The 65128-nt window shown below is 35.3% G+C and overlaps 1 protein-coding gene across 3 annotated transcripts; it reads left to right on the forward strand.

Annotated features, from left to right (window-relative positions):
• The first annotated feature begins 11060 nt into the window (after positions 1 to 11060).
• Positions 11061 to 43692, forward strand: LOC149781451 (uncharacterized). Of its 3 annotated transcripts, none has more exons than XM_089935534.1 (7): positions 11061 to 11173; positions 20988 to 21105; positions 26025 to 26134; positions 28632 to 28790; positions 31120 to 31213; positions 31654 to 33075; positions 35789 to 43692. In XM_089935534.1, exons 2-7 carry the CDS (start codon positions 21012 to 21014, stop codon positions 39154 to 39156), a joined length of 5247 nt encoding a protein of 1748 aa, XP_089791660.1. In that variant the 5' UTR covers positions 11061 to 11173; positions 20988 to 21011; the 3' UTR covers positions 39157 to 43692. The 3 variants fall into 3 exon arrangements, with proteins under 3 accessions (XP_089791660.1, XP_089791661.1, XP_089791662.1); XM_089935535.1 differs by lacking the exon at positions 11061 to 11173 and adding an exon at positions 11605 to 11738; XM_089935536.1 differs by lacking the exon at positions 11061 to 11173 and adding an exon at positions 18135 to 18527.
• The last annotated feature ends 21436 nt before the right edge of the window (positions 43693 to 65128 follow it).

Genomic DNA, 65128 nt, shown 5'->3' on the forward strand with positions numbered 1-65128 from the left:
GCTCGACAGCGAGGACACGGTTTAGGAGATATGTTAAAATCGGCCTTTCGTTCGGTGGCCCCGGTGTTGAAACCGATGGTGACACGCGGATTGCACGCCTTGAAAGATGCGGCACTGACGCAAGGCAAAGAATTTCTCCAAAATGTCATCATCGACAAACAAAACCCTAAAGAAGCCTTCATGAGGGCAGGCAAAAATGTCTTGCTGCAAACGGGCAAAGACATTTTGGGCCGACGAGACACACCTATAAATGCCCTGCACGCTACCGAGTCAGGCATTCAGCAAGGACAAGGCAGAAAGAGACGAAGAAGAAAACACCCTTTCACCAGACTTCAAGCGAGAAAGGCCAAGAAAAGAAGAACCGTTCGAGACTTAGACGTTTTCGATTATTGAGACACAGAACAAAAAAAAATGATGCACCGAGAGTCTTGCGCTTGTTCCAAGACGGAACTGGATCTGTTTGCCATGCCCCCCACCATGATGACCATGCAAGAATCTCAGTGGGTGGAATTTCACCCCGTCTCCTCATTGACCGATTCCGCTCCCATCGAGTTTGAAATCAAAGGACAGCCCGAAGATTACATCGATCTGAATAGCAGTTACTTGTACCTGAAAGTCAAAATTCTAGATAAGACTGGAGGTCCTATAGACACTGAAGCAGTAGCTCCCGTCAACAATTTCATGCATTCCTTGTTCAGTGGAGTGGACTTGTACTTGAATAACAAACTGGTCAGTAGCAGCATGGATACTTACCCTTATCGTGCCTACCTGGAAAATCTCTTGACGTACGGAATAGATGCCAAGAACACTCATCTCAATTCCTGTGTAGTATGGGAAGCTGACGAAACAGGCGAGTTTGAAACATTCGATACTGATCCAGCAGCCAAAAAAAACAATGCGGGATTTATAGAACGAAGAGACAGAATCAAAGATGGACAGAGTTTAGAACTGATGGACCGTTTGCATTTGGACATGTGGTTGCAAGAGAAATATTTGCTAAACGGAGTGAATGTTCGCCTGAGACTGAATCGGAGCAGTTCCGCTTTCCATTTATTGGGTAATGCTGACGAGTACAAAACCAAAATCCTAGAAGCCAGACTCTACGTACGCCGTGTGGAAGTGTTACCTAAAGTGGGAAACGACATCAGTCAGACGTTGAGCAGAACGACCGCCAAGTATCCCATACGACGCGTGGAAGTGAAAACCTTCACCATTCCCAAGGGACAGCGATCCATGATCGAAGATCATCTGTTTCAAGGACAGTTACCCAAACGTTTGATCGTTGGTATGGTCGAGAATACAGCCTTCAACGGAGCTGTCGAAAAAAATCCTTTCAACTTTGAACACTTTGACGTGTCTAAGATCGAAGTCAGTCGCGATGGCAAGACCTTGTGTACCCGACCTTTCGAACCTGACTTTAAAAACAAGAATTACTTGAGATCGTACTTGTCCCTGTACGAAGCCACGGGACAGTTAGGAACCAACACCAGTCACGGCATTACGTACGAAGATTATGCAGGAGGCTACGCTTTGTGGGCTTTTGATTTCACTCCAGACCAAGGCAGCGACGAGGGACATTTCCACCCTATAAAATCCGGCCAGATTCGTGTGGAACTTCAGTTTGCAAATCCTCTGCCAGAGACAGTGAACGTCCTCCTGTATGCAGAATTCGATAATACCATAGAAATCAACAGTTTGAGAGAAGTCATTCTAGATTATTAGAAGCCATGGAAGACTGTTATCCCTCTTTACAAAGTGAAGAAACTTTGGACATGGAATGTAAGGAGACCGTGGAAGGAGAATCCCAAGACGAAGAAATTGTCATGATGAAGTCGAGATGGCCAGAACAAGAAGCCCATTTAGTCTCCTGTTTTGCCAAACACTTGGTCGACAAAATGACGGAATTGATCAAGAAAAATTGCTATGGATGTCAAAACGATCATCCCAGTCAAATTCAACACGATAAATGCCTGATGTTAAGTCAAGAAGAAAAATTGGACGAGTATCTGGACGAAGCTTGGAGTCTCATCTCGAACGAAGACGTGTTGCACCAGTGGTATAAAGACTTGCGTGATCATTCTTGTCCACCATTAACCACTCAAGAGATCCATCGTATCGAAGCTCTCCTGAATCAGAGTGAGGAAACAGAACGAATAACCGTTTATTCGTCAGACATTTTCAAGCAAAAAGTCAGGATCGAATTGACGACTTATTATTACCTGTGAAGAAGAAGAAAAAAACACACACACACAAATCAATGGATACCTGGGAACTTTATTACCTTTTGAACCACAGTTCGTATACGTCTTCTTGGAATCCCGTCGTCTGTGCTAAAGATGAACTCCCTCATCGCAAACCTAAAGACCATCAAGCTTACGTGATCAACACGGACGACAGTCATCTCCCAGGAACCCACTGGGTAGCCGTCTACTTTCCTCAAGAAGGCTGTGTGGAATATTTCGATTCGTACGGATTGCCCCCTTTGGAAGACGATATCATCGACTTTATGAGAAGAAATGCTCAAACCACCCGATTCAATAACGTGAAATTACAAGGCACAGATTCCTTGGTGTGTGGACAATATTGTGTGTATTTTCTGCATCATCGCAGCCTGGGCTATTCCTTAGAACATTTAGTGACTCATTTCGATCCTTGTTCTTCTGCTAGAAACGATGTGAAAGTAGATCGATGGTTTTGTGACCATTATGCTTATCTTTTGTCTCAAGCTAGGAAACGTAGTGTCCATCAATGGCCTAATGATTTCCAACAGTGGAAATCACAATTTCATTCACAACGTTGTCAGCCTTGTTTAAAGTAGATTGTATTTGAAGAAAGAAAATGTTTGTGATTAGAAAAAAATTGTTTCATGTTATCATGTTGGATTATTGTTAAAAATGTTGTTGTTTAGTGTTAAGTGATTTTTGAATAAAAAATGTTGTGTTTTGAAAAAATGCTTTTGTGGTTTGTTTAGCTATAAGAATGTTGGATTGATGCTCTTTCATTTCTTACTATCCCTCTCATGAACGTTGCGGCTCGAAAACCGTGTGGGGGGATGTTTTCCTTCACGTCCGCGCTTTCACTTTAAGAACCGGGTTGTTCCCAGTCTAGCCATCCATTGTCGACTCATCCTCCTAAGAAGATGTGCTCCAAACTAGCTAAGCTCAACGAAGCCTACGTGAATTTGCATAGGGTCAGACACAGTCTGATACCGAAACCAGAAGAAATAGAGAATGTGAGAATGTTAAAAATCACTGAAGACCTGATAGAAGAGCTCTTCAGAGAAGAAATGAACAGGGAAAAAGAAGAATGGACAGAGAAGTACAGACTTCAGAGACAGCAGCAACATCAGCAACAACAACAGCAGCAGCAACAACCTGAAGCTGACAGAGGCTTTGTCGATTGTCGTATCGACACCAAAGAATTCTTCTTCTCTTTCCGAAGAAGCAGACCTATCGCCAGAAAGTCTATCCTCAGAGGACATCGCATTCTTAGAAACTAAAAAAGAATGCCATAGCAAAACAAAAAACAGCCCTTTTCAGGGCTACCCAATACTCTAGAAAAGAAATAACTATTAATTTGCCAATGTGTGTAGGTAGAGTAGTGTGAAAATAAACACTAACTCTTTCTTAAAAATTTTGAGGGTATGTGTTTGTGTGATTGTGTTTGTAAGTGATAAAGTAGGTTGGTGTGGATAGTAGATTAAAATGATGTTTGTTTTTTTTTTGGGCTGCTTGAGGTGTATATTTGGGGTTAGATTGGATTGCTTTGAGTATGTGGATAGTCTATTGAAGTGATGGGTAGCATAAAAAAGTGAGCGAGTGTTTCTTTTAGGTCCGCACGTTGTTTTTTTTTTGTTTTGGTCATGATCTAGGTAAGATGAATTTTATGTTATTAGGGATGTTTTCCTTCACGTCCGCGCTTTCAGTATAAATTGAAACTCGTTCGGCAGTCCAGCTACCCTTGTTGATTGATCAACACCAAAAATGAACACGAGACTGGAGAAACTGTTGGAACTTCATGTGCATCTGGAATATGCCAGGCGCATATTAAATGAACTGGCCGCTGAAGCCATTGTCGAGGAGGGAAGGATAAGAGAGGAGGAAAGAAGAAAAAAAGAAGAGGAGGAGAGAAGATATAAAGAAGAGGAGGAGGAAAAGGAGAGAAGAAAAAATTTCAGAATCCCAGAGAGTGAAAATTGGGATTCTGAAGCGACATATCCTGCCTCTGCTCTCTCCCCCCAAAAGGTAAAAAGTAACTGGGGGATAAGATGTGTATGTGGTGCCAGGCCTGGAAGGTGCCACCATTAACCAGGTGTCCATGAAGTTCCAAACAAAACAGCCCTTTTCAGGGCTACCCAATACTCTAGAAAAGAAATAACTATTAATTTGCCAATGTGTGTAGGTAGAGTAGTGTGAAAATAAACACTAACTCTTTCTTAAGATATTGTGAGGGTATGTGTTTGTGTGTTTGTGTTTGTAAGAACTCAGGTATGTTTGTGTGAATAGTAGATTATGGGTTTTTTAGCAAATGTGGAGAGTATAGTTAGGGTTATATTATATGAAATGAGAAAGTAGGGGGATGTTTTCCTTCACGTACGCGCGATGTTGGGTCATCATCTAGGTAAGATGAATTTTATGTTTTTAGGGGGATGTTTTCCTTCACGTTCGCGCTTTTCGTATAAGAACCCACAGTATTAGTTGTTCAAACCATTCTGCAAAGAATACAAAGAAGATGGCGTCAAACCACCTTAACAAAATGGAAAAATTGCAAAACGTCATGGACAATTTAGGAATGTTTGAGCAAATGTTGGTTAACCTAAACGAGGATCACTACTCATATAGTCCCCATAGAGTGAAGATGGAGATAAATAATTTAAGAAAAATGAAGGTAATCATTAGTGATCTGTTGAAAGAAATCAAGGAGGAAAAGGAGGATGAAGAGGAAAGGATAAGGATGAGAGAATGGAATGAAAAAATTGAAAAAGAAGAAGAAAATGAAAAGAGGAAGAAAGAAGAGGAGGAAGAGAAGAAGAAAGAAGAGGAGAAGAAAAAAAAGAAAGAGAAGAAGAGTGTAGGAGATAAAATAAGAAGTTGGTGGAGGAAAAGAAGAAATTAGAAGAAGAAAACCCAAAGGCCCTTTTCAGGGCCAGCCATATTTCTCGAAAAGAGATAGCCTTTCCATTGCCTACCCCTTTTTTAAAAAAATTTTTTTTTTAAAATTTAAAAAAAAATCCCATGTTAAATTCCCCTTGTACGTAGAGTGACCCACGATTTATTCCCATGTTAAATTCCCCTTGTACGTAGATTGACCCACGATTTTTCGCCATGTTAAATTTCCATTGTACGTAGATTGACCCAGGGGTGTTTTTAATGGTAATTCCCATTGTACGTAGGGTGACCCCATTCACTACTCATGATAGGTTAAGCTAAACGAGTGTGTGTGTACAGAAACAAAATTCAAAGTTTTAAGTAATCTCCCTCGCGAAATTAATCAAAGTTTCTGTGGGAAGCCAGTGTTTAGCTCCGAAGACAATTTTGTTAGTATTTTTTCTCCTTAAATAAATTGTCCAAGGGACGGGGAGTCTGGAAATTTGAGAGACCCGGAACCGGAGAAGCGAACGATAATACGCGAGCATGAAATCGGGAAGCACAAATGTATGGTCTCTATCACATACAAAATACATTGATATATTTTTGTAATTATTTTTTGAATTTATTCGTTTGAAAACATACTTCAGTTTTCCTTGAGTTCAGAAATTAATCGAACATTCTTCTGTCTTGAATTTGACATAAATTATGTAGTGTAGGAATTTCATGCATTACCCTTATGCGCATTGTCAGAATTAATTTATTTGTTTTCAATGTTATAGGAGCCATATATTCATTACATTCCATGCATTTCTTCTTATACGAACTGTGAGATGAAAGTTTTCTGTCTTAAATTATTTCTATCATGTATGCTGCGAATTGATTTATCTATGTCTGGAAATGTATGTCAACGAATCACTAATTAGCAAGGAACATGGTTAGGACAAGGAGTGATGTCCATTAATTAGTTTCTGTAATTAAGTTGTGATTTTTTTTTCAACCGAAAATCGATGGTGTTAGCAGTAGGAACGTGCGTCTACTGACATAGGTAGTAATTTATAGCAACAACAGGGTGTAGTTGTTTATCTAACATGATAATTACGTCATAGTTCCAGTTTGGAATGCGTGTTGCTGCTAGGAAAGAAGAAATTCAGGTTATTAGGCTGTTTGTGTATCAGTATCAAGGTGAGAACTGACCATAGCTTAGTTCTGTTGAATTACAATAGATAATATCTGACGCAAAAATAGTGGGAATATTGTTTGATCACAGATGGAGAAAGATCTGACACGTATATTGTTGGGTATTATATTTATCTGAAGAAATATTAGCTCCATACATATACTGCATAGTGGAATAGAGCGCAGTCTACAACCAAGTCAGTTAATGACCCGCAGAGGTTAAAAGAAGAAGAGAGAGATAGAAGGAAAAGAAATACGGTAACGCCTACCTATCACAGCAGTGATTGGGAAAAGACTGATACAACAAGGTGATGCTGACATGCCGGCAATTTGAGTTCGATCAACCCGGGGCCCCGGATGACCGAGTGGTCTAACGCGCTTTCCGTTACGGATCACTGCCATCTCACCTCTGTCTGCGTAGGTTCGAGTCTAGGATTCGGCCAATGTGGGTATGTGAGAAAGCTTGCCTGTAGCTTCTCGAGGGTCGGTGGTTCTTTCCGGGGATTTCCCGGGTTCATCCTCCACCATTAATACTGGCCGCCATGTATAGCCTATCTTGTGCTGAAAATGTCGTTAAACCCTACAACAACAAGTTCGATCAACCACTCGCTTAGATTCAAATGTCATGTTCAACTTCATTTTGTTTATGTAATTGATTAAATTGTTATATTTTACATGCGTGGGTTTGTGTTGTTCTTTTATATATCCCTGCTATGATCTCTGTTATTCCATCCATTCATTTCACATTTTATTTTATTGTTTACTCCATCTGGGCAATGACAAATAATATCGTGGTCTATAATTTCCTATCTAACAATAACTAAGCACTATAATGAGTGGGAGATCACATCATCATCACTTCTAACATACATACATACATACATACATACATACATACATACATACATACATACATACATATATACACAGACATACATACACACACACACACACATACATACATACATACATACATACATACATACATACATACATAGTCCTCGAAACCTAACCGCTCCGGTGGCCTAGTGGTTAGAGCGTCCGCCTCGGATGCGGGAGGCCGTGGGTTCGATAAAAAAGTGCCAGCTTTTGAGTCGAACTATTAATAACCAAAATGCCGTTAGGTAAGCCATTTAAGAAAGATTGTTTTTCTTAATATACAATTATAATTGATTCTATTCATTTTTATACATGATGACATTTTTTAAAATAGTTTTTAATTAAATATAAAGGTCTTAATTAGCCTAGCATTTGGCCTAGCTTTTGCTGATTTGCCAAGAGAGACTGACAAAGCAGTATTCGAAAACCCACATTCACTCAATTAATTTTCAGAGGAGAAAAACATAATTACATACATGTATTTAAATAGCCCTGGGTGTCATTGGTCTTCACTCACGTGTCAAGATGTCAGAATGAGCAGCTAATCTTCTAAGGATTGAATTATCCTTACAGGATACAATTAGCCTGATCACTGAGCATCAATCTGTGCCAAACACTACATTAAAGAAACTAGGAGAAAAATTGGCATAGGAGTAGTCTACCGTTTGAGACACTATAAGGAAAATATAATTCTACAAAAATGAATTTTAAAACAATAGTGATACAACGAAGCATCGTTTTAACAATCCCTGCAAATTTTACAAACTGAATGACCTTGTGGGGCAATGGTTTAACCAAGTTAGGACCAAAGGTATTCCCATCTCGAACACTATAACTCTCTCTCTCTCTCTCTCTCTCTCTCTCTCTCTCTTCACATAAGACATTTTTTTTTTTAGATCTTGTAACCAAAAACCTTTAAAAACCGGGGAGGGGGGGGGGATTGAGTCCACGGTTTTGAACGGTTTCGCTGTATATGAACGTATATGATTGGCCAGACATACCTACTGAACGAAATTTGGATATCGCACTGAAAACGCGTGGAATTTGGCTTAAATGAAAAGATCTAATTGTTTTCAATGCTTTATTATCAAAATGCCACTCAGTCATCAGATTACCATCCCTACTCAGTTCTTGCGACTATATTTACACCAGTAAATATTCCCTAACTTTTGAGATAACTTGGGTTTAGTGCTTGTTTTGTGGATTGTTTCTTTCCGTAGGAGAGAGAGAGAGAGAGAGAGAGAGAGAGAGAGAGAGAGTTTGTGTGTTGCTGCATTAGACCTTAAAATGCAAGTGACAGCTATGTGGAGATTATCACTGCAGCGGGTTGGACTGCACACATATTAACCCTTTCTTTAGAATATTTAAACAAGTGAAATCTGTGTTTGTGCTCAGCTGTACACAGAATATACCTACTCAAAAGGACGATCATTTATGTAATCGTACTCTTTTTTCCTCTCTGTTTTAACATCTGTATAAAGGCCACCTGTCCTAAAAGGAAAAACTTTGTTGGTACATGAGTGTCCATTTTTAGTGACAGGTTTCGCCCTATTGAACATCTCGTGCTAAAGCCCGCCTGTTCATTGGTACTTGTAGTCTATATTTATAGATATTTATAGATAAGTTTCACGTAAAGCCCGCCTGTTCACGAATCACCATTTAACAATTATACTGTGTTCTTCTAAGTTTGACAAGATAAATACTGCCAAGTAAAACACAAAACGATAAATCCTTAGGTTGTATGAAAATCCATTTAGGACATCAGAAAAACTTAAAAAGTGGTTCAAGCGACTTTTGATGTTGTTGGAACGATTTTAAATCTCGTTGAAACGAATTTAAAACTAGTTTTTAAACTAGTTTAAATTCCTTTTAACGAGTTTAGACTAGTTTGAACGACTTTCGTTGACTTGGTTAAGCGAGATCTTAACCCGTTTCATTTGTTTAAATGTCCTTTTAACGAGTTTAGACTAGTTTGAACGACTTTCGTTGACTTGGTTAAACGAGATCTTAACCCGTTTCATTAGTTTAAATGTCCTTTTATAGAGTTTGAAAAGTCATTAAAACGAGATTTTTACACGCATTCAAAACAGTTCAGACCAGATTAAAAAGTCGTTCAAAATCAAGATTTAAAGTCTTAAAACGACATCGAAACTCATTTAGATGATTTTTAATCTGTGTGTGATGTCCAAATTGGACTTCCGACGGAAACAGGGCCTGCCCTACCATATAGGCGGTCGCATAGAGCGCCAGGCTTTAAGGGGACAAATAAACGGAGGTGAAATTTTTTTCAAATTTTGCTTACGCATATGCGTACGTGTGTGATGCAGCGAAAACCGCACACAAATACACTGCGTTTAAAATAAGCCTTTTTACATATCTGAATATCGTCGGAGTAATCTTTATATCCGAACAAAAGTTTTATAAGTTGGGTATACACCTTTGAGCGGCTGTTGCGGATGGGACTTTGGGAGATTATCACTATAGAGAATAAACGTACTAATGCGTGAATATTCTGCTTTGCATCGGGTTTTTAAGTTTCTATGTATCTCAAAATCTGTATTAATTAATTGTCAATATTTGAGTCTGTCATAGATTATCTCTACAAGTTGTAACTCATGAGAACCATATCATCAACGTAAACATAACCATCTGAATTGGATTCTCAGTCAGATAGATTACGCGTTTTCTAGTGTATACAAAAAATGACCCAACACTGTATCACTCAATCACTTAGTTATTCATTCAAGCCATTCAGATATAGTTCATGTATCGATTGCTTCCCCATCCCCGAATCAAATACACTCCCACCTGAGTGGATTTCGAGATCAAAAAAAAAAAGAATACAAAGGAAAGAAATTATATCCACCGATATATATTATACATAACTCAGTATGGAATATGTTACAAATAGAATACAATCATGTATAAATCAAGTGATTATACATAAGGAGAAAAAAATGCGCTCACTAAAGCATCCATTTAATCTTGAGACTTCAGATTGATGAGAAATCGCCATTCTAATTTCCGTTTCGACTGTTATGTAATAGTTCAATTCTTGTCTTCTGAGAGAGAGAGAGAGAGAGAGAGAGAGAGAGAGAGAGACGTGAGGGGAATTAAATTTTCTTAACGTAATAGATCTTGATGTTCTCTTATCCCATCTCTGCTACATTAATATTTGTCGACTTAGTTGCTTATAATGTATAAAACCCTTTGCTGATATCAGGTATCACGTACGTATATTTATTTATTGTACGTATGTTGAATGTGGTGCCTAACCCAATTGTGCAATTGCTGAATTGACACTTATGAAAGATCAGAGGAGAGTGTAAAAAGTATAACCCTGACGGGATAAAAGCTTACTTATTAATCATATCAACTTCGTTTGTGGGCCCCGGCCGCTGGCACGTATGTACAGGTGGACCGTCAGGTACATAAATGCGCTTACATAGTCATCGTATTGATGGATCTTGAAATGTATGCCTTTGACCTCGACAGACCCACTTTTGTTTGATTAGAGCTACAATATTTAGCCAGTAAATCAATACAGATGCATAAGTTTACATACTGTGCATCAGTTTGAAATAACTTATTCCCTTATTGGTTTTTATAAACAATAATATTGGCGAAATATCATGTTTTATTTTAATATTAGTAAAGGTTGACTTTACATATGCAAGAATGGCACAGTCTATTCTATATCTTTAGGGTATGAAAGCTACTACACATTACATATATCCCCGAGTTTTTATTACAAATTCAAACATAAATAATTAAAAGATTAATAGCAAGGAAAAGTAATTATATTGTCACAGGAAATGGTGTAACTTTCTATTATTTAACCACAGTGCGACACAGTTGACTGCCATTCACGCCCTATATTACGGCGAGCTCATAACGTGAATCCATAGTATCACGTTGAAGGCAACTACCATAGCGCTGGGCTTTTTGGTTTCCATACCATTGAATCCATTGATGTATCTTTTTTGGTAAATCAAGACATCGAATTTATGCGTTTACTTTCACATTAGGTAAGTTTCTTGCTCATTTTTATACAGTACCATGTTTTACAGTTGATTAGAGGGAAGAAAAATGCTATTGAGAGCGTGTATCCAACTTCTCTACTGTATGTTATTGTGGTTGGGTAACCGACTTGTTTGCAGTAAAAATTATGTTATTTTTCAAAAGAACATGTTAATGATGAAAATTTGATCAAAATAATGTTATCTTATTTTGTTGTTAAAAAGCGTGTAAAACTACGGCGATAGTGAATGATGTACTTAAAACACAAAATAGATTGATAATGGTTGTACCATTAACTACAGGCTTGTGCTCTTGGCTAATGTGCCGCTTCAAAGCGTGCCTCATGTACACATGCAATACTTCACAGCCCGTGATTTCCTTAAATTTAGATTTTGCAATCATAATTTATAACTGATTATTTTCTATGTTATACAAAGAAGTCGAATGCAGTGTTAGAACGTGCAATTATGTCCCATACAAGATTTTATTTTCGGAAATGTACTGGAGTTTGCTATGGATAAGGATTTCAAAATGGCGGCTGGTTTGTGTTCAGGATTAGATTAGAGATGATAGGTACAATAGAATCCGTTAGATCTTTATATTTGCATTTGTTTTTATTATGTTTTTTGACATCATTTGAAAATTGGGGATGTCAGCTTACAATCAATCAAACTTATGGAATTAGTTTTCTTGATATTGCCGATCTCGTAAAGACATAAATATGATATGTTGGTTTCAGTACAGTATGTTGTACACGCATCCCTGTAGGATTCGGTGCATATGTATAAACTGGGACGTGATTTCAGGTACGCCACGTGTTTAGAATAGCGTTCGTCTAAAGTTTGATAAGGTTCAACAATAATTTATTTGTTTGAACTACATAAAAGTGGATAATTTTAAATATTGTAAATAGATTGGAATTTTAAATCTAGCGTTAAATAAGATAACTCTTCCATAGTCATGTTCTATTATTAGACCTATAGGTTGTATACAGCGGGTCTGGAGTGGTAAAGGTGATTTGTAGAGATACTGTTCTCTGATGATAAACATACCTGTATGAAGTGCATGAATAGGCAAGTACAATTTTAATGTTATATAAATAATATATAAAAAAACAACAGTAATAATTAAAATGTATATTCAAGTACAACTGACAGAAAAATAAATTTGTAACACTTGAATATGTTTAATAATTAGATGATGACTTCTACAGTGACTTGTATGCTTGAAAATAGTATAAAAATGTGAACTTAAAAAAAAATCTTGATTTTAATTTGCCTGGTTATTCTAATGATGCACTCAGACTGGAACTAATTTTATTCCTCCCCACCTTCCAGGGGTGGAGGGTATTATGGTACTGTTTTCCAGTTAATCTGTTCTTGGTTTTCATATAATATTCCTTTAGTTTTATGCTGCATACAATAACTTTAACAAAATTAATACTGAATGGTTTGCACAAAAGTTAAGAGAAAAAAAAACAGTCTTGGTAGTCAAGGGTCAAATACATGAAGGTTACATATACTGAACTTCAGCATTGTTTAAATGTTTGCTTGTGTTTTCTTTATTGTGGGTGGGTTACAGCCTTAGTTTAACACATTATTGGCTGTTCAGTTGCCAAGGAAATGGTAGTTCCCACAAAATTCCTTTCCCTAGGACACACAAAGCAGCCAATCTGATCAAAATATGCTATCCAGATACTTTACCAGCTGAGCATGATTGTGGCACCCTACTTATTTAAAACAATTGGTTTTCACAACATAATCTAAGGTAATAACAAGCCATGACCAAACTTATTTTGGCTTGTACTTTTGGGCATGAAATGAGACCTGTTGAATTGGGTATTGAAAGGGCAGAGGTTGAAGTTGTATGGTACAGACGACTTGGCAAAGTTAATATTTTTGAAAAAAAAGGAGTTTTAATTAAAAATCAGACACAATTTCCAAACTTAAAATATCTTGCTGTTATTGTAACGTATTAGGCAACATAAACTATTATTAAAGATAGGTTGGATGTATTATGTACCATGCATATTACTCTTGTTTCATATTATAATTCTTCCTTCTCAATGGTAATCCTAATGATGGAGGTTCGCTTTTACACTATATTTACTCAAATACTCAAGTTGAAAACCAGGTCACACATTTATGTGTCCAGTCGTTCAAATGTGTAAGCAGTGAGCAGAAACACAAGAGAACAAACAAGTTTTCTTTTTATTCGACTTCTGCCATAATGTAGGGCCTATAATATGTTATGTGGTTTTCCATCCATCCAGCTGTTACCGATTTTGTTTCCACAAAGTAGCTCTAGTTGTCCACTATCTAGTTTCCAAACTTTGTGGATAGCTTTCTTCTTGAGGTATGGAGGAGTTCTGTCAAAGGTGTTGACAGAACACTAATTTTTGCATTAGCCAGCAGGTTCAGCTCACATAGCAGCATAAAATCCACTAGCCTTTCCAACAAAATTCAATATCAACAGTTTAACTGGCCCTACACACCTGCATTTTTCAATATTACCTGATCCTCTTAAAAAAAGCACAGGTACATAGTTTGTACACCAGTGGTTAAATTGTCCTGTATCAGCTTCAGGGTCAACTCCCAAAGGTCAGGGTCACTGTGACTGAAAGAAGAAAATAGGTTTCCTCATAATAATTTCTGTTCACCAAATTTTATGGGGTAACTTGCACTTAGGGTAAGGAAGAAGCCAATCGATTTCAGCAGCAGGTGGTCAAAAGCCCAGGTAACGGGCTGAAAGAAGAAAGATATGGCTTCCACACAATAGCATTAGCTCAGCTTCACATAGCTGGAGCAAATTTTGTGGATGGCCTACACTTGGAGTAAGGATGAAACCTTTTCATTTTGCAGTAAGAGGCCAATGTCACTGACAGAAAGAAGAAAATTGGTTTTTGCACATTAACATTAGCTGTGCATCGCATACCTGGACTAAACATTGTGGATTGCTTTTACTGGGGTAAAGAATTGTTTTCGGAGTTCAAGGGTCAGAGGCAGGTAGTTTTGTGCACAAAAGTTATGTGCATAGAAACTTAGTAAATACAGGTTAGGCATATAAGTCATTAATATGAACACTGCTTGGCCATTTCCATCAAGTTGTGAAATCTTGGATGTAACTTGTTGCCAGTGCCAACTGTATTCTAAACTACTTTCGTTCATATGGAACAACATGGTGGCAGAAGGAGATATTTATAATCAAACTGACCTTGGCCTTTGCTGTTGTAGCATATATGTTGCACTCCACCAGAGGTGAATCACCAAACACAAAATTGATGTGTATTCATACAATTACTTTCAAGGTTATTTGATGACCTGATGGAAATGTTCCGATCATGTCATTCATGGAACTTTTGTTTGGAAACTGTGTTGTATGTCACAAATGTTGAGACATTGTAACATATACGAGCATTTGTTATCACTACTTTTCTAATCTCTGTGTTTGTGTCTGTATGTGTATTGGGACAGCAGGATTACCATTGACATCATTAGTTTATAAGCACAATTACTTCTATTGCTCTTTTTCACATTTGAAAAAAGTTTTTTAATTTTATTGTTCCAGTTATTGAATTATTTTACTTGTTTATTTATTTTTGTGGACAAGTAGAACTGCAGTTGTGTCATTAGAATGCAGTTTGTTTAGCTCATAAGGCCACAAGGCCAGGTAAGCATATGGCTTGATTCTTGTGTCTGTCATGCAATTTTAAATTTCTAAAGAAAACATTGATCAGTTATACAGTTATGAACAAGTTTGGTAGATGGCATGAAATGTTTTCAGATTTATAACAATAATGTAAGTCAGTCATCAGTTGTGGCTACCATTGCTAAAACTAGAAAAAAGCTTTGAATGACTTCTTAAAAACTGCTGAACAGAATTTGATCAAATTCAAAAGAAAGCATGTTGGCATGACAACCTTTAAAATTTATGCAAAATGATATGGTCACAAATTCTAAAAATACAGAAACCTATCGGTCATCAAATAGTGGTTGCTGATTTTAACTTAAAACCTACCAGACCTGTTTCAGCCAAACTTGGCACAGAGCATGCCATTAAATATGGTTTCCATTACAAAAAATAAAGATTTCTCCAAAACACCTGATCAGAAATGGATGAGATGTGAGAGATGAATCCTGGCCTGATGAACTTTTGAATTGGTACAGATAATGCTGATCTGCCATCATTGTTGTTGATAGATTGGAATTGCCAAAATTTTTTCCCTTCTCTCTCTTCCACTGAGCATTACAGGTTGTTTTTCTTCTTCAAATAAAATACAGTACGTAACTTAAATATTTTTCAGGTTTTTTTTGTTTCATTCTCCTGGGATCAAACATTAATCCCACTCTTTTATGTCAGATATTGTCTTGTCATACTTCAACAGAATTAAGCTATGTTCTGTTTTCAACCTGATCTGATACACAGTCAACCTATTAACAGTCAATTCTCAGTGAACTTTGATACAAATCATTTAAGACAGATAATTTAATTTTTGCAATTTATATAAGAAGAAATGCATGACATCTTTAGGATACATGGTTCCCATAACATTCTAGAAAAATAAATTAATTCTCGCCATGCATATCAGAGTAATTCATGAATTCCTTCTGCATCACCATATTTTAACATGTCTGTCTCATTGTTATTGAACAAACTCAATTAAAATTTAACTATGCTTCCAAACAAGAGACTAACCATCATGATCTGCCAAGTTATTTTGAGCCTAGCCCATATGTCAATTGTTATGGTTACATGTCACGCTGACCATGACAGAATGTACTGCGAAAATACCTACAGAATATCGCACCATTACACTGCCATAAAAAAATGTCTTCAGTGTAATCAGAACCACTTATTTTTTTTTAGACATTACTATAATTTTCAAATGTTTGAATGACTTCTAGAAAATTACTGGATAGAATTTAAACAAATTTGACAAAGCATCCTTACATAAAGACCAAAAAATAGAAAAACATTGAAGCAACTTTTCCAAAACTGGTAATTAGAATATGATCAACCTTTAATAGAAATCATTCTGACATAAATAAATATGACCTTTAATACTAAAAGTAGAATTTTAGAAAAAATGATCTTAACAAAACCATTGAAAAGAATTTGACCAAACTTTGACAGAAAGTATCCTTGAAGGAAGACCTTTCAAATCTGTACAAATGGTGCTGTCATTAAATATTCCCACCATTACTTTGAAAGAATAAAATGAAAATGAATTAGTCTCCAAAACTGTTTAACAGAATTTAAGCAAATTTGATGGAAAGTATACTGGCATAGATAGCTTAAAAGTTATAAAAATGGTGCTGATCTGTCAAATAATCTGCTATTACAGAAAACAGAAAAACCATTAAATGACTTGAGAAAATCATTCTGCAGATTTTGGCCAAACAACATAAACTGCTTTCAGCTTTATCAAGTGATGCCAGTGTGCCTCGAAATATGGCAACTGTAACATAAAAACACAGAAGCAACTTATGACAAAAACTACTGAATGTAATTTGACCAAGCTTGACAAAAAGTTAGGGCTTTCAAATCATTTAATTTTGGTGCCCAAACTCATCTTTTGGTAATCAAACAGTAATACTGTGGAATGAAAACATCAAGGAGAGTGGTATATCTTGTGTGAATGTTATTATATTCTTTTGCAAAAATGATCCAAGAACTACATTGGAAGTTCTAAATATTATACATTAATTTCAGCTTGATATTTGATGGTCCTTTTGTAACTTGGGAATCATGTACAATACTTATCTATTTTGTTTTTAATGAATTCAAGAAATGTGGTTCCTTTATTTTTTATGATCAAAATCCTAGAGATTTCAGCATTTAATTATGTAGTTTGCTACTTTTGTTTCTGTTATAATTAAATTTATTAAAATTGTTGTATACCATATATCCTCACTTATAAGTCAAGTCCAATTGCAAACTCTACAGACCCAGCTCTGCCAGGTGGATCACGGTCTGTTATGGGATGACAGATTAGGTTCTTTATTGTTATGGGATGACAGATTAGAGTCTGTGTTGTTATGGGATGACAGATTAGGTTCATTGTTATGGGATGACAGATTAGGGTCTGTGTTGTTATGGGATGACTGATCAGGGTCTGTTGTTATTGGATGACAGATTAGAGTGTGTTATGGGATGACAGATTATGGTCTATGTTGTTATGGGATGACAGATTAGGGTCTGTGTTGTTATGGGATGGCATATTAGGGTCTGTGTTGTTTACAACAGGACACTGTTTGTAAGAAAGTATATACTATATATTCATATGAATTAAGCATTTCTAGCTGATCCGTAATATCATACTCAATATGTTACTACTTCATTATCTTAAATTAACACTTGATCTCCCTATTTCTCTATCTGATTGTGCAATTTGCAGGGATGCATGCTGTGAACCTTACTAGAAGTTGCATCCTTGTTTGATTTTATTACTTTTTGTATAGCAAGATATACCATGTCTTTTCTTCTCCTAACCAAAAGAACCCCGGTGTACTAGATATAGTTTTGCAGTGCACTGACAAAAACAAAGTGCCAATATCAGCCTTAATTTTGGAATCACCATAACCAATAACTGATATTTTATTGGTGTTTTCAAATAGTATTTGCCTATACATTGTACTCTGCATTTGGTACAACTCCATTCATATATAAAGGGTCAATATTCTTGATTTTAATTTCAAACCAGCCTTGCTTTTTTTTAAAGTGTTCTTTAAAAATGTAAGTTGGTGTGATGATATTATTGAATTACTGTTGCTGTATCTAATCCCAACTAATTTTGGGTTCATTCTGTTGTCTCTACATGTGAATGACTATTCATTGATGTAATATTGGTGTTTTGATACAGCCCCTCAGTTTGACCTCCTGGTATACACTGCTATTCTGGGTAGATTTGAATTCAAGTGAACAGGTAAATCCAAGGTCTTTTATTCTCCCAATGGAGAAGTAGAACATCATTGTTTCTTGAGGGTCTCACACAATCAAGTACATGCTACCCTGGCTAGAGAAACTTCACCAGCAGCAAGCTGAAACAGATTTATTGAATGTTTCTACGTTGATTTTAAGGACCTAGAATGGCCTGTATTGCTTCTGTTGAGATAAATTTGTGTTATCTAATAGAGTGGCATTTCTACTAGAGAGGAAAGACGGTGGTTGTTGAAGAATAGATACATAGTAGTGTGTGACATTGAGAATGTGTATGGCATTATTTAGGGTATTTGCTGATAACAAGCTACTTGTAATGTGCAATCAGCAGAATGGATGGGTGAACAAACTTGTAGTTCAGATAGGTCATTACTGTAGGTCTTTGTGATTTTATAGAAGTATTAACATCATAGAATGCCATTGGTAGGTATTTATGCTGACGTTACAATAAAATGTAAACAAGGTATATTCATGTGTCAAAATGACATCATTGGCCATCTGTTTGGTACATCTATATATACTGTACACCAACAGTCTATGCAATTTTTAATAGTCTTAACTATTATTGATTCACATTGCATTAGACACACCAGCTAAAATTTAGTAATTTTTTGTACTTATTTATAGGTCTACCTGTATGCTAAATACAGGTAGCTTCCAAGAAGTGGTAACCTGATTACATGAAATCTAGTAGACATTCCACAGGTTAGGTATATACTCTATTGCTTACTTCAGGGTAACTGTTGGTAGTTTTCATTTATAGCTATATGCAATAGTCATGTATTTCATTGCTTCATTCATTTTAATTAACCTGTGATAGTGGCATGATTGGTGTTGATATTTGTAGTTAGCACTTTAGCACCAGTTTAATAAAAACATTTCAATTAGTAGACATCTTGATGCTGAATATAAGAATCTTTTCAAAGTTAAAAACAACTGTTTGGGCAGTACATGTATTATAGTCATTATCGGGGTTATTAACTTTTAGTAAAGTTACAATTTGGTTACATGTAGCAAACTATGATATAAAAAGTAATTCTTCCATTATAAGCCTGCCTGCACTTTTTTCAAAATTTGGCATTTTCCATTGATTAGTCTTTAAGTAAAATAAAAAACTTACCCCATGTGTTCAGACTATACCATTTCCTCAGCAGATTTATTCTATCTAGCATCTGACAGACATGTGGGCGAGAGTGAAATTGGAATGGCTGTTTGCTAGAATTGGGTACCATAAAAAGTCTGTACCATGGTATTTCTGAATACGCCATGACGAGAACCACAGTATTCCATAATTGTTGTAATGACCAGAAATTTAATGTTTTGGGGTGGCCCTTACGTTTTATTTTAAAAACAATTTACATCAGTCACTAGCTGAAAAAATATCTTGCTTTGATATATAGTAAAATTACACCATATAATGTATTATATTATTTAAAATAAAAATTATTTTGAGATAAAATTTCACTGCTTGTAAGAAAATCATAGTACCTTATAATCGATGAATGCAATGTGTCTGTTAATTGTTGGACTAAAATTGTCATCTAAAAACTGCGTTTAAAATGAGATGATTTAGGTTAATCTATCGCTATCACCATGTAAAAGACATCTTGCTGACATTACAGTTTCTTGAAAAAAATAGGAAGTGTTGACATTGATGCCTACAATTTACTAGCTACAATATTGATATAATAAGCAAGGAAACATTGTGATATGCCAACACCTGGCAAGATATTTATTGGAGAGGGTCAGTAAACATAAAGTACACTGGCTACAAATGACAATATATTTAGTGGACTAGAGGAATTACAGAAAATTCTGTCACTTTCCTGAAAATGTTAGAATGATTTGTAATTTTCTTGGCATGTAAAATAAAAACATACTGATGGTATCACTAAATTGATAGGAATATTACTTGGGAATTTCTATATATTCCTTACTGATGGAAAGAACCAAAGTACCAGACAGTATAGTTAAAAAGTACCATGGTCTATATACCACCCAGAAAGATACAGTGGTAAACTGATATGCCGGTGTTATTAGCTACTGCTGATTTAAAGTCCAAGCTGTATTTTATCTTGAAGCAGTTGAGCATGAGCAGAAATGTCATTTATTCCTAAATCGGTGTGACTTAATGTATTTGGACATAGAAGTAAATATATTTGTTATACCATTTTGCATCGGCAATGGACATAGAAAAAGCCAATGTCCATCTATCCATTAGTTCATCCATCTACCCATGTTTTTTAATACCCTCCACAATTATTTGATTGCATTTCAACTAGTCTTGCTATGAAGCCTCATTCTGTGGAAGAGTTTGTCTGATACATGTACATTTGGCTGGTACATGTACATTTGGCTGGTGATTTGTTTGTTGTTGTCCTTGGAATCAACTTAAAATAATCATCTTTGCAGTTTAGGGATGCAGATCATAGATTTTAGTAATATTTTATAAAGTAGTGACTCATAACTAAATCATGGTATCCAAATGACCTGCAGAAATTGTATCATTCATGGTTTTGTCAAATTTAAGTATTAATTGATTTTATATCAGTAAAATGTTGAATGAAAGATTTGAACATAATTATATATTACATATTTTTGCTATTGATTGACTTGTCACACTTAGTTTATGTATAAACTGCACAGTCTCGTTTTTCAGCAGTTCACAACAATGATGGGCTTGGCAATAATGCTGACTTGTTTAATCTCTTTCAGACTATGCCTTTCAATTTTTTTAAAATATAGATCAATCATTCAAATAGATATCCATTTTACATGCAACAGATTACTTCTGGAAGTCATGGCATACAGATGCAAGTGTTAATTTACTAATTGGTCATAAGTTGCAAGTTTTTGTGATTTTATTGTATGCATATTTTTCAGGGAGAGTCATAATTCATTTTCACCATGGTTACCACTGACCTTGAGGTAGTACCAAGTCACATTGAGACCCCAGACAGCATAGAACTGAAGGCATCAGCTGTTGCAAGTGGTTGTATAGGTTAGTATCCTTGTCATGTATGCATCTACAGTCTTACCCCATATGTCACAATTAATATTTAAAAACCTAGTTCATTAGGATGTCTATGAATAGATATTTCTGGCTTCATAACTGAGGTTGGTTATCCTGTTTATGATATGCAAATTATGTTTGTAAGTTTCCAAGACAAGAAAAGAAAACTTTCTAAATGACTTAATGGTGAAAGAAGAGAGCGTGATATGAGGCTTAGATATTAATATGATGACCTATATATTGTAGTATGGCAACAGTTTTAGTCATGAATCTTCATGAAACTTTGGTAATCCTTCAAATCGCTTCATTGTAATTTAGACAGGCCATGGGTAACTTGTACAAGAAACTAATTGTTATTTATAACTAATCAGAGAAGCATTCTGTTAAAGTTTGTGAACCTCATATCAGTGAGCTTCATGTGTTTCAGTTCCTTTTAATGTTAAAGGATAAAATGAATTTGGATTTGTGTCATAAAATGTTAGATATTATCTCACTTTCTATTCTGAAAGTGCCCAGTGACGAATGTGTTCCCTACTCCATGCTAGTGTAGATATTTTACCTCTCAACCCATGCCCGAGTCTGTCTGCCCATTGGCATCAGGGTGGGCCATAGTAACTCAAGGCTTATGGACTTAGCGAAGGAAAAAAAACAAACAACAAAGAGGTCATAATGGCAGGACTATGAATGGACATTTACTAACAACCACCTTCTACTGTATCACCCTGTCTCACGTTAATCTTTTTTTTTCAAAAATAAATTAATGACGTTTGAGTATGTTGGATATATACAGTGAACATATTGTTACGATTCAATCAACATTTGTAATATTTTAGAACTAAACAAATTCTTCACAATACTAATCCATGTTGTTTTTTTTTTAAATCTCTAAAAATTAACTCCCAATCAGACAAGTTCCAAAAATGTTTACTCACTGAGAATAAACTCCTTTTCAGCCAGCTGATGTGGAAATAATAAAGTTGAAAATTTTAATGACCTACTTTTGGTCCTGATATATAAGTCCAAGTGTATGAGGTCAGAGCCGTCTGTAAGAGGGGACTTGTCATAAGTAAAGGTGTCAAAATTTTAGAAAACTTCTACCAGGTACCTGTTGATAAGTCAGCATTTTTTTAAAAACATCTGCAGTATCCTAAAAAAAAAAATCACTACCTAACTGATTCAGCCCCGATCCCGTCTGTAGGCGTGATGAGGCTGTACCCTACTTCCAAGCTCTGCAGCATCAAGGTCATTTAAGATACACCAACGTGGATAGTATTAAAAAAAATGCAGACAGATATAGCTCTAAAATGATACCAAATAATCTGGAAGTTCTTATTGCACTACATAATACAGAGGGAAAAAGCTCATTTTTTGGACCCGTTTTTTTTTCCACCCAAAATTCGCTAGAGATCGGAATGCAATTTTGAGTCCAGATTTTAGACCATTTGGCCTCAGATCTAAGGCATACCGGTCTTAACTGCACACAGACAGGTGAACCTTTGCAAAACCTAGGATATGGTAGGCATTTGGAATAAATTGTGGTCTCCGTATGAAAATGATGGGTCCATTAAGAAAAGAAAAAAGAAAAAAAAAGAACTCCAACTTTTACCTCTCTGCTCATGCGCAAGCAAAATAACCAATGGAAAATGATGTTTCTAATACAACTAGGCATTAGTCTCATGGAAAATCTGTTGAAAGCCGATGTATTATGATGTATTCAGAAATAGCCCCCAAATGTCTTTCCTACGCACATTTCAGGCAAAAACAACAAAAACCTCTGGGGCCGAATGAGTTAATGGGAGAATTTTGGTGACATCACCAGATCTGAATATTACTTATTTATTTCATCGTTTGTGCATCAGTATTGCACATACGTTACAAAAAGAGCCATTCTTTGACAATTTCTAAGAAATTTCCATAAACTTGATTAACCGATTCGGCCCCGATCCCATCTGTAGGCGTGATGAGGCTGTACCCTACTTCCAAGCTCTGCAGCATCAAGGTCATTTAAGATACACCAACGTGGATGGTATTAAAAAAAATGCAGACAGATATAGCTCTAAAATGATACCAAATAATCTGGAAGTTCTCATTGTACTACATAATACAGAGGGAAAAAGCTCATTTTTTGGACCCGTTTTTTTTTCCACCCAAAATTCGCTTGAGAGCGGAATGCAATTTTGTGTCCAGATTTTAGACCTTTTGGCCTCAGATCTAAGGCATACCAGTCTTAACTGCACACAGACAGGTGAACCTTTGCAAAAACTAGGATACGGTGGGCATTTGGAATAAATTGCGGTCTCTGTATAAAAATGATGGGTCCATTAAGCAAACAAAAAACAAAAAAAGAAAGACCTCCAACTTTTACCCTTCTGCTCATGCGCAAGCAAGATAACCAATGGAAAATGATGTTTCTAATACAACTAGGCATTAGTCTCATGGAAAATCTGTTTAAAGCCGATGTATTACGGTGTATTCAGAAATAGTCCCCCAAATGTCTTTCCTACGCACATTTCAGGCAAAAACCTTTGGGGCCAAATGAGCTAATGTCATCTGGTACAAAGTCCAAGAATTCATCCTCATTATAAAGTTGAGAAATCCTCCATTGTTGTCTAGTAATCTTCATCATAAATATCCTCTGACTCCCATTTCTTGGCCTCAATGTCATGTGTAGAAATTTATTTGGAGGCTAAGCTTGAGTTTTGAAAGTAACACTTTAATCATACCATTTGAAAGTAACACTTTAATCATACCATTTGTGAAATCTATTCAAGGTTGCAAATGAACGCTTCATTTGTGCGGCAAGATTAAATAACCAGGCTATGTTACTAATTGCCACTGCACTACATTGACGGCTCAGTCAAAGAGTTATCACAAGGGAAAATGTGGATTCAGGTCATTTATTTACTGGATGAGGCAGACCTCTGCTTGGCACTGTAAAATTACATGTATTTGCAGCTCATTCCTAAGGATTGTCAACTTGAAAACAAAGTCAGTGCTGCCTTTATAAGCACTGACAGAATACTTCTATACGGTAAACATGTAACCTATGTCTCAAGGTATGAAAACTTCTATATGGTAAACAGGTACCCTATGGCTCAAGGTATGAAAACTTCTATACGGTAAACGGGTACCCTGTGGCTCATGGTATTACCTGGGTTATTATCAGCTGGTGGGTACCCAAGTAACTGTTGGCATCTTTAGTCATCATTGAGTCAGAGTTACAGTTTGGAAAAATAAAGAAGCCCAGCCAGATAGATAGGAAGATTAAAGACAAAACCAGTGTCACAAATATATTTATAACATATTTTGTCAATCTTCATGCAAATAAAATTCATAGAAACTTATAATGTTTGACATTTTAAATCCATTATATGATTTATCCATGAATTCTGTTAGTCACATATCATTTTAAAAATAGTAGCTCAGAATGATCCACTTCACAATATCCTGTAATATATTAATTCCATGTGTCTTATGAATAAACACTGAAAGTAAAGCCCATACTTTTGTGATTCACAGTATCTTGTAACTGTCATCATCCAATGTCTTTTAGTACAAATTGCAAGAATTCATCATTATCCGATTCACCAAAGAAAGTTCTGAAGTCCTCCATTGGCAAATTGTCTTCGCATACCAGTACATCGTCTGATGATTCCTTGCCTTTGCTTTGATCGCAATGAAATATCAAAGGATGCAACTGAATAGGTGTCAGTTTTGCAGTATGATCACAGAGAGTTCACATAAGCACTGTTTGTTAACAGACTATAAGAGTGCTTGACACTGAGCGAGCATCAAATTCACAACTTCTTCCAGGGCATGGGACTAAAAAGTGATTTTTATTTAAAGTTACACCCTATGATGTAAATTACCTGATAAAACAAGGTCACAGTCCAGATTGAATCTGTGGGCAGTATTTTTCCCCCACCTCAGAGCTAAGGAACTAAGGTCACTTGTGCACATGGAGTTATGTCACCACTTGGCACTGGATTAGTAAAAAAATGTGTGCAGTCAAAGGAATTTGAAAACAGTGTGGGTGCCACCTTTGCAGGCCAAGTTTTTATCAGCCCATGTGCACCATCGGAGAACTTTGGAAATATAACCTGTGAATTTGATCTGGCTTATTAAACATGCAAATATAATTTCAGATCAAAACTTTTTTTCATCAAACAGTGTTTATACAGCAAAACTAAGAAAATATAATACAAATAGGGATTGTACAGTCCTGCACAGATATGGAAGCAATATACTTAGTAGTGAACACTCACAGTAAACAATATTGATGGACACCACTTTGCAGTTGGTATTATTTCTTTTAATATTTTCAAATTTTTAAAATCTTATTATATGTAAGTACACCTCTCCCTAGATAACTCGCGCACAATGGGGTCTACAAATATAAATCACACTATAAGTGAGGCGTGAGTTACAGAGGGACCTTGAAAAATTGAAAAAAATCACTTTGGCGTCGAGAAAACCTCGGGGGAGGGGGGAGCAGGAGCGGCATTAGGGAACTGGGCTGTTTATTGGGTATTTTCTGGTTTAAAAAATGGGCTCCACACCTGACCTCACATTATAAGCAGGTTCGCGAGTTGTCATGGCGCGAGATATTGATGGAGTGGTTTACAAGCATTGTACAGTGATTACTGTAATGAAAATGATAAAAAAAAGTGCATACGATATATGCATATCAGGATGGGAATAGTGGAATTATAACCCAGAAATATTTAACAGTGATTTGTATGTAATGCATACATCTTGAAATTCCAATATTACCCCTTGATTTAAAAAAAGTTAGTATGTCATGCTTACAGTAGCACCCCTACACTACATGAATTGAATTTTCGGAGAAAAAAGTCAACTTGTATGCAAGTGTATACAGTACATTCCATAACTGGTTTGTCTTGCAGGTGCCTGGAGTGTGTGGCCCATAGGAAAGGACACGGTGTTTGGCCCGTATGTCGGAGATATCAAGATGGGAAAGGACTTAGAGGACATTAACTACAGATATGCCTGGGAGGTATTAAAAGACTTTATTCACATCTGTCAATTTTTCAAAATGAAAAACTGTCACTTTGCAGACTTGTCCTCTAAAGCAGTATAACCAGTAGTGTTTTGATTAACTCTCACTCTGCAGGCTTGTCTTATAAAGCAGTGTAACCAGTAGTGTTTTGATTAACCGTCACCTTGCAGACACATCCTTTAAAGCAGTGTAACCAGTGGTGTTTTGATTAAGGGTCACTTCGCAGACACATCCTCTAAAGCAGTATAACCAGTAGTGTTTTGATTAATGGTCACTTTGCAGACTCATCCTGTAAAGCAGTGTAGCCAGTAGTGTTTTGAATAACTGTGACTCTGGAGACTTGTCTTATAAAGCAGTGTAACCAGTATTCATTGTTTCGATTTATCCTCATATATGCATTGGGGACCCCTAAAATTTTAATTTCATCCCCATTTTTGATACCAAAGTTTGTTTTTTTGCTCAGCCTGATCCCCATTTCTGACACCAAGGCAGTTTTTGACTCTCAGCCTTTAACCTCTAGGCAATACAAGATAATTGAAGATGTGGTTGTTAAAGTAAAAACCATTGTTTAATTTTGATTTCCCGTAGTAATTGATTAAATAATAACTGTGTTTTTCTTTTAGAATTTTTGTGCACCTTTATTTCTGGAGTAATTTCACCCTTTTAGCAAACCAGCATCAGGTTTATTTGATAAATGATTAACAAGTTATAATAAATGATTGATCAGTATTGATGAATCAAACACTGTTCATTAAATTTGAACCAGTTCCCAAACTGAGTATTTCTTTGGCCTTAAGGTCTATAGATTTTATGTAATAGCTTGTTTTGTGTCATATGCCCATTCATTTGCCTGTCTGTCCATTAGTACAATTTGGTGAACACAGTAACTAAAATAAGCACAACAGATAAAATCAAATCCCATAGCCCAATGTCCTGGACTATTCATTTTTGAAATTGGACAGGTAAAATTTTCCAAAGCACTAGTCCATACTTTAATCACTGTGTCAGCCTTTTTATGGCCAGTCATGCCCCGTGGGCATGTAAATGCTTGATTCTAACCTCTCTTTATTTATTCATACAGACCTTGTGATACTGCAGTAAAATGATCATTGATTACTATCCTATGTGTTCTAGTACTTCTTGACTGCATATTGAGCTTAGGGAGCATCCTCTAAATCAGCCAATCAAAATACCTTGAAACAAAACAAATCTGATATTATTAATTAGCGGTGTTTTGAATGACTTTGTGTTTACTCAAGCCAGATATGTGCGAGCTGGTCACACTTTAATTTCATTCCACAGAGTCAATGCAATGGAATTATTGAAAGGTAAATTACCAACATAAGTGTTAATTTCTTTTATGAAATGAATAAATAACAACATTGAGTCTTTAATTTTTTTTATTGATTGCACAGACGATTGCACAAACTTCAATTTGCGATATTCCATTTGAAGTGATAACATTAAGAAGCGGCGTGTGCTTGCATTTGAACAACAAAATGTATATTATGACCACTTTATTAGAAGTAGTTGTAAAATAATATGAACATTTCCATTTTGGGGAAGATTAATTTACTCGATTATTTTCTCAAAGCTGGTGATAAGGAAAATGTAGAGAAGTAGAGGGATAAAATGTAATGCTGCCATTCAGACTGAGGTAACCATTTCTCCAAAGAGACAAATGCCAGACCCTGTGGCTGCAAAAAGTATACAATATGACACAACTAAGAGACAAGGAAATTTCAGTCACATTGGTTTACTACAAGTATCCATGGCTTGAATTTAACAACTTTGATGGAAAGATTCTTTATATCTATTTCAAACAATATCCCAATGTGGCATGGGCTGGATATTCAGTGTAACTGACAAATTCAGAGTTTACTCAGTCATGGATCTTGACAGTTCTAAACAACATAAAGCCTGTACGGTACATTATAAAGCCTTTATGGTACAGTATATGCATGATGCTAGCTAGCATGTACAGAAAATCCCTGCATATGGAATTGCTAATACTGCAATAGGAAAGACCATTCTGAAATTAAATGGGGATGAAATGTAAAATAAAATGACAGCTACGTGATTTTATTTCTCACATGTTTGTTTGTGTGGAACTTTCAGTTGCATCTAACATAACTTTTGTCCCACCTCACCTGACATCAAAACAGCATTTGATCAGTGAATGGCTACAATGATCTCCACATGTAAATGACATCATGCTTTGCCCTAATGTATAATATCAGAACTTACATTCAGTATCTGTTTTAAACCTTTATATTGAGAGGCTGCTTGAAATTCTGAGTCATTTTATATGGTCATTCTGAAGATTCAGACATTTTCAAAGGGTATTTTGTCTGGATCTAATAACACACTTTTGTTAGATACTTGTGAATAATCAGCGATGTGTATTGCTGTAAAATAGGAAAATCCCAATCTTTGCGATCATAAGTCGTAAGGAGAAGCAAGGCTTGATTGATATGTTTTTTGAAATTTATAGGTGTTTGACCTGGAGACGTTTGGCCTTCTCCATGTGATTGATGCCACAGATCCTAGCAAGGGAAACTGGATGAGGTATGTCAACTGTGCTCGCTACTTTGAGGAGCAGAACATAATCTCAGTCCAGCAAGAAGACCAAGTATATTACAGAGCCATTAAGGTAGGTAGTCCTTAAAATGTTCTAGTTCCAAAGGCATTTAAGGTTAAATTGTATTTCAAATTTGAAAACTTTTACAGAGATTTTAACCCTTCAAAAATTTTCCTGCACTGAATGTCATTTGAGTTTTTTATATGACCCTATCCCCATCATTCACCAGTTCAGCAGCATTTATTATTTTTCACTTATGCAAAAAACATTTCAGCCAGTAGAAAGCTTCTTATATCATACTAAAGTTGTGTCCCAGGTGGCTTCCATGGAAACCTGGTGGAAAATCTCTTTTTCCAGAATGACTGTGTCAGTGTTAGTAAGACTTGATTGTATTTTTTATGCCCACCTTTTGACAGCATATTATACTATGACCCTGCCCATTAACCATTTCTTTTCTGCATGATAACTTCAGTTTTACTACATTTACATTTGCCAAAACTGTATAGAATATTTGCACATGTGGTGAGGTTAAAGCCTAATAATTTGAGTGTCAAAAGGTCAGAAGTCAGAGTCACTAACAGAAAGAAAAAAATAGTTTCTGCATGAAAAGATTAGTTTAACAACATCTACCTGGACCAGACATTGTGGGTAGATGGCACTTGGTGTAAATAAGGTGTATTTCAATTTTGGGAATCAAAAAGGTCAATGTTTATTTGACAGAAAGAGGAAATAGGAATTCCACACAATAACAGTAACAAATCACGTACATGTATGCCTCATTGTGTATCTGCAAAACATTGTTTTACATCACTGCTTTTTGCATTACAAAATAAGATTCCTTTTGTTAAAAAAGTTGACATTTGTTTTGTGATTAAAAAACTCAAAACGTTGAAACTCATTTTTTTTAAAGTTGTGTTATTACTGAAATATTGATGCTATGATTTCATTGCAAGTAATAATTTTGCTCATTCCTGAGCAAATCTTTTAGTGCCAATTTAGGATTTTAAGTTTACCATAAACTCTGGAGCTACCATCTCTTTAATGAACTATATCTATTTTAAAAAAGCTTTGAATTTACTGGGTACTACATTTGCTTAGAAGCCTTGCAATATTTGATCACATTTGTGAATGGCTAGGATCATTTAAGGTAGTTTGATTGTTACTTACACAATGATGCTTATAACAGTATTTATAACAGTATTCAGGTGGTTGGTTGTAATGAGTTGACCTGAGACACACTCTTACGCTGGTAGGATTTGCATGCCTTTTAACTTTAAAAAAGTAAATAATTTCAATCCCTATATTTGATTTGATACAGAAGACATAAATAAGGTGATAATACAAAGCAGGCCTGCTTTTAATTGTGTCATAACAATAAATACATCCACAAAGTAGAGATCAAATTAGGCAGCAGTTAATTAGGTTCTCGCATAAACGTCTGTTGACACAGCCGTGACAATAGATTGACTTTTATATGTTTAAGTACAATAAAGAATATTGCATTTATGATGATAACACTGAAACTGAATTAAAATTGTGGCTAAAAAATGTTTCATTTGACAAATCTTGTTTCATTGCTTTTTATTTCTGAAAGTGTTGCCAATGGTATGCATTAGTGACATTATCACTAATCAGAATTTTATCAAAGATTATTATTTACAGTTTCCTGAGACCTTTTTTGTAACATGATATAGGACTTCTTCTTAGAATTTCATAATGTTGATTCAAATTTCTGGACACCAGCCAACATTTCTGACAATAAAATAAGCAGTATATCAGGGTTTCATGATCAGTTTTGATCTTGATTTTCTTCATATTCAACAAAGAAGGGTCAGTTTTGTGGGGCATTTCCTAGAAAAAAATGAATCCATGCCAGCCCCCATATCATAGGGTTACTGAAATATTGAGGGTTATCCAGGCAAGTTATTGAGGAAGTGATGTATTTATACCATTTTTGAACTTGTTGGACTTGGACCATTTTGACAAAAACCCTACTAGTACAGCTGAGCAAAAATCAATGGATGTTGACAAACAAAATTTTAATATTTTCACATTTTCTTAAAAATTATTTGGACTTTGTTAGTACAGTTTAGCAAAAACCACTTATGGTGGACAAGTGAAATTTATTATGCATTTTTTTAAAATTCTCATGTAGATAACATGATTAGATATTGATGTTATTATTTTGGACATTTTTGATTTTTGGATTTAGAATAGTAGTGAAATAAAAAACAAGTTTAACTTGAAGTATACTAATTGAGTACTTTGTAGAGAATGATTCCAAAATGTCTTCAAAAATATATATCAAGTTATTTTAACAAAGACTCAAGACCAGTGTATCAGAAAACAATGAAAAGTTGAATTATATATTATTTCTAATTACAATATTCTGTTGATGCAGAACATAGAACCAGGTGAAGAGTTACTTACTTGGTTTGAACCCAGGAAGAGAAAGAGAGGACGGAAAAGGAAAATGGAGAAAGAAGCCAAAGAAGGTAGGTTTTCCAACTCTTGTTACACATATATTTTCAGTTTTCAAGAGATAAATATTTTGAAGAAAAAGCTATGGCTTTAGATTGTGAAGCCATTACCATTCAGATTATCCTGTTATACCAAAGTTTTAGTGTTGGGGATGTTTTAATACTTTTCATCTGTCTGTCTATTGCTTAAACCACTGGGTGGAAATTTTAAAAATTCTCATTTTTGTCATATAATAACCATGTGAAAACCGATCATTACTGTTCAACAGGAAATTTCAGAGTAAATCAAGCAATATAACTGTAGTCAATTTGTGTGTAAATTATTATGTAAATGATTTATTTCATAAAAGTGAGATCTTTTATAACTCTTGGTGTTGATAAGTGACGTATTTTAATTATTATATTTTTAAAGCATAATGTTAACTACTCCACTTTTTAATCCCCATGTTTCATAGAAAAAATGAGTGCCACAACAATGGATCCTTCAGTTGCAGGGCATGATAAAGATGATGATTCACTGGGGAAAAGAAAGAGAAAGCCAAAAATATTTCCCGATTCTTATCAAGAGATTCAGCTTCCACGACAGAAAAAACTAAACAAAGTCCAGTCTGCTGATTCCACTCAATCTGAAACATCTGCTAATACAGTGGTGAAAGGAAAACGGAAGAAAATGAAAGAGAACTCTGAGCTTAAGGAGTCAAAAGATGATACAGAATCTGAAACTAGTTCCAGATGTTCATCGGTGGTTCCAGAGAGAAAAGACATATTTAATAATGACTCTGTCAGCTGGGAGTACCCTGAGCCAGGAGAGGAGTACATGTTTAAGTTAAAAAAACACCATGTAGTGAAAGTTGAAGGAAAGCGTGCTTATAAATGTGATATATGTTCAGGCCTGTACCGCCATATATTTAGCCTAAAGAGACACTATCTAAAGAATCATATAAATTATCGGTATCTCGGTAGAACAGATGTCACCAACTGTCTCATCAACTTGGCACAGGTTCTAGAGGCAGAAAAGGCAGCCATAAAAAGAAAAGAATCTGAAGAACTTGGTGGGGAAAAAGAGAATTTATCTTCAAATGATGCAGCTTCTGATAGTGGCGTAGGTTCCTCTGTTAACTGTGCTAGTTCGAAAGGAGACAACTCCACAGACTTCAGAAGTTCAAATGATGATCTACAATTTGAAAACAAAGGTATCAACTTAACCATAGAAGATGGTGCAAAGAGTCCTTTACATGAGACTGGAGTTGACAATCTGGATGTTGATATGAGGAGTTCTGTCGGAGATGACATTTCTGTTAGTTCTGAGACAACTCAGAATTCCTCAGCAGTGAAGGATGATAATTGTCAGGAGAAAGGGGTACCAGATGGTAAGGATTCAGAGATTGTACAACGTCCTGGTTTGTATAGGTGTTACCTGTGCTTTCAACTTTTTGAAACAGTAGCAGAGATACGTGAACATACTGTTAACCATCCAAAATCAAAGAACCACATGCCATTTGCATGTGACAAATGCGAAATGAGGTTTTCGTATATTCAGAACCTTGTCCGGCACCAAGCAGTACATCAGGCTAATGGTAGTGAGCTCATTAACCAGGCAAAGAAGTTGTCGCCAGTGAAAGGAGCCAAAAAAATTAGGAGAACTAAAAGTAAAGATAAATGGGTGTATGAAAATGCAGATGTTGGGAAACAAGAGGAAACAAATCAAGAAAAGAAAAAGTCCAAGTTTGGACTTAAGGAGTGCTTAGGAAAGGTTATGAAGGTTCTGAAGGGAAAGTCATCCAAGTCACCCAAAAAGAAGTATCATTGCAGTAGATGCAGCATGAAATTTGGGTACCTGCAAAACCTTGTCAGACATCAGCAGGTTCATAAGGATGGTAAGTTTCTGTATTTGTGTCTGTTTTATTAGATTGTCACAGTCTCAGTACAAAAATCTAAAGTTGGATTGAAAACATTACATTGAAAACCAATGATTAAGTCTGTCAGCAACATCAAAATTTGATTCATGCATAAAACATGAACAGTTAGTAACTCAGAACTATTGTAATTTAACTTAATTCTATTTTAAATCATTTCTTATTAAAAATTTAATTTTCATGCTGGTAAATTTTATGGGTATGTGCAGCATTTTGTTCAGTAAATAAAATTATATTGAAATTAAAGGGATGAAATACAAAAATGTTGAAATTAAATGAATTTAAGTAAAATATCAATGAGCAAAAAATTAACATATATTACTTACCCCGCCTGGATTCATGTTTGGTGACACACTCTTTCAAATTATGACAGCCAGTTGTAATGAATTGATGACTTGTGCCTTGATATCACAGAACATCTGCTTTAACTATGTATCATATCTCAGCCATGGATGCCTACCTATCACTTGCATACGGAGGACTCCCATCTAAGTGATTTTCAGCATCCAAGATAAAACATTGGCATCCAAATATGCATGATTAAGCATTTCCAAGACCTCTGATGATGTAACAATGCACTGTAAAGATGGGTTTGCCAGTATGAACAAACAGATAGATTCCAGTGCATTGTGTATCCAAGTTTGTGGTTTCCTTTCGTGGTCCGTTTGAATTTCTCCACTCCAAATCCGTGATTGTATATACAAATTAAACAGCCTAAAAGGCTGTTACCCAAAAAATCACCAGCTGGTATATTTTGTCACCAATAAAGAAAAAAAATCACAATTTGCAACACATGCAAAGCCCAGAACGATCCCTGGGGTTGGTAGATTCAGAACAGTTTTTAGGAACATAGTCTTGAGGATTGCTAAGTTTTTTGAGGGATGGTGGTTTTAAAACACCATTGTAGGGGAACATAGCCTTGGGGTTTGTTAGGTGTTTTTGAGGGATGGTGGTTTTAAAACACCATTTTAGGAACATAGCCTTGGGGTTTGTTAAGTGTTTTTGAGGGTTGGTGGTTTTAAAACACCATTTTAGGAACATAGCCCTGGAATTTGTTAAATGTTTTGGGTGGGTTGGCAGATTCAGAACACAGCCATGGGGCTTGTTAAATATATCGATAAAGGTAGGTGGCTTCAGAAAACTTTTCAGAAACATAGCCATGCAAGTTTTTATAACTTCTATGAGGTTTTGTGACTAAAGAAAACTATTACAGGAACAAAGCTGTTGGTTTTGTTGAGTTGATGATGATCGTTGGTTAATTACCATTTTAGAAACATGGTCCTGGGATTTTTTAAGTATTATGATGAGGGTTGGTTACTTGATAAAACTATTACAAGAACATAACCCTGGGGTTTTGAGTTTATAATGAAGGGTGGTTATCTGAGTACTATTTCAGGAACATAACCCTGAGGTTTGTTAACTTTGATGAAGAGGCTTGGTGACCTGTCTAGCCAGTCATCCTGTATTTCAGCAGACTTCTTTATGCTTAAAATTTTTTATATGATTATATCATAGATTGAAACCAAGTTTGACCTAATATACATTTATTAAAAGCTTAGGTCAAGTTATATTTTGATTTCTTTGAGTCCCAGAAATGGAGTTCTGTCCCATGTTTGTCTTGGATGTTACTTTTACATTTCATTGATTTAATAATGACTTAGTTGAATTATGCCAACTTTGCAATGGCTTTTCATAACACAAAGACTTTGGTCAAGTTTAATTTTTACCTTTCTCCACCAAAACTGGAGTTATGGCCTTGTTTGACTGGGATGTTTGCTTCTTAAACCAAAGTTTCTTTGATTATACCAAAATCCTGGGGACACAAGTTTTGTATGGATACATTTTTTCTCTGCATGTTTACCTACCATCTTCTATCTTCTATCACAGATTTTCAGTGAGGACAAACTGTGATCCCTTTCATAATCTGAAATGAACATAAATAACATTTCGATTGGTGATACAGTAATGTATTATTTCATTTGTTATTGTTTATTACATGTACTTGTAATAAAGGCAGATAGCAAAGGAAGGTTGGCAAGAGCAGTCTAATTATAGTCCCAGATTTGAAATTGCTAGAAAATTACATGCTTAGGGCACGACAATTCCACTTGTCCATTTGTTGTTATAAGTGGTAGCTGAGGAATGGCAAGTTGCTTTTTCAACATTTTATCTGGAAGTGGCATTTTAAACTGACTCAGTATTTTTTACTGTTCAGTGTAGGAAAAGTAAAATTGATTCATTATAAGCATTGATTCCAAGTCACTAGCCATGTAGGAAATTTTTTGAGCTCTGATTATTTTCAAAGAAAAAGTTAAAGGCATGATGGCATTTATTGATGATCAGCATGGATGGTCAGTGTTAAAAGGTGTCATTTTGTTTTATGTTAAATTCTTCCAACAAACGTTTCCAAACTATTTGGGGATAAAAAAAATTGTTCATGAAGTCACTGTTTGAATAAAAAAATCAACAAATTTATGAGACAAACAAGAGAGAACATTGATCTCACTCACTAAAATTATTACAGTTTTGATACATGCACCTGACTGACATGATGGTGCCTCCATGTTTTAATGGCTCATGTAGAACCTTTTTGTGAATACTTCATGTTTCATTCTCATTACTGGATACTTTGCCAGTGAGACATAATCTTGACATCAATTATTCTTCCTTTCAGAGAAGAAAACATCTCCTCACAGCTGCGAATATTGCGGAAAGGGCTTTCCATCACTCTCCAATATGAAGAAACATGTCCGATTTCACCTTGGATACCGCATTAGCTGTCGATACTGTGGTGACATTCATCATAATGTTGGTGGACTTAGAAAGCACATTAGGATTGCTCACCCAGAAGTACACAAGGCAAAACTGAAAAAGAAGCTGGCAAAGGATGGTGTGCTTAGAAAACCTGATAAAAAGGATGTTGATAAGAAATCAAAGGGTTCAAAGATCAAGGATGGAGTGAAAGATCATACAGAAAACATGGAGGCAGAAAAACAGAAAAACTTGGAAGAAAAAGATAAGAAAGATTCATCTGATGAATTGTTCTCGGATAATGAGATCAGTTTTGCAGCAGAAGAAATTGATGATGGTGGATCAAGATTTAAGTTTGCTTGCACAATTTGTAAAAGACGTTTTAGTAGCTATATCAACATGTGTCGTCATCGACGTAAATCCCATGATAACGAGTCAAGGCACAGATTTGAGGCAAGTAATTCAGTTAGGCATTTTGGAGCTGATCTACCAGTGGTTACTGAATCACCAGAAATGGTGGCAATGTTTTATGCCAATGTTGCTAACAATGTTGCAGTAAATATGACAAGTTACATTGATGGTGGACAGAATTCATTGCATAATTACATTGACCATATTAGGATTAAGGATTATGACGAGCTTCCCACTGAACAGGAGAAATCTGCAGACATGCCCTGGGATAGGTACAATTTTCCATTTGACTACAAACCTACTAAAACTATGTCTTACATGGAGATCAAAAATAAGTTTAAGATCAGAAGTGAATTTGAAATTCAGCCAGAGAGTGATATATCCATCTCAACAAATAATGATGTCAGCAATGGGTGTGACAGTGCAGCAAACTTAAATAAGGTTCTGTTGTCTGGTGATGATGGAAAGATAGAAGAAGTATTCATTGAGGAAAAACCATCAGATTCTGGTGCAAGTTGCAAATCTCAGATGTCAGAAACAAAAGAAAGTGAAAAATGTAATGTTCATTGCCAGGAATTATCAAACTTAAAAGATCTGTCTAATGATGGGAAAACAAAAAGATCTTTGTCTGAAAGTGCATCATCTACCAGTAAGGAAAATATTGAAAACAAGGACATAGAAGAAAAAACATCAGTTGAATGTATCTCTGACTTAAATATGGCTGAAATGTCAGCCAAAGAATCAGAAATTCCAAAACATGTAGGTCTTGTTAGCCAAACTAAAAAATCATTAATGAAGCTGTCATCATTTCCTGACAAGTCCTGTAGTGCATCTTCCCTTTACAGCGGATTTGAGTTTGTCATGGATGGCAAGTACAAAAATTTTGAAAATGATATTCTCCCTTCCTCTTTTAATACTCCATTAAATAAACCTTCAAAAGGCAGACCTTGGTTGAGTCAGGGTGTTGATGCTGATGGCTCACTTGAAAATGACATTACTGTAAATGAAGGGTCATGTGACTCCAGGTCACCTGGAGAGTGCCCAGATCTGGGAATTGGTATTTTTAATCAGTTACAGCTGGTGGTTACCCAACAGAAATTGAGAGATACGATTAATACAGGAGATAATTATGATGATGCAAAATTATCAGGATCAGATGATAATTTGAATCACAGTCCCCTTTACAACTTTGAGAACATTGCATTTGGTAAACATGGAAATATTACCTGTGTCTGTGGAGTGTGCAGAAAACAGTTTCATGACCTTGACTGCCTTGTACGCCATCATTTGAAGAAGCATCCTTCAATTGCATTCAACTTCCTTGAGGTTGAGCAAGGAAATGGGATTGATCTTCTACACTACTCAGAGCCATCCAATGTTGGTGTCCTGGCTGTGACAAGCACAGGTCTGGAAAGTGCCATTGAGCGAGATATTTATCACTGTACAGGGTGTGGCAGTGTGTTTAAAAATGTATCAAGGCTGCATGTTCACATCGTCAACTGTGTCTCTACTTCAAATCCTAATAATAACAGTGACTCAAATAAAAACAAGAAGAAAAAGACTTCCCTAAAAAGTAAAATTAAGAAGAAGCTGAGAGAAATTATGAATGGAAGTCAGAATTTCCGATTCAGGTTGAAGGATTTTGCTGGGTACAAAGCTGAAATATTTAACATGGATGGTAAGCAAAGGAAGCGAATTTTCACAGGGTGTCGAAAAAGAAAGGTTATTAGTTTGCCTGATTCTCCAGTTAAACTTACTCATAAACGCCATCATGATATAGGCTACAACCCTAATAATCACATCCGTAGACGAGAGTTGACCGAGCTACTGGACACACATCAGTGTAATGGTTGTGGTGTGAAATTTAAGACAATTTCATTGCTGGAGAGGCATGTGAAGAAATGTGTCAAAAAGGAGAAATTCAAGGAGCTTCATCCCCTGAAGTCTGCTATTTTGGAAGAGTCCCTTGCTAGACTTAAGCACACATGCTTCTATTGTAGTAAGAACTTCACATATCCAAAGAGTCTAATAAACCATTTTCAGGAGTTTTGTCCAGTCAAAAAAGAGAAAATTTACAAGGAACTTCTAACAGAAAATGAGAAAGAGAAGGAACAGGAGATGGTTCATGCCCTGAAACTTCAGGAAGAGGAAAAACTGAAAAAGATGGAAGGGACTGAGAGCCACACTGTCAAAAAGAGGCTTGGATGGCCCAGGGGAGTGAAAAGGAAGAACAGAAAAAAGGGGCATGCATGGACATCCATCAAGAGAAGAAAATCAGCTAATGATGGGGACAAGTCAGATGTGGCAGTTTCCGGCACTGTGCCAGACAAGGCCAAAAAATCAGAACCAGAAGAAAATGAAGGCCAAAGTGAAAGCACTGAGAGAGATTACACTGATTTTACCATAAAGGATATTTGTACTGTAGAAAATAATGATTTGCCAAAAGAAAAGGAGTCAGTTGAAGGAAATGGAACAGCTATAGAGGACAGTAAGAAAGATGTTAAAATCGCATGTGACAAGAATGAAACGCTGAAAAAAGATGCACCAAAATCTTCCCTGACCATATCAGAAAAAGAAAAACAGGATAGTATTCTGAAGAAAAGTCAAGAGCAAGAAAAGTTTTCAGAGAAAGGAAAACTTAAAGGCAAAAATGTTGGAGGCAAAGAAAAATACAAGTTAAATGAGAAAAAAATGAAAAAATCACAAACACAAAATCTCAGTCTAAAGTGTGAAAAGAAGACAGAAAGTTCGTCCAGTCAGGTAGCCAATAACAGAGACTGTAGTTTGCCAATAGGAGGTAAAATGGCCAATGTGCCCACAAGTAAAGGGAAAAATGGGTCCAAACCCTTTGTGCTGAATTGCCTTAGGGTTCCGCAGTAAATCAAAATGCAATCAGTGTTGTAGCTGTAAATAAAATAAAAATCTAAATATAATATTGGTGAAAAATTAAGTTTAAAAGCTGACAAGACTGTGTCAGACTTAAAGTTTAAACTGAACAGTAAAAGAAGATGAAAGTTATAGATATTGAAGAATTGGTAAATACACAACAGAGATTGGACTTATGATGTAACACAGAAAAATAGAAGTTAGCATTAGACGTCTGATTTAACAGAGAAAAATAGAAATTACCATTAGACGTCTGATTTAACAGAGAAAAATAGAAATTACCATTAGACGTCTGATTTAACAGAAAAATAGAAATTAGCATCTGTGTTTTGAGGTTTGCTGTTAGAAATGCTTTAGAATACTATAATTACTTAAGAACTTCATTGTTAACAAATATGTTATGATGCGTTATTATTTTCTCATTGAATTATATTGTTCTCTATACTTGAACAAGGCAGAAAAATCAAATGTTAAGAAAATACAATTGAAGTTGTGTAAAAGTTTGTACCTATTTTAAAGAATACTTTAAAAATTGTACTCTTTCAAGAAAAAAATTTTGATTCTGAGCAAATGGAAAATTTTACAAGTTTCCAGCCTTGCTCAAGGAAAATCTCAACCACGAAAGTTTGGTGCTCTTCAAGTAAAATATAGTTGTGACTCGGGGAAGGCACATTTAATGTGGAGTAGTCACCCATAGATGCAGTTCAGAATTTTGTATTACTTTCATATCAACTCTTAGAGTAATCTGAGTACCAGGGTATATATTTTTCAATAACTTCTTTCCTAGCGTACCAGATATGTATGTACAATTCTGATATACAAACTTTAAAGAAAGCAGAGTGCTTTATAAGAACTTAATAAAGTAGTTTGAGGGGGTATTTCATGAACACTATGAATCATAAACTTATGATAACCAGACTGAGCCTTAACCATCAGGATGTTAATCATGCCTTGGAGAATTTGTCAGACAGCTTAGTGATCAGGACCAATTCTGGGTATGTTCCAGTATATGGCATTCTTAACGTGCAGATTCTCACAATTATCAAGTGCTTTCATTTCAAATATTCATTGAACATCCAGAACTTGTCCTGATAGCATTGTTTGTGTTCTAATGCTGTCATTCCAGCAAAATGCTGACAACTTCAGACTAAATGCCTAGAATTAAATTGTTTTGAATAATTTGAATGCACTCATAAATTTATTTGCATTTTTAGATAATTTGTTTGCATAAAATATGCAGTTAGCTCTGATGTTGAATGCTAGACAAATTAAATATATACATTCCTGAATTTACATAGGGTGAATACACTGCCAATACATGCAATATATTTCTGTAATCCTTTATGCCATGAAGTCTTATACTATGGTCAACAGATTTTGGCTACATTTTCATTAATGTAAAATTAGTATTTTTATGACCAGGAGTGTTTATCTGAATGTTGTTTGTCTCATGTAAGGAATGAAAATTGTAACACAAAATGCTTTGAAAGCAAGAAATATGTTGTTCTTTTGTTTTGTTGCAGAAATTGTCATACACATTTGAGTTGGGTACATGTAAATATGTCATGTAAAATTTAAACATGCTTTATACAGATATTTGCCATGAATATACACTTCTTACTGCTTAGTTGCAGAGAGACTACTTGTTATTTGTGACCAAGTTTCTAATGCACAGATCAATAGAATTATATCATGTAATGAACTTTTTGAGAGACAACCACCTGTTTTAACTATATCGTATTTGTTGATAGACTGAGTGATCTTTCAAGACTGTTTTGTACCGTATTAGTTTTTATCCCATCTGGTTGTACTCAAGAAGAGCTTACTTATTGTATGTTTTCCATTGTCTGCTGTCTTCTGTCATCCATTACTTAAAATGAATTTATTATCACTACTCTTAAACCTATTTGCCATGAAACTTCACATTCATGTCAAAGGCTGGCTGATCCTAAATAAAATTGGAGCCCCTCAGACATCCTGTATGGCCACCATGGTAGCTATCCTACCACCACTCTGGCCATCTTGAAAATTATGTTATCTCTCTTTGTCTTGAATGGATTGTCATATCAGCATAGTATTTGGACGAAAAGATTTTTATCGTGTCTGGGTAGTACTAAGTGAAAATGGTGCTGATCTAACACTTAGTTTGACCACGATGGTGGCCATCTTGAAATCTTGATATTCTGCCTTAATACAAACTTGACATTGAGTTTTCACTAAAAGATTTCTTGTGATGTTTAGTTGGTATAACTACTGAGATGGCCATTTTGAAAAATCTTGTTGAATGAAATTAGTCTAACATGCGGTTTTCACTGAATGACTTGGTACTTATCATGAGCAGATGGCCTAAATTCAAATGATGCTGATTACTAGTGGCAATATAAAAATCTTGTTTTCAGTAAAACTTTTTTTTCACTTTATTTTATTGGCCGTTTAAAAAAATGGTCCCTATTTGATCTTGCACAGTTTGAACAATCCAGTAATAGATACTTATAAATGGCTGGCCATACATTAAAAGTCTACTTTTTTTCTTGCAATATATACCAGGAGTTATTCTTACATGAAGATGATGCTGATCTGATCTCTCAAATGGCTGCCTTGATAAATTAAATGGCTACTTCTTCAAAATGGATTTTCTTATTAATATGGGGTTTTAATGTAAAAACGTATGCTATTATAGCAGTATTTATTATATGTACTATTATAGCAATATTCAGCTTATTCTAAATGACTGGTGACCTTCATCTTGGTACCACACCATCTTGAAAATCTCTGTATCACTACTCTTACATGAATGATAGCACTGACATGATGTTTTCACTGAAACACATTTTGCAATATTTAATTGGTTTTGAATGACAGTAGTACACAACTGACCACCACCATGTCCAGACTTCCATGAAAACATTTTATAGACCGGATATAATTGACCTTGGAGTCAAGTCAGAGCTCATCAGTTTGTATACCAAAATGAGCTAATAATCACAGTTGTACAAGTGAATTCACAGCTCCGGTGGCCAAATGGTAGAACGTCTGCCTCGGATGCAAGAAGTCACGGGTTTGAACTCCATCCGAGTCACACCAAAAACTTTTTCAAATGGTACTAAACAGCTGCCTCGCCTGGCACTCGCCATCAAGAGGTTAGTGATAGGACTGGTCGGTCTGGTGTCAGGATAATGTGACTGGGTGCCCCAGTGCGAGACATCACTATAAACTGTCACAATGCAGACAATTCTGACCAGGTGTTGTATTTTCGTTGCATACCAATAAACAAGTACATGGTCAGCAATCTGACATTAATTGTCAAAGGTCTCGATTAAAATTTGTATGGCATTGATTTAATGGTCAATGGTCTCGATTCAGATTTTAATTGCATTGATTTAATGATCAGGGGTTTTCTCGTTTCAGATTTTTATGGCATTGATTTAATGGTCAAAAGTCTCAATTCAGTTTTTTATGGCATTGATTTAAAGGTCAACTTAAATGAATCAGGTTTTTAGCTTTACTGGCTTGTAAGCATGATGGCACAAAGAAACTAAACTGAGTATAAAGTTGGGTAAATCTTGATATTGTCTAAAACAAGTTCAGTGATTGTCTTGTCATGATGTCAGATTTAAGGTCAGTGACCATGACTTGTGATCAGTGATCTTGTATGTATCTCATAAATATGTCAACTCAGACATGTAAGAAAAAAATTGTATTACCAAATTTAGTGTGTTGAGTTTCTCAAGGATATTGTTGATGGTTTCAGTGCTCTGCATTAAATGGACAAAAGAAACTGTCTTACATTTGATTCCAGGAAAATCTTTTTGGCTGGTTTTTGTGTTTTAAGGCTCGGCAGAGATTTGAAGGTTATATAGTACTGTAAGTAAAGTGTTTTGTCCAAGGACACATTTTATTGTTATTGGCAATAACCTCTTCTTCCTTACTTTTGTTCAATTTGTAAAACAAAATGGTGTTCTTTTTACATTGTAGCAGATATTTAGAACTTGTATTTTACAAGTTATAAATAAATTTTGCTCTCAGATTCTGTGTTCACCCATTATTTGACTTCATTTGTCATAATGTATTGATGCATATTTTACCCATACTGATGCTGTTTTACATTTTATAACAAGGATAGTATTTGTCATCAACAAGGAATAATTTTATTATGGCATAATGATTATGTATTGTCCAAGTATTATGATAAAGTACTGTTGCACCTAAGCTAAGCCTTACAGTGAGTGCACCACTTGTAAACTACACTGAAAGTGTACAAGATTTTTAGGGTAAATACTATTGGTTTGGTTTTGACATGTTATGGCACAGCAACAGATACAGATTATTTAGTGCCCAGGCACAGAGTTCCTAGGCATGGGACATGTCACAATAGCTGATCCAATGGTAGGATTCAGGTTGTGTGTTAGAATGCTATGAACCACTATGCTTCACACTAAATACTCAAAAATCACTAAATTTCTTACTCATGCCTAGCGCTCAAGGGTGTAAGGTTTAGCTTAGGTGGATTCATGGATGCAATATACATGCAGAAACCAAAATGCCTGCAGCAGTCAACATGCAAGTAGCAACAAATAACCGTTACTTTTTTATGCCACCATTGTGACTGCAGAAGAGGGCATATTGATTTGTAACTGTCCATCTGTTTGTCCACCTTAGTGTATCAAGTAGTACAATAACACTGGACAACAAATTTTTACAAAAGTCATGTTACTGAAATAAAATTAGTCAATTCTTATCAATTTTTATGTGCTGAACACGAATATGACAGTCAAATTGCAAAATTGGCTCTAGTTTTTTTGTAATCTGCAAGAAATTAATGTTTACATAACGAAATGCATTCCAATAGTAAAAGGTCAACTGTAATAGCCTACCTATAAAAAATCAAGTCATTGACTACATCTTAGATTTCTTCGCCTGTCTCTTGTACAGCTGTTCGGGAGCATCTCTGAGGAGTGTCCAGCAGTAGTCAGCCAGCATTGTAGTGGACCATTTTCCCTGGTATCTTTGTTCCATTGTTGCGATATCTTGATGAAAACGTTCGCCGTGTTCATCACTAACAATACCACAGTTGCTAGGAAAGAAATCCAAATGGGAATGAAGGAAGTGAATCTTTAGAGACATATTGCAGCCAAGTTTCTTATACTTCATCAACATGTCTTCTACTAGTTCCTTATAGTTTTCTGCCCTAACATTTCCGAGGAAGTTTGTAGAAACTAGGCGAAAAGCATTCCATGCTTGTTTCGCGTCACCTTCCAGCAAGTTGTTGAACCGGTCATCTTTGAAAAGCTCTCGAATCTGAGGACCCACAAAAACTCCCTCTTTAATCTGTGCTTCGCTGAGTCGAGGGAATTTTTCATGCAGGTATCGGAATGCTGGCAAAGTCCGGTCAATGGCTTTCACGAAGTTCTTCATCAAACCTAGTTTGATGTGAAGGGGTGGTAGCAAGATTTTCTGAGCCTCAACCAGAGCTGGGTGTTGGATATTCTTCTCTCCAATGGCTACATTCTGCCTGTGAGTCCATTCCTTCCTCATGTAGTGCATTTCCCTTGCTCGGCTATCCCACTCGCATAAGAAACATATGTATTTTGTATATCCTTGCTGCAGTCCCATTAAAAGGGCAACTACCTTCAAATCACCACAGAGGTGCCAGCTGTACTTGTTATACTCAATGGAATTCAGTAGCTGCCTTAAGTTATCGTATGTCTCTTTCATGTGGACAGCATACGCTACTGGAATAGATGGAAGAATGTTTCCATTGTGCAAAAGCACAGCCTTGAGACTCAGTTTCGAAGAGTCCACAAATAGTCTCCATTCTTGTGGGTCATGAGTGATTTTTAAAGCATTCATGAGGCCCTCAATATTGGAACAGAATATCAGATTACTTTCCTTTCTGAAGAAAGGCTCCAATTGCTGGTGGCGCTTTCGATATGCAGTAATTGTGACATCTTCTTCTAGAAGATTCCATTGTTGGAGTCTTGATCCTAGCAATTCTGCCTTGTTCTTTGATAAGTCCAAATCACGAATCAGGTCATTTAGTTCTTCCTGTGTTATTCTGTGTGGGGTTGATGATGCACCACAGTGAAAATCTGGATCACTGCATGCTGATGGACCAGGAGAAGAACAGGTCGACTCACCTTTGTCTTCGTCAGATGAATCAAGAGAATATTCTGCTGGAGGTTCTGGAATAGGAAGTCCCTCACCATGTGGAACTGGTCTCAATGCAGACGGAATGTTTGGGTAGACTATTCTCGACTTCTTTCGCTTCGTTATTCCGCCGGAAAGAGGAGGAACCAAGCAGAAGTAACAGTCATTTAGGTGGTTGCTTGGCTCTCTCCACACCATTGGGACTGCAAACGGCATTGATGACCTTTTGCAATTCAACCACTGTGAAAGCTGTGTTGTACATGTAGCACAGCATATATGCGGAGCCCAAGGCTTGTCTTGGTCACCAACCTTGCATCCGAAGTAAAGATGATATGCCTTCTTCACTTGAGAATTGATACTTTTCTTCTGGTTGGCAAATGTCACTTCCCCACAAATATAGCAAAAATTGTCCGCGGTATTAACACACTTTCGAGGCATTACTGTTCTTTATTGTACGTAAATGGATAAAATAATAAGTTTTATGTAACAGTAGCTTGAACTGTCTCGCACAACGTCTAAAATATTTTAAATGCTGAACCTATCTGATTGGGCTTTATATAGTACACTGCTTACGTCAGCTTCAGCAGCCGCCTGGCATTAGTATAATAGGCCTACACATGTATAGTACACTGCTGACGTCAACTTACTTCAGCAGCCGCATGGCATTAGTATTGTATTGCATCAGAAAATGATGCAATCAACTGTGGATGATGTGAGCATGATGGTATTATGCAATGTTACATCATTATTCCGGATGTTGCTGCAGTCCTACTGGAGAAATTTACACAGTGAAACATAGAAAATGAGGTATATGAATATCTTCAAAACGAGAGCCAATACAAATTTTTCACGGTTATATTCGTGTTCGGCACACCAAAATACTACAGATTAGGGCCTTTTCAAGTCAGTAATGATTTCACTGTTGACCAGTGTAATCAGGCTTTGAGCCCTGTCACTTTGCAGACTTTATCAAAGCCATGAGTTGATGACCCGATTAGATTTTCAGGCCATTACAGCAGTTGTTCTGTCAGTCATTAACATTTTTGTACTTAAAAAAAAAGGAACTTTATGAGTATAACTTTGCAAAAAGTTTACAAGTGGAATCTGATAAATTTGTTTGTATTCATAACTAGATGACCCAGTTAGATTTTCAGGTCATTTGAATATGTCAGTATAGTTTTTAATTTTATTTGGCTTGGAACTCTTTCATCTGCAGTTCCAGCAGTGGGGACATACCTTGATACATGAATGTTATTAGCATGGTGAATGTAATGTTTCTGAAATTTAAATCATTTACAATCTCATTCTTCATAGATTTTATACTTTAAATAGCTTGACTATAGAATTTTTATACTGTGATTTAAATCAGAATTTGTGAAACAGTAATGTTTTTTATGTCAATATTTCATTCTGTCAGATGATTGATGTTAGATCTGTAATTTGCTGATGTTCTTGCCATGGAATATTGGTTATTAGGCCAGTATGCAAGGGGAACAACTCAGAACAACTTTACCGTCAGAAATATTGTCATCACAAGTTACAAACTGCAGAAACCCAGATCTGCCAATGCATAATGCACTAACAAATCAGGGTCTCTGCAGTTTGTTAAGAGTAATCAGTAGAAGAAACAACACAGACCCTGATCTGCTGGAAAATTATATATGATCTTTTGTTTGGAGATTGACTCAACTTATATGTGAGTATAGACAGTACCAAATTTTAATACTAGTCCCCTGTTACTTAATGCTCCGGTGAGGTGTAATAAGCAGGATTTTTTCCATAAAGGTAGAACCTTTTTACAGTAGTTTGAATTATGTAGAAAAAGGAATGTGTTAGATCAACTGTGAGAAAACAACGTCACCTAAATTAATTCTTTATATCTGAGGAGTAAGGAGAAATGTATGTCACATGTAATGTGAAGCAGGTTCATCTAAACATAATAGTAAATGCAGAGGATAAAATTAATGGTGTCATCATTTTTACTTCTGATTGGTAATTCTTGTAAATATATAAAACAAAAATAAAAATAGAACTCTAAATTTTATCATCCCAATGACCATGTGTCATATAAATTTGATTTCGTACAGATTTAGTTGACTCAAGAATTATAACTATCATTGGTCATACCATACAGTTTCAACCCATCAGATTGGATGCAGCTGTTGTTAAAAGGTAAAATATTTAATACTTCATAGTTTCAGAATACATGAGGACTATTGTTGGATTTTGTATTGTAAGAATACATGAGGACTATTGTTGGTTTTTGTATTGCAAGAATACATGAGGACTATTGTTGGTTTTTGTATTGTAAGAATACATAAGGACTATTGTTGGTTTTTGCATTGTAGGAATACATGAGGACTATTGTTGGTTTTTGTATTGTAGAATACATGAAGACTATTGTTGGTTTTTGTATTGTAAGAACATACAAGGACAGCTCAAGTGCTTAATTCTATGTAAAAACAACCAAAGTTTATTTGTCTGCACCTTTCCTGGAGATTCACTGTGGTTCCTGAATTTTGACAGGAATTGTACTGGAATACAAAATGCTTTGAAAATCATTTACCATGATGCTTAGGAGAACCTGCACATGTTTACTGCCTCATGATAAGTTGATACGTAATATATGAGACGAGAGAATGAGAGAAAAAGTCATGAAATTCAGATTAACCAATTGTATGTAAATATTGAGAATGAAATTTTAAAGCTAGGAGTTATGATTGTATTATTATTATTATTATGATTAATTTTATGGTATTAGTTCCTAAAGATTTGTAAAGCAATTTGAAATTATCATGTAAGTACATGTATGCAATTTGTAAATTTTTCTTCATTAATAAAGTGTTTTGTTCATAAATTAATTACTGGTTCCACTTGCTTTGAAAATTAAAACTGCATTTATTGTATTGGACTGGTTTAATAAATCCATCATATTATATTCTGTGTTCAATCTTTGTTGTTTTTTTTTAAAGCTCTTGTAATCTTCATTATTGGCACTCGTCATCCCAGGCCCTGTACTCTTTTCAGTTATTTCAGAATGAAACTTGAAATCCAAGCTAAACAATTCTGACATTGTGGAATTGAACTATAAACACTATCAGAATCACTTAGCCATGGCAACTCTCCTCATGACATGGATTATTAAAAAATATCATGGGTCATTTTGGGAGCTCTCACTTCTCCCTGTTCTGTCCAAATGGAAAGGTCACTTCTTCCTAAAGGCTCAAAAGTGTCTTTCAATAGGACTGACATGCTACTGGGCAAAAGTAGTTTTAAGGAATTCAAGATAATACCAGGGTCATGCTATCAAAACAAATTGGGAGACTAAGTTGCCTAAAAGTAATTTTCAGGAATTCAAGATAATACCAGAGGTCATGCTACCAAAACAAATTGGGAGACTAAGTTGCCTAAAAGCAATTTTCAGGATTTCAAGATAATACTAGGGGTCATGCTACCAAAACAAATTGGGAGACTAAGTTGCCTAAAAGTAATTTTCAGGAATTCAAGATAATACCAGGGGTCATGCTACCAAAACAGATTGGGAGACTAAGTTGCCTAAAAGCAATTTTCAGGATTTCAAGATAATACTAGGGGTCATGCTACCGAAACAAATTGGGAGACTAAGTTGCCTAAAAGTAATTTTCAGGAATTCAAGATAATACCAGGGGTCATGCTACCAAAACAAATTGGGAGACTAAGTTGCCTAAAAGTAACTTTCAGGAATTCAAGATAATACCAGGGGTCATGTTACCAAAACAAATTGGGAGACTAAGTTGCCTAAAAGTAACTTTCAGGAATTCAAGATAATACCAGGGGTCATGTTACCAAAACAAATTGGGAGACTAAGTTGCCTAAAAGTAACTTTCAGGAATTCAAGATAATACCAGGGGTCATGCTACCAAAACAAACTGGGAGACTAAGTTGCCTAAAAGTAATTTTCAGGAATTCAAGATAATACCAGGGGTTATGTTACCAAAACAAATTGGGAGACTAAGTTGCCTAAAAAATGTAAACTTCACCTTCATCTGTTAAGAAAGCGAAAACGACTTCGCCATGTGATTTTTAGAGGAACACTGAACATCCATTTCAAGATGCTCCCTCACCCAGGCCAGGTTGCAGTATTATATTGTAGTTCAAGGCTAAATGTAGGCTTCAAGCCATCAAGTAGTTGGCGTTGATACTAATTGAGCCAACAAACAAAACTCTTGCACATTCACAGGCATGTGTTTTGATAGCTGATTGACCATTAACCCTCTCTCTAGTAATTTAGAAATTATTACTACCCAATTTTTTTCTTTAAGTTATCTTTCGGTGATAAAAATACAAACTTGTGTCGCGAAACTTAAACTTATGTAAACAGCAATTTGTTTTTTGGCAAATATATTCAGGAAAATACACAATTCATAGAAAGCAGAGCTCTAAGTATTATGATACTGAATATTTAGCTTTAAATGCATTTATTTAAGTCAGAAACGTATGAGACAATGCTATGTTGTGCAATTCGAGAGAAGCTGTATGGTCAAAGTTGTATTCTGAGTTCACTCATTTTTGTGAAAATATGAAGAAAACCACCCAGCAAAGCACATACTATTTAACCAGTGCCTAACGTTACACCAAGTACATTGACAAATAATAAAACCTTATATTTGCAGTCTCATCAATGGACTTGTAAGGAAGCTATAAAGTGAGTGGTTATATTAAGAAAACCTCTCTTTCTAAAAATAGATGTACTTGCAGGATAGCTATGTCGATTCGGTTGGGAAAAAAAGGTTTTAATTCATTCATATACTGACTTTAATTCTTCAATATGTTGTCTATGAACAGTTACAGTAAAGTTTTGTCCACAGCAAAGAAATTAGGTTGAACAGCATGTTCTGAAAGGCGTGCTGCCATGTACGTGGTACAGGGGATGTCTCAAACAAGTTTAGAAATCTTTTTAACTGCCATTTTATAGTTAACCAATAGAAAGCAAAAATAATATTTTTTGATTAAGTGTAGTTGATTAAGCATTTATACTAATTTAAAATTACAATACTGTATTCAAGTTACTCAGTTAAAATTCATTACAATATATACCTTCTGCTGTTCTCTTATTAAGTCATTGCCAAAATACACAGCATATGAACATGCACCAAATGTGTTTATACTACAGATAGAACTCATAAATTTTTCTATTTCAAAAGAAATTATTGCTTAAAACCAATGTTAAATGCAAATATGCATACTGGGAAATAGAGAGCATGATTCAAATAAGAGATTGAAAAAACACACACACGTGCATATATATATATATATATATATATATATATATATATATATATATATATATATATATATATATATATATATATTGCATGTCTTGCTTTGCTCTCATGTCTCCCACATCAGCTCTCACATCTCAGTGTTCTGTCCAAAAAGAAAACGCACTTCTCCATAAAATTCAAGTCAAGCTTGACCTCTGGATAAGACTATTTCTTCCTTTTAAAAGTTGAATTATGAAACCATCTCCATCATCATGACTGTCAACTTAGCTGCTGTAGTGGACATAACAGATGTCAGATTAGCACCATTTTTTTTATTTCAGACCAAGTTTTCTGGTGAAAACCCCCATTTTGATATAATTATCCATTCATGGTGAAAACCTCCCATTTAAATATAACTATTCATTCAAGGTGAAAACCCCTATTTTGATATAACTATCCATTCAAGGTGAAAACCCCCATTTTGATGTAACTATCCATTCAAGGTGAAAACCCCCATTTTGATACAACTATCCGTTCAAGGTGAAAACCCCCATTTTGATATAACTATCCATTCAAGGTGAAAAATACCCATTTTGATACACCTATCAATTCAAGGTGAAAATCCCCATTTTGATGCAACTATCCGATCAAAGTGAAAACCCCCATCTTGAAACAACTATCCATTCATGGTGAAAACCCCCATTTTGATACACCTATCCATTCAAGTTGAAAACCCCCATTTTGATACAACTATCCATTCAAGATGAAAACACCTCATTTTGATACAACTGTCCATTCAAGATGAAAACACCCCATTTTGATACAACAATCCGTTCAAGATGAAAACCCCCATTTTGTTATAACTATCCATTTGTGGTGAAAACCCCCAGTTTGAAACAACTATCCATTCATGGTGAAAACCCCCATTTTGATACAACTATCCATTCAAGATGAAAACCCCCCATTTTGATACAACTATTCATTCAAGGTGATAACCCCCATTTTGATACAACTATCCATTCAAGATGAAAACCACCATTTTGATATAACTATCCATTCATGGTGAAAACCCCCATTTTGATACAACTATCCATTCAAGATGAAAACCCTTCATTTTGATACAACTATCCCTTCAAGTGGCAATAGCAAGATTTTTAAGACAGCCATTGTGGTGGTCATATTGGATGTAGGATTTGCCCCATTTTCCTTTAGGACCAACGAGGTATAAAAGAAAATTGTGAAAACCACATGGTGCCCACAAAGATGGTCAGTTTGTATCCATTTTTTTCATGACCATCACGATGTACTTGGAATTCTTCTGACAAAAACCCTGTCAAAAGTTACTTCCAGTTTAAGAGGTTCCAGTTTCAAGATGGGCACCATGGTGGCCATATTGTGCATCTGGTCAACATGATTTTACTTGGATCATCAAGATATTATAATACACGTAAAAACCTGATGTTGACAGGACTTTCCATTTTGAAGGAGTAACAAAAAGGAGATTTTCAATATAGGTACAATTGTAGCCATATTGGATATCAGATACACACCAACTTGGTGGGCAGATAACTTTTATCTCTTTAGCTAAAAGTGTTATCTGGAGGGCTGGATTTGCAAGGTGGTAGTAGTTCTATTATGATTGGGTAATGTATTTAAAGAAGAAATGTGGGTCACTAGGATGCTTTATGCAGAAATTCTTCCAATGCCATTGATTGCATATGTTATGACAATAATTCTTTCAAGGTTTCTTTAGTCTTGGTATCTTCATCCTTATTGGACAGAATATTTGCATCATTGGTCCAGTAATGAAAGGTCTTTATGCCTGGATACATTCTGTCGAACTTGCTAATAATGTTTAGTAAATTTTAGTTCTACACGTCACAGACATGAGGTGGCATTATTTTCCTTATACAAATATGTATGTTATTTTTACTCCTAAACCACTGGGAGAATTGCCATGAGATTACACACGCACACTCATTGCAAAGTACAGTCGGTACTAAATGAAAAATTACTCAACAGACATCCAGTATGGTCACCAAAGTGACAATCTTGAAATCTGTCTCCTGAGCTGATGGTCATATTGAAATGGGATTTTCACTTCAAGACTTATGATGTCTAGTTGGATCAAATTAAAATTGGCACTAACTGACATGGCCACTAACTAACCTGTTTTGAAAATCTTATTGCTATTTTTTCTGAATGGATGGTTGTATCAACAAGCAGTTCTTAGGTTAAAAAAACACAACAAACTTATGCTCTTTAGTTGGTCCTAAATGAAAACGGTGCATTTTACATACAATATTATTGCTGAGATGGCCATATTGTTATCACTTCCTAAAGGGATGGTCATATAGACATGGAGTTTTCATTTCAAGACTTCTTATGATGTCTAGTTTGTCCTAAATAAAATACTGATCTAATAACCAACAATCTTATCACTATTCCTCCGCAACAGTCATGCATTGTGTTTGACTTCTCAGATCTTGTTAGCACTATATGAAAAAGGTGTAGGTCATTTGTGTCCATCCTGAAAGTTTTATCACTACAAGTCTTGAAGGGATTTTCAAATCGACATGGGGTTTTCACTAAAACATTTCTGTGTAGTTTATTTTACAAGAAAATGATGACAATCTGACATCAGCCAGTTGTAAATTTTAAAAATCCCATAGCTAATCCAAAGGAAGTATTTGAGGAGCCACATAGGGTTGCTTACCAACAAACATAAGAGCTTAAAAGATCACCATGTGCATTCACAATTGAACTGACAAACCACAGCATGGAAGAAAGAACATAATGATGCAAAGATAGATGTATAATTTGTAAACAAATGCCATATTCTATTACTTCAAGAGTTCATCAATTATGAGTTATTAACAATATCTACCAAAGGTTCAGACATGTCAGTACAAATAAAAACTACCTCCTGACATGCACAAATTGTGCCATCCAATGTTTACAAAACTGTTGAGCACAGAAAAAGAATGAGTAATCATAAAAGCCAAACCAGAAACCGTAGGTCAACCCAAAACTTTCCAACCATTTCAACTCAGTCAGCCAATCTGTCCAGTTCCTTCAAATACTGTTCACTGAGTCATATTGCAAACAGACTGACAATGGATGCAGCCATAAATAGAAATATTGGAATTTAGTTTAAATAAAAATCTAGAATACATGCATTGCTTTCATATCAATTTACTCGACTCCTATAGTGTCAAAATTTATTGATTTTCCACCAACTTCCCTTTCAGTGTAAATACATTCATATCTTTGGTTCTCAAAGTAGAAATTATGTCTGAAATGATGAAGCTAAAAACGAAAAGCAATATACCGCTATGAATAGCACCCTTTGAAACCCAACCACCTCACAATGATGTATATAACTAGGTAATGCCAATAAGTGCAGCTAGCTTGCATCCAAGCTTGTCACATTATTCACTGATAATATGTGTTTCCAGACATGTAGTTATAGTTTGCTTTCTTTTTCTTTAGCTTAGACCTCTTTTTAATTTTGTAATATTTTTTGTCCTATGCATATCATAATATATTGTTCTACGCATATTGTAATATATTATTCCATGCATATTGTAATATACTTTATCTTCTACGCATATTGTAATATATTTAATGTTCTATGCATATTGTCTCATGTCACGTGTTTTGGCTCGAATATACAGTAACACAAGAAATAGTGAAAACAAAAAGCTTTGAAAAATACAATAATTTATTTCCCTGGAAAAATTCTGTAAAAATGAAAAAATACGAACTTATGGTTTTATAGAATCAAATTCAAAAATAATCCAAGAATAATCCACGAATAAAATTTTAGAGTCCTAATAATAAAATGTTCTACTGATTTCACGTTCGAATACTGACGAAGGATTTAAGATGGAAGACAATGATGTATGCTGCAATCTGTAGTATTGAAGTCTACAGTTCCTTGTAGAAACAAGAATTATCACTCCATTTTCTGATAGTTGAATAAATTTTTATAAAATAAAAAAAAAAAATTCTTGTTGAACAATTTTACAAAAAATAACAGAATTAATCCTTTTGAATCCAAGTAATTTGAAACTAACAGTTTAACAGCCCAGCTTCTACTGATATTAAATCCCCAAAATAGAGGTTATATGATCTTGCAAAACATAAACAAGGGGTCACGTGATCATCCTCTGGAAGGTTATAGAAACTACGTACTTGTTACAGAACACGTCTACCCAGTGTGACCCTGCCGAAAACCAATCATTGTACTCTAAGAAATACAAATAAAAAAATGTTTACATCTTAAAGTCCCATCATGACCATGAAAACAAACAATCATTTTAAAATAAAAAAGAACTTGTTTACGATGGTTGCTACAAATTTGGAAACAAAGTCAGGATTTAGATCAACACATGGTGTTTATCAACTAAAAGTCAAGGTCAAACTATTTTCTGAAAAAGTATCATCACTAGTGAATAAATTTACATTACAATAACATGTAATAATTTTTAAAAAATAAACTGACAAACAATTATATTGAAATAAATATATATTAAATCAGATATGATTAATTCAAATATACATAACCCTTCCCCCATAAAGAAAAAGAAAGATTTATACATAAATCTTTCTTTTACCACAGCCTAATTATACACGAGGTTAAAAAGAACTCGTATAAATTACACAGAGTACACGAAATAATACATTGTTATACGCGTCTGCTATTAAATTATATTTTCCCTTGATGTGCCTGATGTCAAGATTATATTCCTGTAAAACACTCCACCTTAGTAGTCTTTTGATTTTTATTTTTCATCTTGCCGATGAAAGTAAGGGGTTGTGGTCACTGAATACAATAGTCGAAGAAGGAGCTGAACTAAGGTAAACTTCAAAATGTTGTAATGCCAATATCAAAGCCAAACATTCCTTCTCAATTGTTGAATAATTTCTTTTGTGCTTATTTAAATTCTTAGAAAAATAGCACACTGGATGATCAATACCATTTTCATCTTCTTGAATCAAAACTGCTCCAACCCCAACATCACTTGCATCAACAGATAGATTAAAAGATTGGCTAAAATTTGGAGCTGTAAGAACTGGCGCACTTTTAAGTATGGCTTTCAACTTGTCAAAAGCCTCCTGACATTTTTCAGTCCAAAGGAAATTGTTTTTCCTACTCAATAACATTGTCAGGGGTTCAGCAATTATAGAAAAATTGGAACAAAATTTTCAGTAGTATCCGGCCATACCCCAAAATCGCATCAGTTGCTTTTTATTTACAGGCACTGGAAATTCAGAGAAAGCCCTGACCTTAGCATCCATAGGTTTAACTTGTCCATGTCCCATAATGTGTCCCAGGCAAGTTACACAAGCACGACGTAACTCACGTTTAGATAAATTAATTGTCAAACATGCATTTGTGGGTCTGTGAAAGAATTTCCGAATTGTTGGTCAATGTTCTTTCCAGGTGTCATTGTAGATGATGAGATCATAGATGTAAGCATCACAATTGTCTAGACAGATGTAATCGTATTCATGAGACGTTGAAATGTACTTGACGACCCTTTCATCCCAAACAGCATTACTTTATATTGGTGAGTCCATCTGGAGTCACGAATGCCGAAATTTCCTTTGCTCTTTCCGTTAGTGGAATCTGCCAAAATCTTTTCAGAAGGTCAAATTTGGTGACATACTTGGCATTCCCGATCTCATCAATACAGTCATCAATTCTTGGTAATGGGAATGAATCTGTTTTTGTCACACTATTCACCTTCCTACAATCAGTACACATACGGAAAGTTTTATCTGGTTTTGGAACAAGTCTGCATGGTGAACTCCAGTCACTTTTACTGGGCTCAATAAAATCATTCTCCAGCAAATATTAGATTTCTTTTTTCAAGTAATCCTGTTTGAGAGGGTTCATCCTGTATGGGTGTCATTTGCCAGGTTTGGAATTTACAATTTCAACGTCATGGAAAATTTTGTTTGTCTTTGTAGGAACATCTGGAAATCAGTGCTCATATTCAAATAATAACTGTTTATGTTCATTTCTTACTTTCTCTTGCAAATGTGAACGTTTCTGGTCTTGATCTTTCATAATTTCTGAATTCCGAAGAATTGTCACTCCAATGTCAATAGAATCCGATGATATTCCTTTGCTTAAATCTTCAATAAGTGGGACAGGTACAACTAAATTAATTGCACGTTTACTCTGGCTATCTCTTTCAATATACTCTTTTAGCATCTTAATGTGACAGAGTTGTTTTTGTTTATGCCTCCCAGAAGTATTCATGATGTAATTTAAATCATTTAATTTCCTGTCAACTATGTAGGGACCATAATACTTGGCCTGAAGAGGATTTTGTAGTATGGGCAAGAGAGCCAGGACTCTATCACCAGGCTGAAAGCTCCTTTCCTTCGAGTTTTTATCATATCTTGACTTCCGTTTGGATTGAGTAGAGTACAAATTTGCTCTTGCGACCTCACAAGCATTTGACAATTTGTATTTAAAATTAGAAACAGAATCCAGAAGATTAATTTTAGAATCTTCATTGGAAAAAAGAAATTTCTCTTTCAATAACTTCAATGATCCATGCACAGTGTGTCCAAAAACCAATTTAAAAGGGATTTAATTCTAAAGATTCCTGAACTGATTCCCTAACAGCAAACAATAGTAAATGAATTCATTCATTCCAATCTTTACCCGTATCAAAACAATATGATCGAATCATATTGTTTAGAGTCTGGTGGAATCTTTATACTGCCCCTTGGCTGTCAATGTGATAGACAGAATATCTGAATTGTAGAATGCCTAATTCGTATATAACTTGCTGGAAAATTCCAGACATGAAGCCTTGATCAGACTAGACGGACTTGGAAGGCCAAATTGAGTTTTAAAAAAAGTCTTTGCTATTGTTTTAGATTTTATATTCCTTAAGGGATTAGCCTTTAAAAACCTTGTTGACGTATACATAATGGTCAACAGGTATTGCTTACCAGACATGGTCTTAGGTAAGTGACAAACACAATCCACTATAATTCTACTAAATGGTTCGTCAAAGACAGGAATAGGTTGTAGATGAGCCTTGGGAATTTTCTGATTGGGTTTTCATACCATTTGACAGGTATGACAAGATCTACAGCATTTACCAACATCACTTTTGATTTTTGGCCAATAGAAGTGAGTTAAGATCTTGTGATAAGTTTTATTGATCCCTAGATGACCAGCCAAAAGAGTTTCATGGGTCAGACTAAGTATTTCCTGTCTGTTTGGTTTTGGAACTATAATTTGATAGTTCACTGACCATTCTCCATCAGCAGCTACCTCGGAAGTTCTCCATTTTCTCATATGAATTCCATTCCATTTTTAACGAAATAACAGACAGTAACTTCAGTAGCTTCAGTTTCACTAATGGCCCTTTGAAACAAACAGGATCTTTTTGCTGTTAGATGACAAGTGATTGTCGTTTATCACCCTGATTAGAATAAAGAGAATGAGTCGTTAAAAGAGGATCACTGTGATCAATACCTTCTGATTGATCCAAACAAGGAGTGAAAGTGACCTGATCAAAAGCCTGACCAATACATGGGTCAGCTAAAGGAATACGTTCCTTATCTACATCATTCTCAAGAGCTTTCTTTGTCATAGCACTGTTAACTGCACAAGCTGGAAATGCATCAGGGAATTCTTTTTTAAATTCGATCGACTTTCTGATCCAAGCAAGGTTTGTCAGGTACAAGTGGATTAACCACAACCTTGTCTCCAGCTAGGTCGTTGCCTAGTAATAAATGAATGCCCTCAACGGGTAAAACAGAGACTGTTCCGACTGTTACGGGTCCTGAGACTAAGCCTGATGACAAATTTACACACTGGAGAGGAACATAAACAAAGCTGCACTCTACTCCCTGAATGAAACACTCTCATTAAAAGACTTCTCAGAAAAAGGCAAAGTAGCTGATAATAAAAGACTCCGAGAAGCTCCCGTGTCCCTTAAAGTTTTAATAGGGATTGGATTGGCCGAAACACCCAAGAGTGATATAGAACCTTTCGATATGAATTATTCATAATTCTCCATATTAAAATCAGGCTGGGGTTTATTAGACGCAACAAATGTATTGCTTTCAATACATGACCGTGACTTTGACCTCTTAGAATTAAAGAGCATTTTGAATAATTCTGTCTTGATTCTGATGCCCATTTTTCAATTTGTAGCAATCGGAAATAACGTGTTCTTTTTCTTGCAATAGGTAAAGATAGGAAGAGACAAGGATCTTGAATCAAGCTTCTACGAAGTTTGATTTTTAGAAATTGTGCCAGTTTGAGTTTTGGAAGGGACTGTATAAGGCTGAAATATTTTTTTGCCAAAAGACTGTTGAGTTGAAGTCTTATTTACAAAAGTAGCTTTATGAGTTAAAGAATACCCATCAGCATTTTCCAAGGTTTCAATCTGATGCTCGTCAAGATAAGACTTTATGTCACTATGTACACAGTTTTTGAACTCTTGAAGTAATATAGGTTGTTTAAGACTTTCATAATCTTGTTCACATTTCTTGGCTAAGCACCATTTATCAAATAACTGCTCTTTTTCTCTAGCAAATTCGACATGTGCTTGTCCAGCTCCTTTTCTAGGGGCCCCGAGTGGCCGAGTGGTCTAAAGCGCTCTTCGTTGCGGATCACTGCCATCTCACCTCTGCCTGCGTCGGTTCGAGTCTAAGATTCGGCCAATATGGGTATGTGAGAAAGCTTGCCAGTAGCTTCTCATGGGTCGGTGGTTCTTTCCGGGGTTTTCCCGGGTTCTTCCTCCACCATTAATACTGGCCGCCATATATAGCCTATCGTGTGCTGAAAAATGGCGTTAAACCCCACAACAACAACAAAAAGCTCTTTTTCTATAGTTTCTGAATTTTTGCCAATAAGCTTCAGGGACTAACTCAAGGCCCCTTAAGATGCATTCTTTGATCGTATAATAGTCACCACTTTGTTGAACTGACAGTGATTGGTAAATATGGCTAGCTTTACAAGTGAGTACACATTGTAATAATTGAGTCCAATGCTCCCTTGGCCATTTCAACTTTTCAGCAACTTTTTCAAAATAAGGAAAATATTTGTCTACTTCTTTTTCTCTGAAAGGGGGCACTAATCTAATATTCTTTGCAAGATCAAGACTTAAATTTGTATTTGAAGTATGAATGTGCTTTTCACTTGCCAGTTCTATTTCTTTCATTCTACATTGATATTCCCTCTGGACAAACTCCTGTCGAATTTGCAAGAGAAAAAGAGCACTTATTTTATAGATAGTGCTTAGCCAAGAAAGCTGAACAAGATTATAAGTCTCAAACAACTTATATTACTTGAAAAGTTAAAAAACTGTGTCCATAGTGACATTAAGTCTTTTCTTGACGAGCATCAGATTGAAACCTTGGAAAATGCTGCTCGAGCTGCTGATGAGTATTCTTTAAGCTCCTTTTGTTCATAAGACTTCAACTCAAGAGTCAAGTACAAGCCCTTCTAAAACTCAGACTGGCACAACTTCTAAAAATCAAGCTTCTGATAAGCTTTAACGACTCATTCTCTTTATTCTAATCAGGGTGATAAACGACAATCACTTGTCATCTAACAGCAAAAAGATCCTGTTTGTTTCAAAGGGCCATTAGTGAAACTGAAGCTACTGAAGTTACTGTCTGTTATTTCATTAAAAATGGAATTCTTAAGAGAAAATGGATACCTGCCGAGGTACATGATGATGACGAATGGTCTGTGAACTATCAAACTGTAGTTCAAAAACCAAACAGACAGGAAATACTTAGTCTGACCCATGAAACTCCTTTGGCTGGTCAGCTAGGGATTAAAAATACTTATCACAAGATCTTGACTCATTTCTATTGGCCAAAAAGCAAAAGTAATGTTAGTAAATACTGTAGATCTTGTCATATCTGTCAAGTGGTAGGAAAACCCATTCAGAAAATTCCCAAGGCTCATCTACAACCTATTCCTGCCTTTGATGAACCATTTAGTAGAATTATAGCAGATTGTGTTGGACCCTTACCCAAGACCAAGTAGGTAAGTAATACCTGTTGACCATTATGTGTGAATCAACAAGGTTTCCAGAGGCAATTCCTTTGAGGAATATAAAATCTAAAACAATAGTAAAGGCTTTGATAAAGTTTTTTAAACTCAATTTAGCCTTCCCAAATCTGTTTAGTCTGATCAAGGCTCAAATGTCATGTCTTGAATTTTCCAGCAAGTTATGTACGAATTAAGCATCCAACAATTCTAATCTTCAGCCTATCACCTTGAGAGCCAAGGGGCATTAGAAAGATCCCATCAGACTTTGAAAAATATGATTCAATCATATCGTTTTGATACAGGTAAGGATTGGGATGAAGGCATTCATTTACTATTGTTTGCTGTTAGGGAATCAGTTCAAGAATCTTAAGACTTCATTCCCTTTGAACTGGTTTTTGGACACACTATGCATGGACCATTGAAGTTATTGAAAGGGAAATTTCTTTCTAATGAAGATTCTGAAATTCATCTTCTTGATTACGTTTCTAATTTTAAGTATAAAGCTTGTGAGGTCGCAAGAACAAATCTGCACTCTACTCAATCCAAAATGAAGTCAAGATATGATAAAAATTCGAAGGAAAAGAGCTTTCAGCTTGGTGATAGAGTCCTGGCTCTCTTACCCATACCACAAAATCCTCTTCAGGCCAAGTATTATGGTCCCTACACAGTTGACAGGAAAATAAATGATTTAAATTACATCATAAATACTTCTGGGAGGTGTAAACAAAAACAACTCTGTCACATAAACATTCTAAAAGAATATATTGAAAGAGATAGTCAGGCTAAACATGCATTTAGTTGTGTGTGTGTGTGATTTGGATTTTTTAATGTAGTTTAAAAAAATTTCAGTCATATTGCTGTGATGTTTGCAGTGTGGCAGTTTATAGTGATGTCTAGCACTAAGGCATCATGCCGCAGACATGTAGCATTATGTCCACCCAGTTACACTATCCCGACACCAGGCCAACCAGTCCTAACACTAACCTCTTAATGCTGAGCGCCAAGAAAGGCAACTGTTATTACCATTTTTGTATGACTCGGCCGGGGATCGAACCCACGACCTCCTGCATCCGAGGCGGACGTTTAATTTAGTTGTACCTGCCCCACTCATTGAAGATTTAAGTGAATGAATATCATCAGATTCTACTGATATTGGAGTAATAAATCTTTGGAAATCAGAAATTATGAAAGCTCTGGACCAGAAACTTTCACACTTGCAAGAGCAAGAAAGAAATAAACATAAACAGTTATCATTTAAATATGAGCACTGATTTCCAGATGTTCCTACAAGAACAAAAAAAATATTCTATGATGTTGAAATTGTAAATTCCAAACCTGTGAAACAACACCCGTGCAGGATGAACCCTATCAGACAGGAATACTTGAGAAAAAAAAATTCAGTATTTGCTGGAGAATGATTTTATTGAGCCCAGTAAAAGTGACTGGAGTTCACCATGCAGACTTGTTCCAAAACCAGATAAAACTTTCCGTATGTGCACTGATTATAGGAAGGTGAATTGTGTGACAAAAACAGATTCATTCCCATTACCAAGAATTGATGACTGTATTGATGAGATCGGGAATGCCAAGTATGTCACCAAATTTGACCTTCTGAAAGGATTTTGGCAAATTCCACTAACGGAAAGAGCAAAGGAAATTTCGGCATTCGTGACTCCAGATGGACTTACCAATATAAAGTAATGCTGTTTGGGATGAAAGGGTTGTCAAGTACATTTCAACGTCTCATGAATATGATTACCTCTGGTCTAGACAATTGTGATGCTTACATCTATGATTTCATCATCTACGAGTCCTGGAAAAAACACTGACCAACAATTTGGAAATTCTTTGACAGACTCAGATGCAAGTTTGACAATTTATGTAAAAGTAAGTTCTGCCGTGCTAGTGTAACTTGCCTGGGACACATCATGGAACATGGACAAGTTAAACCTATGGATGCTAAGGTCAAAGCTATCTCTGAATTTCCAGTGCCTGTAAATAAAAAGCAACTGATGCGATTTTGGGGTATGGCCGGATACTATTGAAAATTTTGTTCCAATTTTTCTATAATTGCTGAACCTCTGACAAATTTATTGAGCAAAAAAAAACAAGTTCCTTTGGACTGAAAAATGTCAGGAGGCTTTTGACAAGTTGAAAGCCATACTTAAAAGTGCGCCAGTTCTTACAGCTCCAAATTTCAGCCAATCATTTAAATTGTCTGTTGATGCAAGTGATGCTGGGGTTGGAGCAGTTTTGATTCAAGAAGATGAAAACAGTATTGATTATCCAGTGTGCTATTTTCTAAGAAATTAAATAAGCACAAAAGAAATTATTCAACAATCAAGAAGGAATGTTTGGCTTTGATATTTGCATTACATTTTGAAGTTTACCTTAGTTCAGCTCCTTCTTCGATTATTGTGTTTAGTGACTAACAACCTCCTTACTTTCATCAGAAAGATGAAAAATGAAAATCAAATACTAAGGTAGAGTGTTGTTACAGGAATATAATCTTGACATCAGGCACATCAAGGGAAAAGAGAATTTAACAGCAGATGTACTTTCCCGTGTATAACAATGTATTATTTCATGTACACTGGGTGTAATTTATACGAGTTCTTTTTAACCTCGTGCATAATTAGTCTCTGGTAAAAAGAAAGCTATATCATATAAATCTTTTTTTTTCTTTATGGGGGAAGTGTTATGTACTTTTGATTTAATTTTTGTATCTGATTTATTTGTTTGTAAGTTTTAAAATCTATTTTTTTTTCATTATATGTCAAAATAATTAAGTTCTTTTTATTGGGAACTCATACTTTTTCCAGAAAATAGTTTGACCTTGACTGTTCATTTTAATTTTAATAATTACATAAGGCTGACCTGGTTCTTGACCTTAATTCAAATTTAGTAAGTCACGTCAACAAGTTTTAAAAAAAATGTATTGTTATTGTGGAAGTAAAAAGAGTGAGATCGAGGCTGTATTGGATACATGACCCTAGGCTTGAAATAGTTTTAAGTGAAGCAAACAATTTTTTAAATTTTATTCTTAGAGCAAAATGATTGGTTCTTGTCAAGGACATACAGGGCTATGTGATTTTTTAAAATATATAATCATGACCACATGACCCTTATCCGGGCATAAAATCAAAGTTTTAAACCATTGTTTTCGAGAAATAATCTCAATTGGGCTTTTTTTCCTGGAAAGTTTCTGTTGTATCATTTGGATTTATTTCTAATTATTTGGATTCAAAAGGATTAATTCTTTTTTCCTGGAAATAAATGTGTGCCCATATTAAATTCTTGAAAATATATATCTCTTTTAAAAAAAATCGGATTTCCAAAACCGGAGTGATATTTCTTGTTTCTACAAGGAACTGTAGACTTCGACACAGTACAGGTTACAGTATATGTCATCGCCTTCCAACTTGGATTCTTTGTCGGGACTCGAACTTGAATTCAATAGAACATTTTATTATTATGACTTCTAAAATTTTATTTTTGGATTTGATTCTTAAAACTGTAAGTTCATATTTTATTTTAACAGTATTTTTCCAGGGAAATAAATTATTTGTTATATTTTTCAAAGCTTGTTGTTTTCACTCTTTCTTGTGTTACTATTTATTCGAGCCTAAACACGTAACATAAGAATATGGAAATATATTTATTGTTCTATGCACATTGTAATATATTTATTGTTCTATGCACATCATAATATATTTATTGTTCTATGCACATTGTAATATATTTATTGTTCTATGCACATTGTAATATATTTATTGTTCTATGCACATTGTAATATATTGTTCTCTGCACATTGTAATATATTGTTCTATGCATATTGTAAAATATTTATTGTTCTATGCACATTGTAACATATTTATTGTTCTATGCACATTGTAATATATTTATTGTTCTATGCACATTGTAAAATATTTATTGTTCTATGCACATTGTAATATATTTATTGTTCTATGCACATTGTAATATATTTATTGTTCTATGCATATTGTAAAATATTTATTGTTCTATGCACATTGTAATATATTTATTGTTCTATGCACATTGTAATATATTTATTGTTCTATGCATATTGTAAAATATTTATTGTTCTATGCATATTGTAATATATTTATTGTTCTATGCACATTGTAATATATTTATTGTTCTATGCACTTGTAATATATTTATTGTTCTATGCACATTGTAATATATTTATTTTTCTATGCATATCCCACATTGTTTCTGCATCTCTGTGGATGTTCTTTCTTATCCCCAAGTAAGACCTTGCTGTATGTAACAAAAATATGAAAACTTTATTTTCACACCTGCTGCTTTCTGATGTGTGTATGTATGTGTTTGTCTGTTCAGGTTAAATGAATTACAGAAATTTCTCATTATGCAAAAATACCATGGGTATATTATCCATGCTGCAGTGTGCACAAGCCATTTGATTGGCTAGAAGAAGAAAAAAAAATACAGATGAAACTGTTAAGTATTGTGCCCCATACAAATCTAGCTCCAAAAAGCCATA

The sequence above is a fragment of the Sinohyriopsis cumingii genome, chromosome 15 (genome assembly GCF_028554795.1).
Source record: "Sinohyriopsis cumingii isolate HCF-2022 chromosome 15, ASM2855479v2, whole genome shotgun sequence".
Classification (NCBI taxonomy): domain Eukaryota; kingdom Metazoa; phylum Mollusca; class Bivalvia; order Unionida; family Unionidae; genus Sinohyriopsis; species Sinohyriopsis cumingii.

Excerpts from the sequence above, each read along its gene's own strand:
- LOC149781451 (XM_089935534.1), top strand. The coding sequence starts at position 21,012 with ATGGTTACCACTGACCTTGAGGTAGTACCAAGTCACATTGAGACCCCA. Across the intron at positions 26,135-28,631 it reads ACTACAGATATGCCTGGGAG|GTGTTTGACCTGGAGACGTT; the intron begins GTATTAAAAGAC and ends TGAAATTTATAG. Across the intron at positions 33,076-35,788 it reads TCAGCAGGTTCATAAGGATG|AGAAGAAAACATCTCCTCAC; the intron begins GTAAGTTTCTGT and ends TCTTCCTTTCAG.